This window comes from Bos grunniens, chromosome 17 (assembly GCF_055505025.1).
Source record: "Bos grunniens cultivar Pamir isolate PY7600 chromosome 17, Bosgru_T2T1.0, whole genome shotgun sequence".
Lineage (NCBI taxonomy): Eukaryota > Metazoa > Chordata > Mammalia > Artiodactyla > Bovidae > Bos > Bos grunniens.
This window is the reverse complement of record NC_141181.1, coordinates 25553205-25625293: the sequence shown is the minus strand read 5'-3', so window position 1 is coordinate 25625293 and position 72089 is coordinate 25553205.

Here is a 72089-nt window from a genome sequence, read left to right as displayed (position 1 = left end):
CACCTCACACTGAAGAAAAGTAACCTAAAGAATTTGTCCACACTTGGTCTCATAGATGTCTAACAGCAAGATGTTCTGTGTAATGTGAAGTTAGTCAGTAGCATCACTGATTTTCAGGATGCAATTCTCAGCTACAGCCCAGGCTGAATGGGGTTGGAATCATGGGGATATATGTAGGAAAGAGAGGTGGACCTAGAGATTAATTCAATTCTTAATGGGTTTGTAGGCATTTCTTATGAAGGGATGGTAAAGAATTTAAGTATTGCAGATATCTGAACATTGGAACAAGGGAGCTATTAGGAACTTTGAGAAAATATCTTTACAACATGTTTTCATTTGCAATTTTGGGTCAAGTTAAATGAGCAATTTTAATACTCCTTCTCCCCTACAAATGCACACAGGCACATATATTATGGGAGAAACATAAGTTGTATATTTGCTCAGGCTGGGTCATACCTCTTTCCTATAAGCTCCCTGACAATAGAAACGATGGTCAGTAGTGTATGGTAAACAGCAGCTCACAACACAGCCACAAACTAATAGGAAAAAGTACCTTACACCCACCAGATTAAAGAATTCTGTGACTCCTAAAAAGGAATAGGGCAGACATCTTTATTCTAACACTGAGTAAAAAAGAAAGACAAACTATCAAATTTGGTTCAATTTAATGCATGTATAATATAAACTTAACAGACTCTAAGAAAAGCTTGTGCCAGTAGTTGGCTATAAAATAATTTTTATTTATAATCTGATAAATCCTAGGTAAGTCGTTCAAAATGTGATTCATTCAGTTAGCAAACATACTAGGAAGAGCAATGATAACTATTTAGAAACACTCCCTTTATAAAAAATTTAACAATATAAAGAATAAGTAATCTAACCAAGTATTGTGCTAAGCACTTTATGAGCACTAATACGTTGAACCTCCTTGAACGCTTAAGAGGGCGGTACAGCACACTGGAATTTATGGATGATAAAACTTCCTTCAAAAAAGGCCAAAAATTGAGATATAGAGCTTAAGTAATTGTATGATATTCTCAAACAACATAGTTAGAAATCAAAATGTATATCAATATACTTACTTTATTCTCTGCTTCTGTTTTTCTCTTGCTTCTGCAATAGACAAAATAGGACACTAATGAAAACATAAAGTAAGATGTGAATGAATTCTAATCGTTGCTCCTATGTCTTATTAAAACTGCTGCTACTAAAATTTTTGCAATATCAATCTAGACATATGGACAATGTTTTCACAACTCATAGATCAGCCAGTTAAAAATATATTTGAAAACAGAGGAGGAAATGCTATTCTAGGTTTCATGCCTGAATTATCCCAAATTTAACACTCTTATATAGTTAGTTTAGTCAATTGTAGACAAACTGTTATCAAAGTCAGCAAGACACGTCAGTTCAGTTCAGTTCAGTCGCTCAGTTGTGTATTCTTTGCGACCCCATGGACTGCAGCACGCCAGGCTTCCCTGTCCATCACCAACTCCCTGAGCCTACTCAAAGTCATGTCCATCACATCGGTGATGCCATCCAACCATCTCATCCTCTGTCGACCCCTTCTCCTCCACATCAGAGGTGATGATATTTACATCATCTGAAATAATAGTTGCCTTTGTGGAATTATGTCAATTGAATGTAAAGAATTCAGAGTAGGATTGTCCTAATTTATGAGTTCACCTGTCCAAATAAATATCAGGACAGAAAATCATTGGACTGAAACAAAATTAATGCCAAGTGTAATGTAACTTGAGAATTTTTGTTATACCATCAATTCTCATACTGATTATATGGGAAATTATACCCTGTTGGATATACCCTATTTCCAGAATTTTGCCAGAATTTTTAAGATTTCCTGAAGTGCTCTAGTTTTTTCAGAGAATAGACTAAATGCAAGGCAGATTTTAGATAAAAGTTACTTCCTAGTGTCATTTCCTTCTAATAAAATGTACCAACAGCCCAATGATGAATAAATAATGTTTGAAAATGAATGACGTTATTTTTTAAGAGTGGCAATTGAAATCATATCTTAAACTAATAAGACCATTTATAAAACCCAACAGTGGATAGTCTACCATATTCAATTTTCCTTTATCTAGTGAAAACAAACAACTAAAAAATGAATCAAAGAGAAAGTTTTGGTGTTAATGAAATCATTAGTGAATAACAAAAACCTGATGTATATGTTTAAATGGTGACATTTCAAGGTCTACAGTAATTTCTGGAGCCACATTTAATATGATCCATATGATAAGCATGATATTACTTCATTCTATTATTTAAAACAAGACCTCACAAATGGTACTTGATATTTTAGGTTATTTTCATTGTATAAGGAAGAGCACTATATTCCACAAGCTTCTTAGATGAATCAATGTGTAATGTTTATATATTAGAGATGTTAAATATGCATAGTATATTTTTATTAGCTTTCCAAATTCACTTTAATGTCTTGGTGTTTCAGAGTACAGAGTATATTGTTTCTTGCCACTGAGTATCTTCACTCATTTAAAAAAACTCCTTGTTAAAAACATTTTAACTTTCTACTTTCAAGCACATGACACTATAATTCAATGAATTTAAATCACCAGCCTGGTCCATGAAGGGAATAGAGGTTCAGTGAAGCCTACAATACACATTCATATAGTTTCTGTGTATGACACAAGATGTTAAATTATTTTTTCTATAGACCCACTATTTCAGCTAAAATACAAATGTTTGAAACAACAGTTGATAAAGAAGGTGTAGATTAACATCCACAAACCCCTTGAAGGGTTTAAAAAGAGCAGTCAAGCTTTTTCTCTCTTATAGTAGCACAAACATTTATTTGAAGTAGTAGAATATATCAGATTTGGAAGTCATTGCTCTTGGGAAAAAGAACAGAACATAGTGAGGGAATACTTAGGAGAGCTTGACATATGTCCTCTGGAATTTGAGGCACATATAAACACACAGTTTGATGTCTTCAAAACAGCTGCACTGCAACTCTGTGTAAGGAAATGTGGACAGAACCGTTGCCAAGGGCAAGATGAGGGGAATGTGATGCCACAATCCACATATTTTGTCATAGCAAGAGTTTTTCACTTCTGTGTAGGTCCTGCAATCTTTCCAACTCCAGAAATTTTTTAACTTCCAGAACAGAAACCCAAGGATAAACGTCTACAGGAGCCAGTGTAGGGATGGGAAAGCCAGAACTGTAATCGACAAATTGTCAGAGGCTTGGTATGGACAACTCTGAGAATTAAAATCTCCAAGGGGTAGAAGTCATCAATAAGCTCCCACATTTTGTGAATTTTACCTTCAGGGGCCTTTCCAGGTTCTCAAAATGAACACTGAAGAAAAATTCCCTTATAATTCCAGTAGGAGGAAGGAATAGGAAACAGTATGAAATATACCAGAGCATTCTGTGCTTAAAAAGGCAGGTCCTCAGGAAAAACTATTTTGGTAGAGTTTAACCTGATGGGGTTTCAGCAGAGCCAAACCTACCCAAAAGAAGGGAATTATCCAACTCTGGCCTCTTCTGTGTCACATGGGTGGGAGGAGGGGAGCACTGGTGAAGTTCATGGTGCAGGAGCCTAGACTCACCAAAGATAATGACAAAACTATATCAAACAATTTATGTGACCACCATATTACTGAAAGTCTATTTACCAAACTTTCTTTACCTGGCACATTATGAATTATGCCTGCCTACAACAACAAAATATTACAAGCAGAAAATTTTAAATATTTTGAACTAAATTAAAGAATTGATGCTTTTGAACTGTGGTGTTGGAGAAGACCTTGAGAGTCCCTTGGACTGCAAGGAGATCCAGCCAGTCCTTCCTAAAGGAGATCAGCCCTGGGATCTCTTTGGAAGGAATGTTGCTAAAGCTGAAACTCCGATACTTTGGCCACCTCATGCGAAGAGTTGACTCATTGGAAAAGACTCTGATGCTGGGAGGGATTGGGGGAAGGAGGAGAAGGGGATGACAGAGGATGAGATGGCTGGATGGCATCACTGACTTGATGGATGTGAGTCTGAGTGAACTCAGGGAGTTGGTGATGGACAGGAAGGCCTGGGGTGCTGTGATTCATGGGGTCGTGAAGAGTCGGACACGACTGAGCAACTGAACTGAACTGAACTGAATTGAAAATAAATATACAGCTTATCAAAACCTGTAGTATACACTGAAATGCTTAGAGGAAAATTAATGCATAGAGGGAAGTTAACAGCACTGAATCATACATTAGGAAAGAAAAAAAAACCAAGAATCGGTCATCTAAATTTCCACACTGACAAAAGAAAATTTAATTAAATTAAAATAAAGAGAAGAAAAAATTGAAATTATATGTTAATAAAGTGGAAAGCAATAAATTAAAAAAAAATACAAATCTGACTTTTTGAAATTAACAGTAAAATTAACAAGCCACTACCCAACCTGACTAAGGGCAAAAGACAGAAGATCCAAATAACCAATATCAGGAATGAAAGAGGAGATAAAATTACAGATAGTAAAGACATTTAAAGGATAATAAAGAAACATGATGGAAAGTTCTATGCCCACAAAATTGATACGAACAATTCCTTAAAAGACCAATCTGCCAAAATTCAAACAAGAAAAAATAGGTAACATGAATAGTCTTATTATCTATTAAAGAAACACTATCAATAGTTAATAATCTTCCAAATCAAAAAATACCAAGTCCAGAGAACAAGATGGCAGAGGTGTAGGAGGACGTGGAATGCATCTCTCTCCATGGATACATCAGGAATACACCTTCAGACCCAGAAGGGCAGGCAGAACACCAGCTGAGAGCGGACAGGAGGACCTGACCGATGGAAAAGAATATATAGAACCCCGCAAAACTCAGTAGGACGAAGGAACTAGGAAGAAAAACAGGAGTGTGAGTAGGACTGGACCTATTCTGGGCAGGTAGGGGAACTGAAGCAGGGGTCCGGTCCAATCCCCACAGCAAGGCAGTTGTCTGAGTCAGAAGAGAAACAGTTAAGGCTGAGAGTGAAACAGCTGATCTGTGGCAGCCTAAATGGAATGAAAAGCAGACAGTCCTTGCTTCAGCCATACATATACTGGGCAGCAACACGGGTCTCCTGGAAATGGCTGGGAGCTGCAGTTTAGGGATTGTGGAGAGATCCCAGGGCAAAGGCTGCTGTTGATTGCAGAGAGACAGATTGAGGGGATGTGAGGGAGATTGTGGTGGGAAATGCCTGTGGAGTAAAGCCAGGCAGCCACGGGAGCAAGGTGATACTGCTGAGTCAGGTGTAAGGGGTGGAGCCATCACCATAGCCTCTCTCTCTCCACGTGCCAGCATCGGCAGCTGAACAATAGAGAGGCTGGCCTGTCAAACACCTGATGCACTGAACTACAGAATAGGACCCCACCCAGGTACTTTTGCCTGGAAAATCCCATGGACAGAGGAGCCTGGTAGGCTGCAATCCGTGGGGTCGCTGAGTCAGGCACGACTGAGTGACTTCACTTTCACTTTTCACTTTCATGCACTGGAGAAGGAAACGGCAACCCACTCCAGTGTTCTTGCCTAGAGAATCCTAGGGACGGGGGAGCCTGGTGGGCTGCCGTCTATGGGGTTGCACAGAGTCAGACACGACTGAAGCGACTTAGCAGCAGCAGCAGCAGCAGCAGCAGGATGCCCCTTTAAGTGACTGATGCACAGATCTACAGAGTAGGACCCCAGCCAGGGGGGGGCCCTCTATGTTCCTGAACAGGCAGAGCTACAAAGACTGGCCAAAGAGACCTTCTGATCGCAAGCTACAAGAGGCTCGAAAAATTCTGATAGGGCCATAACTCCTGCGGCAGAGGCAGTCTGTGTCCCTGCACACTTGGTGCCACCAGGGTCCCCACAAGCCAAGCAGCTGCACCACCTTCCCGCTCAACTCTCAGTGGGGGCAGAGGTGCCGCAGGCAAAAAAAAAAAAGTCTTGTGTCTATGCGCACAGGGTCCTTTGATCCTGGCCAACTCTTTGCGACCCTGTAGACTGGCCTGCCAGGCTTCTCTGTCAGAGAGGGGGATTCTCCAGGCAAGAATAGTGGAGCGTACCGGCCAATACTGGTTGCCATATCCTTCTAGAGCACTATATTTCCTGCTGCCCTAGCCGCCAACCCCCCTGAGTACCTGGTGTTGCCAGAACCCCTGCAACCCAACCAGCTGCATGACCTCCACACCTGGACCTCACAGGGGCAAACCCAAGCCCTCCAGGGCAGCCCCAGGAGCAAATCCCTGTGGATGACCCACATGCAGAGGTGGAAATAAAACCACAATTGAAACCCAGGGGCAGTGTGGCTAAGGAAGAAGACCCAAAACCTTCCCACCAGGTCCAGAGATCAGTTCAGTGTTGGAGGACACCCTAGGGAGGTAAGGTGGATTGTGATTCCCAGCATGGGAAAGGACTCTGACAGCAGTGACACAAGAAAAACATTTATTATTCTTATTTTTTGACTTGTTCTGTAGATTATTTTGGACTTTTTTCCTCACCCCTCCCCTCCCACCCCATTGTAGTTGTTAACTTTATTGGCAATAAGAAATCCAATTAAACTTTTTAAATCCAAAAAGTTTAAATCCAATTTAAACTTTTTTTTTTCTTTTTCCTTGGTCACATTTTTTATTGTTGTCATAAACCTCTGCCTCTAAGTTGGAGTTTTGCAGTTCTCTGGAGTGTTCCTCTTTTTTTTTTTCCTCTCTCTCTCTCCTTTTTTATTTTAATTTTTAATTTCCTAAACCTATTATTAGTTTTTCTACATTTATTTCTTTGTTTGCTTTTCCTATTGTTCTTTTCCCTTTGCAGTTAATCTTTAATATATATAAATTTTCTTTATCTACCTCTACTTAACTTTGCATATCTATTCTTTGTTTCTTTTCTTTTCTTTCTCTCCTTTCCTCTCAACATATTTGCTAGTTTTATTTTCATTGCTTTATTCCCCAATTGGCACCTTGCTTTAGTTTTGTTTTCCAGCTTGTGCTTTAGTTAGTTTTGTTCTGGTAGATGTAATTTTTGGTTTCCTTTGTTTGCCAGGTCAATATATTGTAGATAATTTTTGTTGGACTGTTTTCATTTTAATTGTGGGTGTATATGTATATGTGTGTATTCAGTCATACTTTTTATTGTTGTTATAAACCTCTGTCTCTACACTGGGCTTTTGCAGTTCTGTGGAGTCATCCTGTTCCCCCCACCCCTTTGCCTTTCTTCTTCTGTTTTTTCTCTTTTCTCTTTTTTATAATTTTAATATTTTTGAATCTACTATATTTTTCTACATTTATTCCTTCGTTTGTCTTTCCTACTGTGCTTTTCCCCTTGTAGTTAATCTTCAATGTATATAAATCTTCTTCATCTACCTCTACTTAAATTTGCATATCTATTCTTTCTTTTCTTTCCTTTCCTCTTAACATATTTGTTAGTTTTGTTTTCATTGCTTTATTCTCTACTTGACACCTTGCTTTAGCTTTGTTTTCTATTTTGTGCTTAAGTTAGTTTTGTTCTTAACTGGTAAATATAATGTTTTATTTCTTTTGTTCACCAGATCTATCTACTGTACTTTATTTTAGTTGGACTGTTTTCACTTTGCTCATGGGTGTATATGTGTATGTGTATATTCCATTATTTTAATTATTATTTGTCTGATTTTATAATTGTCATTTGTCTGGGATTCATCTTTGGTTTCTTGTTTTTGGATATTTGTTTTACTCTCCTTTAATGCCATAACAAACCATTTGTGGAATGTTTGTTCCTGACCAGAGATCAAAACCTGAACCTTTGGAGTGGGAGCACTGACTTTAAGACCCTAGACTACCAGAGAATTAACCCTAGGGAGCATCAAATAGTGAGAGCTCACACAAAGGAAACCATTTGAATACAAGACCCGGCATCACTCAACCACCAGTAGCACCCTGTGCAGGCTGCCTCATCTAAACAACAAACAAAACAAAAATACAAACCCAATCATCAGCAGGCAGGATTACCACCTCACTCAGCCTTGCCCATCAGAGGAGAAACAAAGAAACAAACAAAAACGCAGCACAAATCTCACCCTATATGAAGCTCACACAAACCACTGGACCAAACTTAAGAGGGCAGAAACCAAAAGGAAGAAAGAATTCACCCTTCTTCAAGGAAAAAATTCAACTTGGTTTAAAGCCTGGGGAAAGGAGACCTCAAATACAATAACTTAAAAAAATAATAATGAAAAGGCAGAGAGATACAGCACAAATGAAGAAACAAACTAGAAACAAACAAACAAAAAATCCAAATAAATGAAGAGGAAATGGGAAAATTACCTGAAAATGAATTCAGAATGATGATAGTAAAGGTGATCAAAAGCCTTGAAAACAAAATGGAGAAAATGCAAGAATCAGTTAACAAAGAGCTAGAAGAATTAAAGAATATGCATACAGAGACAAACAACACAATTACTGAAATTGAAAATACTCTAGAAGGAATCAATGGCAAAATATGTGAAGCAGAAGGACGAATCAGTGAGCTGGAAGATAAAACGGTGAAATAACTTCTGAAGAGCAGAATGAAGTAAAAAAAATGAAAAGAGCTGAGGACAGGCTCAGAGACCTCTGGGATTATACCAAAAGCACCAACATTCGAATTATAGGGGTCCCAGAAGAAGAGAAAAAAAAAGGGCTGGAGAAAATTTTTGAAGAGATTATAGCTGAAAATCTCCCTAACATGGAAAAGGAAATAGCCAATCAAGTTCAAGAGGCACAAAGAGTCCCACACAGGATAAACTCAAGGAGAAACATGCCAAGATACATACTAATCAAACTAACAAAGACTAAACACCAAGAAAGAATATTAAAAGCAGTAAGGGAGAAGCAACAAGTAACATACAAAGCTAACTCCATATGCTTAACATCTGATCTTTCAGCAGAAACTCTGCAGGTCCGAAGGTAACGGCAGGATATATTCAAAGTATTGAAAGGGAAAAATCTACAACAAAGATTACTGTACCCAGCAGGGATCTCATTCAAAAATGATGGAGAAATAAAAAGCTTTTCAGACAAGCAAAAGTTAAGAGAATTCAGTACCACCAAACCAGCTTTACAACAAATGTTAAATGGGCTTATATAGACAAGAAATACAACAGAATAAAAAAGACTTACAAAATCAACCCCAGACGATTAGAAAATGGCTATAGGAACATATATATCAATAATTACTTTAAATGTAAATGGACTAAATGCTCCAACCAAAAGACACAGACTGGCTGAATGGATACAAATGCAAGACCCATATGCATGCTAGCTACAAGAAACCCACTTCAGATCTCAAGACACATATAGACTGAAGGTGAGAGGATGGAAAAATGTATTCCGTGTAAATAGGAAGCAAAAGAAACCTGGAGTGGCAATCCTCATATCAGACAAAATAGACTGTAAAATAAAGAAGATTACAAGAGATAAGGAAGGAACTACATAATGATCAAGGGATCAATCCAAGAGGAAGACATAACAATTGTAAACATCTATGCACCCAACATAGGAGCATCTCAATACATAAGACAAACACTAACAGACATAAAAGGAGAAATAGACAGTAACACAATAATAGTAGGAGACTTTAACACCCCACTCACACCAATGGACAGATCATCAAAACAGAAAATTAATAAGGAAACACAAGTCTTAAAGGATACATTAGATGAGATGGATCTCATTTATATCTTTAGGACATTCCATCCAAATGCAGAAGAATACACCTTCTTCTCAATTGCACATGGAACATTCTCCAGGACAAAATCAAACCTCAGTAAATTTAAGAAAATTGAAATTGTATCAAGCATCTTCTCCAACCACAATGTTATGAGACTAGATATCAATTACAAGAAAAAAACTGTATGAAACAGAAACACATGGAGATTAAACTACACATTTCTAAATAACCAACAGGTTATTGAAGAAATAAAAAGGGGAGTAAAAAAATTTCTAGAAACAAACGACAATGAAAACATGACAACTCAAAACCTATGGGATGCAGCAAAAGCAGTTACAAGAGGGAAGTTTATAGCAATACAATCCTACCTCAAGAAATAAGAAAAACATCGAATGGATAACCTAACTTTACACCTAAAGAAACTGAAAAAAGAAGAAGAAAAAACCCATATTAGTAGAAGGAAAGTAATCATAAAGATCCAAGCAGAAATAAATGAAAAAGAAATGAAAGAATCAATAGTAAAGATTAATAAAACTAAAAGCTGGTTCTTTGAGAAGATTAAAAAAAAAAATTTGACAAATCCTTAGCCAGACTCATCAAGAAAAAAAGAGAGAAGATGCAAATCAAAAAAATTAGAAATGAAAAAGGAGAGGTTACAACAGATAGTGCAGAAATACAAAGGATTATAAGAGACTACTATGATAATAAAGATGTGGTACATATACACAATGGAGTATTACTCAGCCATTAAAAAGAATACATTTGAACCAATTCTAATGAGGTGGATGAAACTGGAGCCTATTATACAGAGTGAAGTAAGCCTGAAAGAAAAACACCAATACAGTATACTAACACATATATATGGAATTTAGAAAGATGGTAATGATAATCCTGCATGCGAGACAGCAAAAGAAACACAGATGTATAGAAGAGTCTTTTAGACTCTGTGGGAGAGGGCGAGGGTGGGATGATTTGGGGGAATGGCATTGATACATGTATATTATCATATGTGAAATGAATCGCCAATCCAGGTTCAATGCATTATACAGAATATTCGGGGCTGGTGCACTGGGATGACCCAGAGGGATGGTATGGGGAGGGAGGTGGGAGTGGGGTTCAGGAAGGGGAACACATGTATACCCATGGTGGATTCATGTTGATGTATGGCAAAACCAACACAATATTGTAAAGTAAATAGCCTCCAATTAAAATAAATAAATTTATATTAAAAAATAAAAATAAAAATCCACATGCATTATAACATAGAAGAAAAAAGAGAAAGAGAGACTACTATGAACAACTATAAGACAAGGAAATAGATAACCTGGAAGAAATAGATGGATCCTTAGAAAAGTTCAGTCTTTTAAGACTGAAACAGGAAGAAATAGAAATTATGAACAACCCAATTACAAGCACTGAAATTGAAGCTGTGATGAAAAATCTCCCAAAAACAAAAGCCCAGGACAAGATGGCTTCACAGGGGAATTCTATGAAACATTTAGACAAGACATAATGCCTATCCTTCTAAAACTCTTTCAAAAAATTGCAGAGGGAAGATTTCCAAACTCATTCAATGTGGCCAACATCACCCAGATACCAAAATGAGACAAAGACAACACAAAAAAAGAAAACTACAGGCCAATATCACTGATGAACATAGACACAAAAATCCTCAACAAAATTTTAACAAACAGAATTCAGCAACACATCAAAAAACTCATACACTATGAACAAATTGGGTTTATTCCAGGGATGCAATGATTTTTCAATATATGGAAATCAAGCAATGTGATACACCATATTAATAAATTGAAAGATAAAAAAATACATGATCATCTCAATAGATGCAGAGAAAGTCTTTGACAAAATTCAGCACCTATTTATGATTAAAACTCTTCAAAAAATGTGCATAGAAGGAACGTTCCTCAACATAGTACAGGCCATATATGATATGGAGAAGGCAATGGCACCCCACTCCAGTACTCTTGCCTGGAAAATCCCATGGATGGAGGAGCTTGGTAGGCTGCAGTCCATGGGGTCGCTAAGAGTCAGACACGACTGAGCGACTTCACTTTCACTTTTCACTTTCATGCATTGGAGAAGGAAATAGCAACCCACTCCAGCATTCTTGCCTGGAGAATCCCAGGGACGGGGGAGCCTGGTGGGAGGCTATCTATGGGGTCGCACACCTACAGCAAACGTTATTCTCAATGGTGAAAAACTGAAAGCATTCCCCCTAAGATTAGGAATAAGACAAGGGTGTCCACTTTAACCACCATTATTCAACATAGTTTTGGAAGTCCAGAATCAGAGAAGAAAAAGAAATAAAAGGAAGCCAGATCAGAAAAGAAGTAAAGCTCTCACTGTTTGCAGATGATGTGAGATAGTATCAGAAAACTACTAGAGTTTATCAGTGAATTTAGCAAAATTGCAGGATACAAAATCAATACACACAAATCACTTGCATTTCTATATACTAACAATGAAAATCAGAAAGAGTAATTAAGGAATCAATCCATTCACCATTGCAACAAAAATAATTAAATATCTAGGAATAAACTTACCTAAGGAGACAAAAGGACTGTACACAGAAAATCATAAGACACTAATGAAAGAAATTAAAGATGGCATAAACAGATGGAGAGATATTCCATGTTCCTGGGTAGGAAGAATCAATATTGTGAGAATGACTATACTACCAAATACAGTCTACAGATTTGATGCAATCTCCATCAAATTACCAATGGCTTTTTTTCACAGAGCTAGAACAAAAAATTTCACAATCATATGGAAACACAAAAGACCCCAAATAGCCAAAGCAGTCTTGAGAAAGAAGAGTGGAGCTGGAGGAATCAACCTTCCTGACTTCAGGTTATACTACAAAGCTACAGTCACCAAGACAGTATGGAACTGGCACAAAAACAGAAATATAGACCAATGGAGCAAGATAGAAAGCCCAGAAACAAAGCCATGCACCTAAGGCTACCTTATTTTTGACAGAGGAGGAAGGAATATATTATGGGGCAGACAGCCTCTTCAATAAATAGTGCTGGGAAAACTGGACAGCTACATGTAAAAGAATGAAATTATAACACTTCTTAACACCACACACAAAGATAAACTCCAAATAGATTAAAGACCTAAATGTAAGACCAGAAACTATAAAATTCTTAGAGGAAAATATATGTGGAACACTCGATGACATAAATCAAAGCAAGATCCTCTATGACTCACCTCCTACAGTAATGGAAATAAAAACAAAAGTAAACAAGTGGGACCTGATTAAACTTAAAAGCTTTTGTACAGCAAGGGAAACTATAAGCAACGTGAAAAGACAGCCTTCAGAATGGGAGAAAATAATAGCAAATTAAACAACTGACAAAGGATTAATTTCCAAAATACAAGCGGCTCATACAACTCAATACCAGAAAAACAAACAACCCGCTCAAAGAGTGGGAAAAAGACCAAACAGACATTTCTCCCAAGTAGACATACAGATGGCTAGTAAACACATGAAAAGATGCTCAACATTGCTCATTATTAGTGAAATGCAAATCAAAACTACAATGAGATATCACCTCACACCGGTCAGAATGGCCCTCATCAAAAAGTCTACAAACAATAAATGCTGGAAAGAGTGTGGAGAAAAGGGAACACTGTTTCATAGTTGGTGGGAATGTAAATTGATACAGCCACTATGGAAGATTGTATAGAAATTCCTTTAAAAACTAGGAATAAAAACACCATATGACCCAGCAATCCCAGTCCTAGGCATATACCCTGAGGAGACCAAAATTGAAACAGACACATGTATCCCATTGTTCATTGTAACACTATTTACAATAGCTAGAACATGGAAACAACCTAGATGTCCATCAACAGATGAACGGATATAGAAGTTGCAGTATATATACACAATGGAATATTACTCAGCCATAAAAAGGAACACATTTGAGTCGGTTCTAATGAGGTGGATGAACCCAGAACCTATTATCTAGAGTGAAATGAGTCAGAAAGAGAAAGATAAATACCATATTCTAACACATATATGTGGAATCTAGAAAAATGGTACTGAAGAATTTATTTACAGTGCAACAGTAGAGAAACAGACATAGAGAATAGACTTATGGACTTGGGGACAGGGGAGAGGCGGGTGAGATGTATGGAAAGAGTAACATGGAAAATTTCATTACCATACATAAAATAGATAGCTAATGTGAATTTTCTGTGTGGCTCTGGAAACTCAAACAGGGGCTCTGTATCAACCTAGAGGAGTGGGATGGGGAGGGAGATGGGAGGGAGATTCAAAAGGGAGGGGATATATGTATACCTATGGCTGATTCACAGTGAGGTTTGACAGAAAGCAGCAAAATTCTGTAAAGCAATTATCCTTCAATAAAAATAAATTAATTTTTAAAATACCAAGTCCAGATGCATTCACTGGTGAATTCTATTAAACATTTAAGAATAAATTACCAATTATCTACAATCTTTTTCAAAGGTAAAAGCAAAGGAGATAGTTTCTAACTCATACTATAAGATCAGAATTATCCTAATACCAAAATCAGATGAAGACATTACAAAAAAGAAGAAAATCACAGTCCAATATAAATTATGAACATAAATACAAAAATCTCAAACAAAACTTAGCTAATAGAATCTAACAATATATAAAAAGAATTGTACATCATGAATAAAGGATATTCACCCCAGTGATGCAAGGCTGGTTCAACATTCAGAAATCAGTTAATAGAACCCATCACATCAAGAGGTTAAAAAGGAAAAATGACAGGATCATATCAATAGGTACAGAAAAAGAATTCGCAAAATCCAACACCAATTCATGATAAAAATTCTCAGTTAACTAGGGATAAAGGGTAATTTCCTAAACTTGATAAATACCTACAAAAAGTGTACAGCGAATATCATACTTAATGGTGAGTAACTTGAAGTTTTCCCACTAAGATCAGGAATAAGGAAAAGATGTTCCTTCTTACACTGTTATCCAAGACCATATTGAAAGTGTTAACTAATGCAATAAGACAAAAAAAAAGAAATAAAAAATACACAGATTGAGAAGGAAGAAACTAAATTCTTTTTTTAATAAATGACATGATTGTCTATATAGAACATCCAAAAGAAAAAAAAATAAAAACTCCTGGAATTAATAATTAATGATATACAAGGTTGCAGGACTCAGGTAAACATGTAAAAGTCAAATATTCCCCTACATACTAGTAATGTCTAACGGAATTTGATATTAAAGCACAAAACCATACATATTAGCACACCAAATATGAAAAATGTAGGTATAAATTTAACAATGAATGTACAGGTCTATATGAGGCAAAGTACCAAGCTCTGATGAGAGATATAAAAGAACAACTAAATCACATCAATTGTATAATGGATATTAAAAAACTGATTCTAAAGTTTATACGGGAGGCAAAAAACACAAAATAACCAACTGATTATTGAAGAAGAACAATGTCAGAAGATAGATATTACCCATCTTTGAAATTTACTATAAAGTTGCATTCATCAAGACAGTGATGTGGATTCTTTAATTTTTTGCCTTTTTTACACAGTGATTCTGCTTTTCAGATAACTCATTTTGCTTCTTTGTAAACTTACCTTTTAATCTCTAATGAAAGTCAGCTCTTTTCATTAATAATAATTTCCTGGGATTTGGCTAACAGCTTAGACCTTAGCTTATGATTTTATATATGAGTTTGGGAGCTGATGGGCAGAGTGACTATTACTGCAATTTGGGCTTTCATCTTTCTTTCTGTCACTTTTTCCAGGAGTCCTTGATTAAAGAGCCCACTGCTTTATCTTATGCCCATTCATTCTCCATTGAAACTGCAGAGCACACAGCAAAGCCTGCCAAGCAGCTTGAATATTTTTACACTATTTCACATAACAATCAGGCTTCAAAACCATTCTGGAGCTGGCTCCAAAAAGCTATAAGGCTTACACGGTATTTTGTATCTCACGGGCATATACACATACTCATCCAGGTTCTGGAAAGCACCTCATCTCTCTTCTTGGTTCAGTCCTATAATTCTTTCAGACTTTAGTTTTTATGTCGTATTAACAAAGAAATCTTACTTGTGAAGTGTGAAAGTGTTAGTCATGTTTGACTCTGTGACCCTGGCTAGGTTCCTCTGTCCATGGGATTCTCTGGGCAAGAATACTGGAGTGGGTAGCCATTCCCTTCTCTAGGGGATCTTCCCAACACAAAGATTGAACCTGTCCCCTGTATTGCAGGCAGATTCTTTACCATCTGAACCATTAGGGAAGCCCTATAATTCAGACTTTAGGTTTCATGATACATTTGAAAGCTTCCTTGACACTATTCTTCCTTAAATCAATTAGGATCCCTCTGTACTTCCTAAGGTTAAATTAACCCAACTCAACCCAGTATTTTCTATGCCATACAAAGTAACTAATCACTGGAATTGATAGCTAGCTATTTGCTCCAGTAGACAGTAAGCTTTATAAGGGCATATAAATCCTGTTTTCAATTTCATTTCCAAAATACCAACCTATCTTTTATAATACTAAAAAATAAAGAGAAAGGTAAAAAGTGTTTAGACCCTTAGGATTGATGAGATCCATCAAGTGGAATAAAAATTAAAATATAATCACTAACATACACATATTTCCTTCTCAGAACTCATTATATCACTGCTTGTTGTGAATAACAAAACGAAATGAGGGAAAAAAAATTATTTTCTTACTCCATGCCTGTGTGCTAAGTTGCTTCAGTCATGTCTGACTCTGTGTGACCCCAAGGACTAGCCCACCAGGCTCCTCTGACCATGTGATTCTCCAGGCAAGAATACTGGAGTGGGTTGCCATGCCCTTCTCTAGGGAATCTCCTTGACCCAGGGATCAAACCCACATCTCTTACATTTCCTGCATTGGCAGGTGGGTTCTTTACCACTAACGCCATGTGGGAAGCCTGTTTCATACTCCACAAACTTGAAACTATGTAATTCAACTGCCACCATCTATAGACAGAAGGATCCCACTTAAGTCCATCCACACATACAGCTAGACACATATATGGTGGAGATAAAAGAAAAAAAAATCATGGTTTTAAAATAGCAGATAAACAGATTAATGGGATTTGGTTTGATAGAAATACAAGGGAAACTTAAAGAAAGATCAACTGTTGGAAATTTCACCTTAGAAAAGCTAAGGCTTTAGAAAGGGATGACGGAAAGATTTTCAAAAGATTATGTGGACATCAAATAATCTAAACTTGCAGACTGATTCAAACATTTTGGCTACATACAGCCTTCAGCCTTCTCATTGTTTCAACTCCGCCAAAGACTTGAAATCTCATATCAACTAAAACTCAGTGATTACAAGCACAGGATTGCTTGGATTAGACTGGATCTATGTGAAAAATACTAGATTGCCTAATTTTGAGTGAGTGACTTTGGGCAAGTGAATTAAAGTTTGGAAGACTTAATTTTCTGACTATTTAAAGAGATTTGTCATATTTTTCTACAAAACATGATGAATCATGATAATATGAATAATAAAAATCCATATTTGGTAAATGAGTAAGAACAGACAGAAAACTGTTTACATCATGAATCAAAACTCCAACATGTGGCATGTTACAATAAAAATAGACCAAAGCAATAGTGCAGTACTGACAGCACTGTAAAGTTTCAGAGGAAAGAATCACCATATTGCAGTATACACTGGTTAGGTTGTTTATGCAAAAGAGTCTTGCAAGATTCATGGTCTTAGAATAAACATAAATAAAGGCAAAGGACTTTTAAGCAAATGGACAGGACAATTCAAGGAATGGTGTTGAGAATGATTCCAAATTTGTCAGTCTGCTTTGAGCTAAGTAATATGCCTATTAAATGGAAATTGTTAAGGACACATAAGAGATAATGAGAGCTTAAATGTAGATGGGACAAGATTTTAGAGAATTTGTTTCTTACTTTATCCAAAGAGAACAAGTCAAAGTTACTGAACAAATGATTAAAGAATAGTTTTAAAGTACACATTTAGAAAAGACAAATAAATTTGGTCAAAGGTTCAACAATCACATTTCCATTTTTAATAAAGTAATAACATAATTTATTATAATATTTTGGTCCCACAAATGAAACTACTATGTTACCTCAAGTTTTTAATAACAAAAATTAATATCTGCCTATATTAAAATAAGACTGTCATTCTTCTTTCTTTTTTGCAGTAATTCTTCTTCATCTTTTTTGTTTGTTTGTTATGGTTGTTATACAAAATCTGCCCTTTATTACTACAAGGCTATAAATTCAAAATGTAGGCTATTTATCTGTAAGGTGTATAAAGTCAACATTCTGTTGAAATTGTTGAAACCAGACTGAGTTAGACTTTTTTTCCCCCAAAAAAGTAGGACCCAAAATACATAATTTGAAAGAGACAGCACAAGTTGCACTTTACACTAAATAAGCAGTTTCAGTATGCTTATCATATAAATACTCTGCTAAACATATACTTGTGAGTCTGGTTAAGGTTAGGAAAAGACCCATATCAACTAAATGAATCTACTTCTGCTGATGTACTCAAAAAGAGCTTAAATTATAAATGTTACTCCTACATAGAATTGGAATTTTTAACATAAGCTGCAATTCAAAGAATTTCATTTTGAATAGATTTTCATGATACCCTCCTTTATTATCCAGATTTTAAAGAATTTATTTGCTTGGTATTTTATGCCAACAAATAGTACTTACTACAAAGGCTCCAGTTAAACTCTTTGGTAAACAATTTATGAGTGCTTATTGTTTTATTCATTAATCAATAATTTCACAAATATACATTATTTAATTTTCCATAGACACTATAAGTGGGCTTCCCTGGTGGCTCAGTGGTAAAGAGTCTGCCTGTAATGCAGGAGACATGGGTTCGTTTCCCGGGTTGGAAAGATCTGCTGGAGAAGGAAATAGCAACACACTCCAGTATTCTTGCCTGGGAAATCCCAAGGACAGAGGACTCGATGGGCTACAATCCATAGGATTTCAAAAGAGTCTAACACAACTCACTGACTAAACAACAGCAATGACAAAAAACTCTAAAATTTGGGTACAGATATTAATAATAATATACATGTATATGAAGATACAATATTGACAGATATCATAGCTATAGGTATATTATCATTTTTCTTACACTGACTTTTATGTATAGCCTCATTACAGAAGAGATAAAAGAAAACAAGTTTATAAATGAGTCCTCGTTAGTGGAACATATTTAAGGTTGGATATTTAAAAAATAGAGCACCTTCACTTGAAAGTCATAACATGTTCAACCACAGACATATCTGAGGCATGAAACTTAGGTTTTAATCAGATTATGTTGGACAATGATACTAAGATTAAGCACATCAACTTGAATCTATTTGCTGTTTTTTAATATCTGAGCATCAGTTTTCTCAACTGTACAGTGAAAATAGAATTACTCTAAATAATGGAGGGGTATTTAATATCCAAGAGAAATAAATAAAGCAATTGGATTAAAAAGCTACATAATTAAAGTATGTTTTTAAACCTATAATATGTTTTGTCCTCAAACAGTATTTCAAATGCAATTAGCAAAATATCTAGTAATATTTAAAATAACCTTGATACAAGTTCTAAAAGCATCTGTTCTATAAATAATATATTCTAACCAGGAAGAAGTTAAAATAAGCAACTAAGAACAAAACTTCAAAACATAATTTTTACCTTTCCAGTAATGCTCTTTTTTTAATCTGTTTTGCCACATTAGGAGGAAAAGACTAACATTTCATACAATGATGAAAATATGTGACAAAGGTAAATTTCTTGAACTAAAACAATAAAACTATATATAAATTTAGAGAAATCAGAAAAAGTATAATTATAATCATTTCCTTATCTTGTCTCAAAAAGTAAATACTGCCTAAAGTTTACAAAGCAAGTTATGAAGGTAATTCAATATCAAGGAAATAGAATGTAAAGAAAATATTACTCATTTGGCAATAAAATGTACTTATGAAAGGAAGGAAAAAAATATAAAGTTAGAAACATGCAAACATTTAAAAGTATAAAGTGGGAAGGAGTCATCAGAAGATGATAAAAGAAAAAGAGCAGAATTGCAAATGGGTATACACCTATATTCTATTCAAGTACTTTCCAGTACCCAGACCAAAAAACTATTTTCTAGGACATTTTTTTTTTTTTTAAACTATCTCAAATAGGGAATTCTCTGATTGTCCAGTGGTTAGGACTCCACAGTCTCACTGCCAGAGGCCCAGGTTTGATCCCTGGTCACGGAACTAAGATCCCACATCACAGTATAGCCAAAAAAAGAAACACCCCCAAACAAAACAAAAACTCTCAAATAGATATTCTACAGTGATAAGGAAAAGAATTGAAAAAGACTGCAATGACCTAAAGCCTTCAACTAAAATATTTCAAGGAACTTTTATAAGGGAATTTCTATTAACTGAATTTATGTGTCCCCCCTGATAAACTTAAATCTAACTCAAGGTGATGGTATTTGGAGGTGGTGGAGGTTGGAGAAGAAAATGGCAACTCACTCCAGTATTATTGCCTGGAGAATCCCACGGAAAGAGGAGACTGGTGGGCTACAGTCCATGGGGTCGCAAAGAGTCAGACACAACTGAAGTGACTTGGCATGCATGCACACTGTGAAAGGCGATTAAGTAATGAAAGCAGTGTTTCTGGGAATGGAATCAGTGCCCTTGTGAAAAAGACCCCAGACCCTTACACCATTCTCCTCTATTTTAGGACACAGGTGGCTCTCTACGAACCAGACACTTGATCTTAAACTTCCTAACCTTCTAGTTATTCCTAGCCCCCAGAACTGTGAGAAATAGATTTGCTTCTTATAAGTCACCCACTCTATGGTCCCTTATATAAGTCCAAACAGATTAAGAACAGGAATTCCTTCAAAACATAAAGGAATAAATTATTTTTGTGTTCTTCAAATTTGTCAAGAAAACATAGTTTGAATGGAAAATTCAAATATTTTTCTTCTGCCCCAAAAAACACCCTGACACTAAAATCTGAAGGAAAACACACACACACACACAAACACATAACAAGCACTCACAAAATGCAATGATAAAAACCCTAAAAAAATGGGTCCCTGCAACAAAGGACTGGGTAGAGTTCCACAACTCTACAACATTCACTGCAACAAAGGCAGGAAAATGTTCCTTGGGGTTTCTCCCCATCTCCTCTACGTAATGAAATTCTTAATGTGTTAGAAGGAAAAAAAAATAGATATTGTTTCCTATAGGGAATTCACCATAAGCCACTTTAGATATAGGAAGAAAGCAGAGTACAACCTGTTGAAACAAAGTGTGTGTGGAAGACTCATTCTGAGATGCAGTTAAAAAAAATAATAAAAGTGGAAAAATGCTGATGTTGTAAGAGAAACTGAGAAATCTGTCTATGTCAGATGCAGAGCAACGAACTCCTACACACTGCTTGTGGGAATACAGAATGGTACAGCCGTTGAGAAACAAGATTTGCTTGTTTTTTATAAAGTTCAACATACACTTATGCCATTAGCAGAAGAATGACACCTCCCTGCCTTCCCTCAAAAAGATGCCCACTCCCTAAGCCCTGGAACCTGTCAATAAGTTACATGGAAAGGAGGAATTTAAGTGATGGGTGGAATTGCTTGCTAATCAGTTGACCTTAAAGTAAGATTATTCTGGATTATATGGTGACCCAACATAATCACAGACTTCCTATAAAGTGAGAGACAGAGGCAGAAGAGGAGGTCAGGGTAAGAGAAAAATTTGAAGATGCTGGTTTTGAAGGAGAAAGCGACCAATAGAAAAAGGAATGCAGACGGAAAAAAAGAGAAATTTCCCCTAGTGCCCCAGAAAGAATGCAGCCCTGTTGACATCATGATTTTAGCTGAGGGAAGTTTATTTTGACTTCTGACCTCCAGAAATACAAAATGATCTTTTTTTCTCCTTTACTAAATGTATTTGTTATTACAGCAATAGAAAACTAATGCATCACATGGCCCAGGAATCTGCACTCCTAGGTATTAAGTATTTAGCCAAGATAAATAGAAGAATATTCACACAAAAACAACTGTACATGATTCTTTATAGCAATGTTATACATAATCATCAGAACTGACAATAAACCAAAAGTTCTTCAGTCAAAGGATGGATAAAAATTTGGTGATGTATCTGTACAATGAAATATTATTCAGGTTAAAAAAAAAAAAAAGGAACATACCAAAATCTTGACTGAATGCCAAATACATTTTAATAACTATACAAAAAGAAAAAAATATTGTATAATCCCATGTATGCAACATGCTGAAAAAGGCTAAACTACACAGGTAGGGAATAGACCAGGGACTGTAATTAGATAAACAAGAAAAGGAGGTAAAAAACTGAGCAACAGGAAAAAAATAATTTTTGTGCATTTTCAAAAAAACAATAATAATCAAAAAACTCTTTACAATAGTAAAATAATATGCCTGCATTTTATTACTTACTAAACTTATTTTTTATGTTTGAATTGTATATATGCTGCTGCTGCTGCTGCTAAGTCGCTTCAGTCATGTCCGACTCTGTGCGATCCCATAGACGGCAGCCCACCAGGCTCCCCGGTCCCTGGAATTCTGCAGGCAAGAACACTGGAGTGGGTTGCCATTTCCTTCTCCAATGCACGAAAGTGAAAAGTGAAAGTGAAGTCGATCAGTCGTGCCCGACTCTTAGCGACCCCATGGACTGCAGCCTACCAGGCTCCTCCATCCTCGGGATTTTCCAGGCAAGTGTACTGGAGTGGGGTGCCATTGTCTTCTCCAGATTTATATATATATAACACACCATAAATGTGTACTATATTAATATATAAGGTGTATATATGGGCTTGCCTGGTGGTTCAGACAGCTGCAAGGAGGAGACCCAGGTTCAGTCCCTGGGTCAGAAGATCCCCTTGAGAAGGAAATGGGAACCAACTTCAGTATTCTTGCCTGGAGAATTCCATGGACAGAGGAACCTGGTGGTCTACAGTCCAAGGGGTTCCAAAGAGTCAGTCTAACACTCACTTTATTTATTGTTTTTATATACACATATATACACCATAAATTTAAAGTTATATCTGGTCATTGCTCTCTGTTTCTGGCTCATTGCTTCAAAACCCCTTGGAATTTCCTGATATGTGTATCTCCTTTATGCTAATGAAGTGACTGGATGTCCCTAGATAACTTTATTATGGAAGTGGTCACTAGAAAGACCAACTACAGAATTAGAAGGTTGGAACTCTGGACCCAACCAATATCTTGGGAGGGGAGGAGGTCTGATAATTGAGTTCAGTCACTTGACCACTGAATAAATCAACCATGCCTATGTAATGAGATCCCAGTACAAGCTATGGATACCAGCGCTCTGTGGAGTTTCCTGGTTTTTGTCACTGATTTGCTGTGAAGATGATGTGCCCAGATTCCATGGGAGAGGGGACGGAAGCTCCAAGCTCAGGACCTCCTCAGACATTACTAAATGCATCCATTCTACCTGGCTGTTCCTGAGTTGCATCCTTGAGAACAGCATTTTTAGAGATTTCTGTGTCATTTTTTGAATCTGAAGAAAATATAGGAAGCAGAAGGTCAGAGGCTTGAGGAAACCCCAAATTTGCAGCTGGCATATGAAATGGGGGGAAATATGTGAAGGACTCTGTTCTAAAGTTGTGGGATCTTCACTAATTCTGGGTAGTTAGTATCAAAGAATTGGTGGTAGCACAGTGAACATAAAATGATTTTATTCATAAATTTTAAACTGGGACTACTAGACCTAGTGCATTCTGCAACATACCATAAAATTAAGGTTTTGAAGAGTATAATGAAAACAGATACATTAGTTGAGTTTTTTTTTACATGTTTTAAAACTAGACCACAATTTGTGAATTTAAAGCATAATAAATGGTATTTAAAATTATTGGCAGAAAAACACACTAATAGTTATTTTTATAGGAATTTGGATCCTGAAAACAAACCTTGCAGGAAAACAAATTATAATGGCTCAATTTTGAATGTCAAAATAAAATTATAAATTATTAGGAGCATAAGTCTGAACTCATTCATAATCTCAGTGATGGAGATCTTCTTTCTAAAGAGGATATAAATATCAAGAGTCAGAAATGAAAGAATTACTCAATTTACTCCATAAAAATTTAAAATTTCTGCTTAACAAAAATTGTTATAAATGTGGGAAAATTATAAAATTAGTTTAAGATACTTTTAAAGTAGATCACAGAAAGCTGATTAATTAAAATGGAAATATTTCACTTATTAATAATAAACAAAGGATAAATAACCAAAGTATATGGACAGTTAATCACATAAAAGAAATAAAAATATCCACAGAATCCATGCTATTAGGTCCATTGTTCAAGATAACTAACTAAAACAAACCAAATAACAAAGGGAATTTCTTTTTCTTCCAAATAAAGGCAGAGGTTAAAATATTTGATAATGCTTAGCATTTGCAAATTCATAGACTAAAGTAGGATCTCCTCTTCAACATTTTAGAGCTATGATCACCAATATGACATCCATTAGACAAATGTAACTATTAAAAATTAATTAAAATTAAATAAAATTTAAAAACCAATTCTTTAGTCCTTACTAGTCATATTTTAAACCACATGTGGATAGAGTTTATATTACCAGACAATACAGATTCACAGGACGTTTTCTGGCATAGAGTGCTCTTTGGAAAGAACTATTTTAGAAAACAATTTAATTGTATTAAAATTAAAGGCACACACATAGAGGGCTTCCCCGATGACTCAGCAGGTAAAGAATCCACCTGCAGTGCAGGAGACACAGGAGATGTGGTTCAAGCCCTGGTTGGGAAGTCACACAGGCTTTCCTGGTGGCTGATAGGTAAGGAATCCTTCTGCCAATGCAGGAGACATGGGTTTGATCCCTGGGTCAGGAAGATCCCCTGGAGAAGAAAACCCACCCCAGTATTCTTGCCTGGGAAATACCATGGACAGAGAAACCCTATCGGCTACAGTCCATAGGGTCACAAAGAGTCAGACACGACTGACCACACAAGCACAGCAGACACCCAAAGAACAAACAGATGTACACACAGCATCTTCACTATTGACTATTCACTACTAGTGATAATAGTGAATATTATAGCCCACCAGGCTCCCCCGCCCCTGGGATTCTCCAGGCAAGAACACTGGAGTGGGTTGCCATTTCCTTCTCCAATGCACGAAAGTGAAAAGTGAAAGGGAAGTCGATCAGTCGTGCCCGACTCTTAGCGACCCCATGGACTGCAGCCTACCAGGCTCCTCCGTCCATGGGATTTTTCCAGGCAAGAGTACTGGAGTGGGGTGCCATTGCCTTCTCCATCTTATATAGCTACAGTCTCAAAATTACATTAAGTTCTATGAAGATGATATTTAGTATTACTATCACAATATACAGTCTGAAGATTACATTAAGTTCTATGAAGACGATCTTTAGTATTACTATCACAATATTATTTGTGGTAGTAAAACATAGAAAACAATTCAAAGAACATCTAAGGGAGTAATTAAATACAGTATGGCATCCCTCCCAAAACAAATAGATTATTTTTCGATTGTTAAAAGGAACGTACTTATGATAACTGGAAAATAGTACTACATTTCTGGAGAGGCCTTTTGGTTGAGAAGACTTCTTTTTCTCATTTTGTACCTTTCTGCCCAACTGGAGTTATTTACTTTATGTGTGTGCCCCTTTCACACAAATAAATTGATAAAAAATATAAATACATGACTCTGGAAATACATTAACAAATTAAAACCATATTAATTCAGCCAAAGGGATTATTGAAACTGATGAAGCAAACTTTATATTAAGCCAAAAATCATGTGAGTATGAATTGTAAGACAATTATTCATACCATTGATCATAATGTATCCTTCTGCTTATTGGTAGAATGTATGTCTTGTTGGATATTGGATTTTAGATCCCCACCACATTTACAAGTATACTTAAGAACTCAAACATTTTAGTCCTCATTGAAAACTTGAGCTAAACTTTTCATCAAACCCACTGATTACTTTAAAGGTATTCTTGAGAACTACAAAACCAGAGTTACAGCAGAACCACCATAGCCAGCCTCTGAGAGGTAAGTTCATGGAAATTAGAGCCCATGATAATACCATTCTGGGCTTCCCTGGTGGCCTAGACAGAAAAGAATTCCCCTGCAATGCAGGAGACCTGGGTTCCATTCCTGGGTCAGGAAGATCCCCTAGAGAAGGGAATGGCAACCCACTCCAGTATTCTTGCCTGGAAAATTCCATGGACAGAGGAGCCTGGCAGGCTAGAGTTCATGGAGTCAAAAAGAGACAAGACTCAACTGAGCAAATAACCATATAACACCACTCTAGCAGGGAAAAGGGAGAAGGATCCTATAGCAGAAACCTTGAGTACACGTCCTCAGTAAACTTTAACAATGTAATTTTCTTCCCTCAAAGACTGTTATAAATGTATATTTATAGATGGCTGGCTTGACTGGTTTTTGTTATAAAGGATTTACTTGTTTTATTTGAGCAGCTGCTTTGGTTCTTTGATCTTTAGGGTAAAAGAAGGAGGGTAATACACTGGGGACTGTTGATCAATATACCTATTACTTTATGCTGAAAGAAAGAAAATTGACAATTAGATTTGAAAAGAAACCTATTTCAGAAATACAATTTTATACATTCCCAGATTTAACTAAATTTTTCATTGCTCTTCTGTCACCCAACAACACTTTAAATCCAGAAATAATTTTATGGATATGTTTGAATCATGATATATGAGATGCAATATTGAGGTAAATGTATTATTCTAGAGCTCTGCATGCCTGGTGAAGGCAATTTTATTTCATTTCATTCTGACTGTCCAAAAGTATTTTTTCAGTGAAACTGACATTTAATGTTGTAATTTTATATCTGATCAATGAAGCTTTTATTTATATCAAGGGCTTTCATGATGAGAAAATAAAAGTTACAATTTACATCTCCTTCTCTCTTATCAGGGCATATTTTCCAGGAATGACTTTCCACATCAATTCAATTTAAAACTTTATTGGAATCAGTGAATGAGTGAGTGAATGAATGAATGAATATACAATGCCTTAGTATAGAACTTCAAATTTCTTAGGTTGACTGCTAAGTTAAAATGTCAGAATGAGCTCCTATCACTTCAACAATGTCATTCTTGCTAAATATTTCTTCTCATTATATTCATTAAAGCATGCTTAATTCTCAGTTTACTTAATCATTCCAACAGCATCACATGAAAGTGACATTTTTCTTAAGCCTTGAAATTTATTATTTCTTGGTTTCACAATCTTAACCAGTTATCTGTATGTTCCTTCACAATCACTTTTTTACACTGTCTTTGTAATAACTGACATGTAAATATCTGTTGAAAAAGGTTAATTTCAATACTGTCTTATTACCTATGCTCCCACTCACATTCTTCTTCAAGTTGATCTTATCCACTCTTTTAACAGTAAATGTCATCATTATCCCAATAATTCACTTCACTATATATCCACTTCCAAATCCTTAAGTCCAACATCATAGATTCAAGGTTTAGTTATTTTGCAGCTATACTGAGATTTCTCACCATCATCTTTAACCATGCATCTTCAAAAATGAAACTTTACCTTTCTTCATTCAACATTTTTCCTCCTCTATTAATACTCATTTCTTTAAATTGTACATCCATATCCTCACGTGCTCAAGACAAAAAAAAACTTGGTATCATCATAGAAATCTATTCTTCAGATCATACACACACATTTTCTTTATTCCATGCCTCTAATATATCCATGTTTTATCATCTTTACGACAGACAACCTTACACAAACACATTATCTTTTACCTAAATTTCAAGCTCTCCTTTTAGTAATGGTTTTGCTGCTATTCAGGTTTTCTTTATGGGTCCTAATATAAGCAAGGGTCAATTAGCTTTTTTGACCATTATAACTCAATATTCTAAACTTAAGAGTTCAGTTCAGTTCAGTCACTCAGTCGTGTCCGACTCTTTGCAACCCCATGAACTGCAGCACGCCAGGCCTCCCTGTCAATCACCAACTCCCGGAGTTTACTCAAACTCATGTCCAATGAGTCGGTGATGCCATCCAACCATCTCATCCTCTGTCGTCCCCTTCTCCTCCTGCCTTCAATCTTTCCTCAACATCAAGGTCTTTTCAAATGAGTCAGCTCTTCACATCAGGTGTCCAAAATATTGGAGTTTCCGCTTCAACATCTGTCCTTCCAATGAACACCTAGCACTGATTTCTTTTTGGATGGACTGGATGGATCCCCTTGCAGTCTAAGGGACTCTCAAGAGTCTTCTCAAACACCACAATGCAAAAGCATCAATTCTTCAGCATTCAGCTTTCTTTATAGTCCAACTCTCACATTCATACATGACTACTAGCCTTGACTAGATGGACTTTTGTTGATAAAGTAATGTCTCTGTTTTTTAATATGCTGTCTAGGTTGGTCATAACTTTTCTTCCAAGGAGTAAGTGTCTTTTAATTTCATGGCTGCAGTCACCATCTGCATTGATTTGGGAGCCAAATAAATAAATAAAGTCAGCCACTGTTTCCCCATCTATTTGCCATAAAGTGATGGGACCAGATGCCATGATCTTAGTTTTCTGAATGTTGAGCTTTAAGCCAACCTTTTCACTCTCCTCTTTCACTTTCATCAAGAGGTTCTTTAGTTCTTCTTCACTTTCTGCCATAAGGGTGGTGTCATATACATATCTGAGGTTATTGATATTTCTCCCAGCAATCTTGATTCCAGCTTGTACTTCCTCCAGCCCAGTGTTTCACATGATTTACTCTGAATATAAGTTAAATAAACAGGGTGACAATATACAGCCTTGATGTACTCCTTTTCCTATTGGAACCAGTCTGTTGTTCCATGTCCAGTTCTAACTGTTGTCTCCTGACCTGCATATAGGTTTCTCAAGAGGCAGGTCAGGTGGTCTGGTATTCCCATCTCTTTCAGAATTTTCCACAGTTTATTGTGATCCATACAGTCAAAGGCTTTGGCATAGTCAATAAAGCAGAAATAGATGTTTTTCTGGAACTCTCTTGCTTTTTTGATGATCCAGCGGATGTTGGCAATTTGGTTTCTGGTTCCTCTGCCTTTTCTAAAACCAGCTTGAACATCTGGAAGTTCACGGTTCACATATTGCTGAAGCAATTAAAACATTGCTTAAAATTCCTTTACATGAAATTTTGTTAGAGATAAAAGTGTTGTGAAAAGTGAAAGTGTTGTTCGCTCAGTCATATTTGAGTCTTTGCAACCCTATGAACAGTAGCCTGCCAAGCTCCTCTGTCCATGGAATTCTCCAGGCAGGAATACTGGAGTGGGTTGCCATTCCCTTCTCCAGGGCATCTTTCTGCCTCAGAGATTGAACCCAGGGCTCCTGAATTTCACACTGCTGCCTTACCATCTGAGCCACCAGGGAAGGCAATTGTGTTAGTGACAAAACTGTTATATCAGTGAGCTTAATTCAATTTATACATTTACTTTTATATTTCCTGCTCATGGGTGGCTTTCACTATTTAATATTTCTTTCAGTTTGATAGCAATACACTTGTACCTTGCTTTGGAATAAAAAGCACTACTAGGAGTTTGATGGGTTGGATGCTAAAGTTCTGCCATTGCCTGCTGCACAAAATAAGGCTGGAAGCTTTACCTCTATTGCCTCATCAGTAAGAAGTGGGTAGAAAGTGGCGAAAGGGAGGAAGTAGAACTGTATTGTCTCTGCAGTCCATTGGCTTCTTGTGAACAAGTCCTTGTTTCCTCCATGCCATAGTTTTTATACTGGAGCCAGAGTCTAGTCTTTCACCTCCTGTATATCAAGTGTGGCCAAATACTTCTTTTGCCCAAGCCAACAGTATGTGGTGGAAGTGACAACATGCTATTTTTAAGGCAAAGAGTTAGGGATCTTTGTATGTTTCTACACACCCTTTCTCAGCATCTTTGTGCTTCTGCTATTATATCTGCCATGAGAAGAACATTCTTGTGGTAGCTGAACTCACAGATGAATGTGCCAAACATCATGTTTAATGTGAGGAAGATAAAACTGTATAAAATTTTACAAATCAATTCAAAGAACTTAATTTCTCTTGATCCTGTCCACAACTGCCTACATTTCACCAGACTGTCCCCAAGTATAGAGATAATTCATTTTAGTTTAGCTTTATATATATATATATATATAAAATATTATATACATATAAAATAGATACACCATTGGTATGCAAGAAATAGCAATGAATGACACATAGGAGACATCAAAAATCATAGAAAAGAATCAGCTATTAGAAATAAATTAATTGTTTAACATAAAAATTTAATTATTTACTTACTTTAGCATTTTCTGAGTTTTATTTGTACATTTTAGTACTGTAATACAGGCAAAATTGAAGACCAGTATTGGACTATGGTAAATTCAACAATGTAATGTCACTTATGCTCATATGGTTTCTGGTAAGAATTATTCTTCATGTCATGCTCTATCAAGCTATAACATCAATTATTTATAAAGTTCTCTTTGCATACACATGAAAATACAATATCATGAGTCTAAAATGTTTTGGAAATAATTTCATAAGAGATAGAAAATTTTGTAACATCACCCTCCTGTGCATTGAAAGTCACAGTATTAAAATTAGTGATTTTGCTGTCTTCTGCTTTCCTATATTAAGGAGAAAACATAGGATTCCAAAAAGAAAGGATTCTTCAGAAAAAAAAATATTTTTCTTTATTTGTAAATTTAGTTCCTGGTTCTGAATATGATAACTAAGGCTCTATATAGGAAGTATGGGGTGTGGATATGACACAGAATTAATAGAAGACTTAGGAGTTTTATTATGGTAAAAAATGAAAGCAGGAAAAACAACTAAGTCAAACTTTGCTTTAGATGTGAAAAAATGAGTTCTTCCCTGGTGTCCAGTGGTTAGGAATCTGCACTTTCAATGAAGGGGACATGGGTGACATCCCTGATGAGAGAGCTAAGATCCCACATGCTTGCACGACAGCCAAAATTAAAAAATAAATAAATAAAAAAGAAACTGAGACAAGTATAGGTTCAAAAACAAGAAACATGGTAGAAAAGGAGTTCGGGGATCAAGCTACAATGAACTCAGTCTGAAGTAGTGTGGGAGGAGTGTGGAATAATCTTAGACTACAGAATAATTATGGCAATGCTTCATAAATCAATTTCTAAAAATTTATCTACTTGCCAGTGAAGAGCACACTGTTGGCATATTTGTGTCTATCACAAAGATTTCATCCACTGATATTTTCTGAAATTTGTATTATTTAAAATTCTATTATAATATTGAATATATTTGACAATATATTTTCCCTTTCTCCCTTAGAGATTCTGATATTGTAGCATCACAGTTTCTAACTCCAGACTGAAAGCTGCTGATACGAAAAGCTTCTCTCTTATCATATGCAAAAGAGGAGAAAAAAATAAATGGGGAGAGAGAGAGGAGAGAGGTGGAAGACAGAGAGGGAAAGGGGGAGGACTTTTGAATCAAGAAGCAGGGATAACATTTCTATTAACTTTAAGACTACATTTCCTTGTACTTCTCTGGCATCCATAAACTATTCAAATCTAATTTGTATTGCTGAAATTAGTCAAAATTTCTTGCAAATTTCAGCAATAAATTTACTGTTAGATGTAGTCCTTATTGAAACTTTCCTATATCTTAGATGGTAAGGAATCTGCCTGCAGTGCAGGAGGCCCAGGTTTGATTCCTGGATCAGGAAGATCCCCTGGAGAAGGAAATGGCAACCCACTCCAGTATTCTTGCCTGAAGAATTCCACAGACAGAGGGGCCTAGTGGGCTACAGTCCATAAAAGAAGGTGTTTTTATTGTTGTTGTTGTTGTTTTTCTGTTTCATGTACCTAAAAGAGACAATAGAAATTATTTCAATAAATATTAGAAATTCACCATTTCTAATATACTACTTTTAGGCTTTCCAGTGTGGTGCTGGAGAAACTCTTGAGAGTCCCTTGGACTGCAAAGAGATCAAACCAGTCAATCCTAAAGGAAATAAATCTGGAAGGACTGATGCTGAAGCTCCAATACTTTGGCCATCTGATGTAAAGAACTAACTCATTGGAAAACACCCTGATGCTAAGAACAACTGAAGACAGGAAAAGGGGATGACAGAGAATGAGATGGTTGGAGAGCATCACTGACTCAATGGACACAAGCTTGAGCAAACTCCAGGAGATGGTGATGGACAGGGAAGCCTGGTGTGCTGCATTCCATGGGGTTGCAAAGAGTTGGACACGACTAAGGAACTGAAAAACAACAATATTTAGGGCAAAAATATATTTTAAAAGAACTTTAAGAGAATATTTATAATTACATTTAGAATCTTGCACCAAAATCTAATTTAGAGGGAAGTACACCCATTTTCCTCAATTTTTTATATTTATATATTTAAGCACTGTTATGGATGGAATTTTGAATTCCATTCCCCTTTATTCATTTATTGAAACCCTTACCCAGTGCCTTAAAAGAAAGTGAAAGTGAAGTCACTCAGTCGTGTCCAACTCTTTGCGAGTCCTTGGACTGTAGCCTACCAGACTTCTCTGTCCATGGGATTTTCCAGGCAAGAGTACTGGAGTGGGTTGCCATTTCCTTCCCCAGGGGATCTTCCCAACCAAGGGATTGAATTCAGGTCTCCCTCATTGTAGGCAGACGCTTTACCCTCGGAGCCATCAGGGGAAGCCCCCAAATGCCTTAGAATGTGACTGTTTTTAGAGATAAGGCCTTTAAAGAAGTAATAAAGTGAAAATCAAGCCTTTGGGATGGGGCTTAATCCAATCTATCCATAGAGAGGGCTATCTGGGATATAGTGTGTGTGCTGGATGTGTCTGACTCTTTGGGACCCTATGGACTATAGCCCGCCAGGCTTCTTTGTCCATGAATTTTTCCAGGCAAGAGTACTGGAGTGGACTGCCGTGCCCCACTCTAGAGGATCTTCCTGACCCAGAGACTGAACCCATGTCTCCTGCACTGGCAGACAGATTTTTGCCACTACTGCCACCTGAGATGTATCACACAGAGCGAAGAGACTACGTGAGGACACAGCAGGATGACAGGCACCGGGAAATCAAGGACAGAGGGAGGCCTCAGGAGAAACCGAACATGAAAGCGTGGACCTCTATCCTGCAGATCTAGGGGGAAATAAACTTCAAGTCACACAATCTGTGACATTTTGTTATGGCAGGTCTAGTAAACTAATACAAGTATTATTCAGCAAATAAAATGTCAGAAATATACATAAAACTTCATTTTCCATAAGGTGCTCAAATTTTGACTTCAGAGTGCAAATGGGGGCTATTTGCAATATTTTATGATTGTTAATTATATAAAATAAAAACAAGAGAATGAAAAGTCTTATCCATGAGTGTGTATGATATAGAGGATTTATACATAGAATATATTTGCCATATATAACTCAGGGAAGGATAATTTAAGTTAGGTGATAGTTCAGATAAACTATTTTGATTTTTTTCTAATTAACCAATTCAATGGAAATAACTTTGAGCAAGCTCTGGGGGATTGTGAAGGACAGGGAAGCCTGGCATTCTGCAGTCCATGAAGTCAGAAAGAGTGAGACACAACTGAGTGACTGAACAACAACAGATTAAATTAAACCATGTCTTCTTTTTGCAGTGGTATTTACCATTTGCCTCTTATTTGCTATGGTCATTGTGAAACATGAGATATAGAGGACCATATTATTGATAAAGTTAGCTGACAAGAGTCCTAAAAAGGGGGGGCTTCAGTGTTCAGGTCTCATTGGTACTTCTAGTTACAATCATCTTATTTTATCACAATATTATTTTATGCATTCATTTATTCTTAATCGAATATTTTTCACAGATAGCAAGATAAATACTGAAAAAATATCATGAATAAGACATGGTCACTTATTTCAAGGGAACTCAAAGTCACCTTGAGTATGAAGGGACATATGAAGGAACGACAGCAAACAAGTTTTATAGTTGCTGAGTTATTCAGAATATTCAGAATAAAGGTACTAAGGACTGAAAGGTCAATTCTGGAAGAATCGGGCAGTAGATGATGATAGTTTGACTTGAAAATTAGCTAGGACATCTAAAAATTCACTACTTCTGTGTTTGGAACAAGACAACTTGAATCAAGAATGAATACTTAAATATAGCCCCAGAAATGGAACTAGCTATTAGTTGAATACTGACAATGGTTTGAACAGTGCAATTCAGATCTGGAAATTTTTTTCTACAGACAAATCTGTTTCAGCAGATGTTTTGGGAGGATGGGATTTGTTTCTTGATCAATGGTGGAAAACATGTACAGTTGCCACAGTCATCCTAGGATATATAAGATAAACTAATAATATCATGTAACAATGTAAAATTTTGCTAAGTCTTACAACATTCTATGAGTTTATAAACTAATAGCAATGTTAATTTTGTAAATGGATACAGAACAGAAAGTTAGAATTAGAGGAAGACCAATGTAATATTTAAAAATATACTTGGCTTTCCCTTCTAGGATTAAGTATAGAATATTTCAACAAATACTTTCTTAAATACTCAGAAGAGATATAGAGGCAAATATCTATGTGGTGATTTAGTGGAAAAATATAGTCAATTAATAGGAATTTTGTTATTATATATTATTTATTCTGAATGTGATAATTTCCTCTACTAAGAGAGATACAACAATTAATACAAAGTAGCACATATATTACTTCTGATAATTTATTTTTAACTCATTTCCCACATAATCTTAGACCAGTGAAATTTTCATAGGGCTAGCCACAGTTTTTAGTTCAATTAACATTATAAAGAATAAAATATTATTAAATGCTACTCAAGTTCTCAGTTTTGTTTTAATTCCTCTCCTCAAAGGTGTAAAAAAAATAAAATGTAATCCCCAGTTTCAACTCTATATACAACAAAAAATATATAATAATTACAATAAGCAGCAAAACCAAAAGACTGGTACAAAATAGAGGCTAGGCTTATTAAAGTTTTACATTGAAGAAATGGAATTTTATCTACACAGTTTTCTCTCACTAGCCACATTCAAAGGAACATACCCAGGAAAACACACACACACACACACACACACACACACATGCACACACTTACTTCAAAGCCCCATTTTACACACAAAAACATAGAAACACATGCCAGTGACCACAAAATAGAATCTACAACTCAGATAACTTCATAATAGCTATCAGTGAGGTTTCCAATTCATATCAGGACACACAAATGCTTATATTTTAATAGGAAGGTAACAATTCCAAGATTGATTGATCTAAAAGGGAACACTAGATTTCAATGTACAAGCTTAGGAAAGGCAGAAATTAAAATATGCTTGCTCCTTAGAAGGAAAGCTATGACAAAACTAGATAGCGTATTAAAAGGCAGAGATATCACTTTTCCAACAAAGGCCTGTATAGTCAAAGTGATGGTTTTTCCAGTAGTCATGTATGGATGTGAGAGTTGGACCATAAGGAAAGATGAGGACCAAAGAATTGATGCTTTTGAACTGTGGTCTTGGAGAAGACTCTTGAGAGTCAGGTGGACAGCAAGATGATCAAATCAGTCAATCCTAAAGGAAATCAACTCTGAATATTCATTAAAAGGACTGATGCTGAAGTTGAAGCTCCAATACTTTGGCCACCTGATGTGAAGATTTATCTCATTGAAAAAGACCCTCATGCTCAGAAAGACTGAGGGTGGGAGGAGAAGTGGAAGATAGACAGTGAGATTTTTGGATGGCATCATCAACTCAATGGACATGATTTTGAGCAAACTCTGGGAGACAGTGAAGGACAGGAAAACCTGGTATGCTACAGACATGGGGTTGCAAAGAGTCTGACATGACTGTGCTACTGAACAACAACTAAGAAGAACCAGAGATCAAATTGCCGACACAGGTTGAATCATAGAAAAAGCAAGGAATTCCAAAATAACATCTACTTCTGCTTCATTGACGTGCTAAAATTTTTGACTGTGTGGATCACAACAAACTGTGGAAAATTCTTAAAGAGATGGGAATACCAGACCACACTGCCTGCCTCCTGAGAAACCTATATGTAGGACAAAAAGCAACAGTTAGAACTGGACATGGAACAATGGACTGGTTCAAAACTGTGAAAGGAGTATGTCAAGGTTGTATATTGTCACTCTGCTTATTTAACTTATATGCAGAGCACATCATATGAAATGCTGGGCCGGATGACTCACAAGCTGGAATCAAGATTGCTGGGAGAAATATCAACAACCTCAGATATGCAGATGATACCAATTTAATTACAGAAAGTGAAGAAGAACTAAAGAGCCTGTTGATGAGGGTGTAGGAGGAAAGTGAAAAAGCTGGTTTAAAATCAACATTCAAAAAAAGAAAAAAATGAAGATCATGGCATCCAGTCCTGTCACTTCGTGGCAAATAGATGGGGGGAAAATGGAAACAGTGTCAGATTTCATTTTCTTGGGCTCCAGAATCACTGTAGGCATTGACTGCAGCCATGAAATTAAAAGACACTTGCTCCTTGGAAGAAAAGCTATGACACACCTAGACAGTGCATTAAAAAGCAAAGACATCACTTTGCCGACAAAGGTCCATATAATCAAAGCTATGTTTTTCCAGCAGTCACATACGGGTATGAGAGCTGAACCATAAAGAAGGCAGAGCACTGAAGAATTGGGGATTTGAACTGTGGTGTTGGAGTCCTGTGGACTGCAAGGAGATCAAACCAGTCATTCCTAAAGGAAATCAACACTGAATATTCATTAGAAGAACTGGTGCTGAAGCAGTACTCCAATACTTTAGCCACTTTATGTGAAGAGCTGACTCACTGGAAAAGACCATGATGCCAGGAAAGATAGAGGGCAAGAGAAGAAGAGGGTGATAGAGGATGAGATGGTTGGATGCCATCACTGACTCAATGGACATGAGTTTGAGCAAACTCAGGGAGATAGTGAAGGACAGGGAAGCCTGGTGTGCTACAGTTCATGGGGTTGCAAAGAGCTGGACTTGACTTAGCAGACACAACTTAGTGACTGAACAGCAACAACAACAACACTAGAGTTTCAAATTTATCATTGCTCCTTAACTTCACCCACATTTAGGAGACTTTTTTTTTTTTTTTTTTTAGTTTATTTTGTTGTATGACGGTTCTGTGTTTTAAATTTTCTCTCCAGTTGTTATCAGTGAGACCAATCATCGTTTCATATATTTAATTTCCATTTGGATTGCACAATAGTTATTCAATTCTTTCACTTGTTTTTCCACTGGGGTTCCTATGAGTTTTTCCTTATATGTACCATTTGGTCACCTATTACTTTGTTGATTACATCTGTAACCTATATCTTCTCTGACTTTCAGTGTTAACCCTATTTTGAAATTCTTTGATGGACAATGTCTTAATTTCATAATATACAATTTTTATACTTTCTATCTCATTTTCTTTTATTAGTAGGTTATATAGGATTTTGGCACAACGTTGAAAAGCAATGTTGAGAGGCAACATCCTTGCCATGTTCCTGAACTTGAAGAATAGATTCAAATTTCTCAGTGGTAAGTATACTGTTAGATATTAGTTATTAAGTTCAGGAATTTTTTCTCTATTCCTAATTATTAGAAGTTTTATCATGAATTAATGCTTCATTTTGTCAAATATTTTTCTACATTTATTGTTATGATCATGTGGTTTTCTTTTTTAGCTTCTTGATGTGATGATTACATTAACTGATTTCTGAATGTTGAACCAGCCTTTCATACATGAGATAAATCCGATTTGATCACAATATACATATATATGAATATTTTTTAAACTTGTTGAGTTATTCTAGCCAATATTTTGTTAAGATTTTTTGCATCTATGTTTATGAAAGCTATTGGAATGTAGTTTTCTTTTAGTGTTTTACTTTGTTTTGGTATTAGAGTAACACGATGAAAGGGGCTTCCCCCGTGGAGCGGTGGTAAAGAATCTGCCTGTAATGCAGGAGACTTGGGTTCCATCCCCTGGAGAAGGACAGGGCAACCCACTCCAGTATTCTTACCTGGAAAATCCCATGGACAGAGGAGCCTGGAGGGCTATAGTCCAGAGAGTCCCAAAGAGTCAGACACAACTGATCTACTGAACACACGCAATGCAATAAAATCTACCCTCTGGTGGATTTAAGCACTGGACTTTTCTAGATTTAGTGCTTTCTGTTTTGAAATGTTACTAATGATTGATTCAACTTCTTTAATAGATATAGGCTTATTCAGATTGCATATTTGTTCTTGTGCTTTCTGGGTAGGATTTCTTCTCTTGTCCATTTGTTTTCCATACTATCTAATTTACCCTTTAGAGCTCACAGCATATGAACCATAGTTCATTTGTTTAATGCTGACTCAATGAACATTTTAAAATTCCTGGTTCGGTAATATGAAAATTCCTGCATTACCTGGGTCTGGTATCCATCCTTGCTCTATTTCTTCATATTTTGCTTTTTTTGCCCTATAGTATGTCTTACAATTTTTATTAATAGTTTCACATGATCTACAGAAACTACTATGAATAAGCTTTTTGGAATTTGGTGTTAAGAGGAGACATGCTATAGTCCTACCATTAGGTCTCAGTCTTCTAGTGAGCCTGTGACTCTGGACTGTGAATGTCACACATATGTTTCTCTTTTACCTCCCTCTCCTTCTAGATGGGGAGATGGCTAACATGGCTGAACTTAGATATTTTCCTTCTTTTACACCTAAAATCTAGATGGGGTAGGAGTTCCTCCAGGGAAGTGAGTTCTGATAAAATACTTTTGAAGGCATGCCTTGGCTTCACTGGTGGCTCAGTGGTAAAGGATCTACCTCCAATGCAGGAGACCTGGGTTTGATCCCTGGATCAGGAAGATCCCCTGGAGAAGAGAGGAGAATGGTACCCACTCCAGTATTCTTGCCCAGAGAAGCCTAGTGGGCTACAGTCCATGCAGCTTGAAAGAGTTGGACACGACAAGTGACTTTCACTTTCACTTCACTTGTTATGAACAGAAGGTTAGTTATTTCAAAATGGCTGCTCTTCCCTGTCCCCTACTAGAATCAGGAGGGGACTTTTCTTCAGTCTTCATAGTGAGAGTCTGGTAGGTCTCCTGAATGTATTAATAAAAGTCATAAAGGTGTGGAGATCCACTAAGACTGACCTCTTCTGAAATGTTTAATTCTTGAACTTGTTCACATTGAGCCTCCAGAAATTCATCAATTACAGTTAAGGTATTCTTACTTTGTTACTGGGTCTCTCAGAGGTTTTAGTTCTTGGATTTCTGCTCAGGTAAATTAAGAGTTTCTGTACTCACCTGGTGGTATCTTTAACTTTGCAATTAGCTGTTTGTCCTGTGACCTGATTTGTTTCTAGAAAGAGTTGCTTTTTCAGTTTGTTAAGATCTTACTTGTTATTAGGATGAAGTGATGACTTCCAAGCTTCTTATCAAAAGTCTCCATTTCTCTTATTTTTGCTTGTTGCTTTAATTGACTGCTCCAACATCTGGCACCTCAGCTCACTCTCTCCAACTCAGCTGGGTTTCTAACAAATTGGTGCTGTGAGCAGAGTAGCTGATTAAACACAGTGCCATTCGGAAAGAGCTAAAGTCTGAACATCCCTTTGGGATATCACCTTTGGGAGTTGTTAGCAAAGTCCATGGAACATGCTAGAGGGGTGCTAGCAAATCATTTGCAAGAATCTGAGGGTTCCAGGGGCATTTAATGAATAGGTCTTCAGAAGTGCTAGGAGAATCTACAAGACACTCCATCAGCCACACCAATGGGTCTTGGGGATGTTAGCAGAAGCCATGGGGCATTCTTTGAGGATGCCAGAGGATTGTTTTCATAAGCTTTTCAGTTCTAAGGGGGACCATTGGTCTTCCTCGTTAGCCTCTGACTCTCCAGTTGAGTTTGTCCAGGTAGTTCCCATTAGAGATCCTACCTAAGGGTTCAGCAAAAACAAGTGAAGTGGTTTCCTAACCACCTCTTAGTGCTCTCCACCAGTGGTCAGAGACAGTCAGAGGGGATCCTACAAGCTGAAACACTCTAAACAGCAGTGGTTGCTGAAGCTGATAAATACCTTACAGCATAGCAAAGTTGAAATATCAGGAGGAAAACAAGAAAGAATGAAGAGCTTTTTGGTTTACTTTGCTTAGCATCCTGAAGACCTTAGACATTTAGTTAGATCTCCTCTGGAAATCTGTCTCTTCTCTAACAAGTCTGCCCTAAAACTATCCAGTGGTAATTCCAGCTAAGAAACAGCGGTGCACACCACAGGGTTGTTCTACTCTGCTATCTATTCCCTCCTCTTGCCTCCCCAAAAACCTATAGCCAAATCCAGTCAGATGATCTTAAACCTGACATGGGTTCTGTTTCCTCATCAGAGGGGTACCAAAGGCCTTTTGCCAAGGTCAGAGTTCAATGGAAAACTAATAAAAAGAAAATTGCACTTCTGGGACCTTTTAGATACCAGTTCATGGCTGACTGTTTTCCCTGGCACCAAGATGAGGGAAAAACAGATAATACTCTCTGAATCTGAGGCCACTCCACTGGAACCTTTATGAAGACTCAGTATAGGTGGGCTCTTCTAATTGTCAGGGCCCCTGTAGCTAAATATATGAGTGGAATTAATGTATTCTCTAGGTACACACATGCTAGCCCCCTGTCCTTGCCCTGATGTAAATGCTGTAGTCAGGACCATTATAAAGGGTGTGTGTGCAAGACTGTGAACTTATTTGACTCACTCATAGTCAACAGGCTGCCTTTTACTGGACGAGTGGCAAGCATTCAACAGACATATAAAAGAAGCTCTCCTTCCCCCTCTCTATGGAGATGAGAAATTTGAGTAAAAATTAGCTCTGCTCCTTGTAAGATTTTTGTTCTCTATACACACACTCACCAGAGAGGCCCCTAAGATGACAAGGAAAAATATAACCAGTGAGCAGATCACACTCACCAAATAAATGCAGGGACTGACATGTTCTCCGCCCCAGAACAAACAGATATGCAAAGAGCTGAATACGGGAGAAGACAGTCCATGGAAATTCAGACACCATCCTAGACTGGGCTCGCACACATGGGCTACCACAGTCATCAGAAGCAGCATGGAATAGCTATCCTTGCTGCCAGATCTTGGCCAAGCCAGACATACTGCCCAGGGATAGATGCCATGTGGATCACAATGAGCCTCCTCTTGTGGCCAAAAGGCTTCACTTTGTCCTGACCACAGTTGAAACCTTCTATGGGTTTGTCTTAGCCATTCCCAAGCATTCCACTGACTCTGGCCACAGAGTTCAAGCCCTAAAGGATCACTTTTGTTTCCTGTTGGGGTTTCCTAAGTCTAGTGTGTTGGTCACTCAGTCATGTCTGACTCTTTGGACCCCATGGACTGTAGCTTGCCAGGCTCCTCTGTCCATGAAATTCTCCAGGCAAGAATATTATTGGATCGAAAAAAAAAAAAAAAAAAAAAGGCCCAGACTTCAGTCACTAGATATACCATGGACTCTCCATAATGCACATCACCCCCAAGTCATAAAGATGACTTAAAGTTTTAATGTCCTTTGATCAAAGGACAGACTTAGTAACAATGCGAGAGATCATTTCTGAGATTAGGTTACACAAAACTTTCCATTTTGCTCTCCCTCTCTTGCCTTCTCCTGTTTGACCATTCCAATTTACCTCGATTCATGGACCTAATATTCCAGGTTCATGAGGCTAGGTGTGGCAGCCAGGAAGAGCTACCCTAAGCCTGAGGTCACAGGCAGCGGCCTAGAGGAGCAACCCCACGTCCAGGGAGCGGTGGTCTGCTGCAGAAGGACCTAGAGGAACTACTCCACATTCAAGGTTATGAGGGGCGGAGGTGAGGAGATACCCCTCGTCCAAGGTAAGGAGATGCGGCTGCACTTTGCTGGAGCAGCCGTGAAGAGATACCCCACGCCCAAGGTAAGAGAAACCTAAGTAAGACAGTAGGTGTTACAAGAGGGCATCAGAGGGCAGACACACTGAAACCATAATCACAGAAAATTAGTCAATCTAATCACACTAGGACCACAGCCTTGTCTAACTCAATGAAACTAAGCCATGCCGTGTGGGGCCACCCAAGATGGGTGGGTCATGGTGAAGAAGTCTGACAGAATGTGGTCCACTGGAGAAGGGAATGGCAAACCACTTCAGTATTCTTGCCTTGAGAACCCCATGAACAGTATGAAAAGGCAAAATGATAGGATACTGAAAGAGGAACTCCCCAGGTCGGTAGGTACCCAATATACTACTGGAGATCAGTGGAGAAATAACTCCAGAAAGAATAAAGGGATGGAGCCAAAGCAAAAACAATACCCAGCTGTGGATGTGACTGGTGATAGAAGCAAGGTCCGATGCTGTAAAGAGCAATATTACATCAGAACATGGAATGTCAGGTCCATGAATCAAGGCAAATTGGAAGTGGTCAAACAGGAGATGGCAAGAGTGAACGTTGACATTCTAGGAATCAGCGAACTAAAATGGACTGGAATAGGTGAATTTAACTCAGATGACCATTATATCTACTACTGTGGGCAGGAATCCCTTAGAAGAAATGGAGTAGCCATCATGGTCAACAGAAGAGTCCAAAATGCAGTACTTGGATGCAATTTCAAAAATGACAGAATGATCTCTGTTCCTTTCCAAGGCAAACCATTCAATATCACAGTAATCCAAGTCTATAACCCAACCAGTAACGCTGAAGAAGCTGAAGTTGAATGGTTCTCTGAAGACCTACAAGGCCTTTTAAACTAACACCCAAAAAGATGTCCTTTTCATTATAGGGGACTGGAATGCAAAAGTAGGAAGTCAAGAAACACCTGGAGTAACAGGCAAATTTGGCCTTGGAATACAGAATGAAGCAGGGCAAAGGCTAATAGAATTTTGCCAAGAGAACGCACTGGTCATAGCAAACACCCTCTTCCAACAACACAAGAGAAGACTATACACATGCACATCACCAGATGGTCAACACCAAAATCAGACTGATTACATTCTTTGCAGCCAAAGATGGAGAAGCTCTATACAGTCAGCAAAAACAAGACCGGGAGCTGACTGTGGCTCAGATCATGAGCTCCTTATTGCCCAATTCAGATTTAAATAGAAGAAAGTAGGGAAAACCACTAGACCATTCAGGTATGACCTAAATCAAATCCCTTATGATTATACAGTGGAACTGAGAAATAGATTTAAGGGCTTAGATCTGATAGATAGGGTGCCTGATGAACTATGGAATGAGGTTCGTAACATTGTACAGGAGACAGGGATCAAGACCATCCCTATGGAAAAGAAATGCAAAAAAGCAAAATGGCTGTCTGGGGAGGCCTTGCAAATAGCTGTGAAAAGAAGAGAAGTGAAAAGCAAAGGAGAAAAGGAAAGATATAAGCATCTGAATGCAGAGTTCCAAAGAATAATAAGAAGAGATTAGAAGGCCTTCCTCAGTGATCAATGCAAAGAAATAAAGGAAAACAACAGAATGGAGAAGACTAGAGATCTCTTCAAGAAACTTAGAGATACCAAGGGAACATTTCATGCAAAGATGGGCTTGATAAAGGACAGAAATGGTATGGACCTAATAGAAGCAGAAGATATTAAGAAGAGGTGGCAAGAATACACAGAAGAACTGTACAAAAAAGATCTTCATGACCCAGATAATCACGATGGTGTGATCACTGACCTAGAGCCAGACATCCTGGAATGTGAAGTCAAGTGGGCCTTAGAAAGCATCGCTATGAACAAAGCTAGTGGAGATGATGGAATTCCAGTTGAGCTATTTCAAATCCTGATAGATGATGCTGTGAAAGTGCTGCACTCAATATGCCAGCAAATTTGGAAAACTCAGCAGTGGCCACAGGACTGGAAAAGGTCAGTTTTCATTCCAGTCCCAAAGAAAGGCAATGCCAAAGAATGCTCAAACTACTGCACAATTGCACTCATATCACAAGCTAGCAAAGCAATGCTCAAAATTCTCCAAGCCAGGCTTCAACAAAATTTGAACCCATGAACTTCCAGTTGTTCAAGCTGGATTTAGAAAAGGCAGAGATCAAATTGCTAACATCCACTGGATCATTGAAAAAGCAAGAGAGTTCCAGAAAAACATCTACTTCTGCTTTATTGACTATGCCAAAGCCTTTGACTGTGTGGATCATAATAACCTGTGGAGAATTGTTAAAGAGATGGGAATCCCAGACCACCTGACCCGCCTCCTGAGAAATCTGTATGCAGGTCAGGAAGCAACAGTTAGAACTATACATGGATATATATACAACAAATCAGGAAAGGCTGGTTCCAAGTATATCCAGTATTGTATATTGTCACCCTGCTTATTTAACTTATATTCAGAGTACATCATGCGAAATTCTGAGCTGGATGAAGAATAAGCTGGAATCAAGATTGCCAGGAGAAATATCAATAACCTCAGATATGCAGATGACACCATCCTTATGGCAGAAAGCAAAGAACTAAAGAGCCTCTTGGAAGTTGAAGAGGAAAATGAAAAAGCTGGCTTAAAACTCAGCATCCAGAAAACTAAGGTCATGGCATCTGGTTCCATCACTTCATGGCAAATAGATAGGGAAACAATGGAAATAGAGAGAGACTATTTTGGGGGGTTCCAAAATCACTGTAGATGGTGACCGCAGCCATGAAATTAAAAGCCGCTTGCTCCTTGGAAGAAAAGTTATGACCAACCTAGACAGCATATTAAAAGGCAGAGACATTAATTTGCCTACAAAAGTCCATCTAGTCAAAGCTATGGTTTTTTCAGTAGTCATGTATGGATGTGAGAGTTGGACCATAAAGAAAACTGAGTGCTGAAGGATTGATGCTTTTGGACTGTGGTGTTGGAGAAGACTCTTGAGAGTCCCTTGGACTGCAAAGAGATCCAACCAGTCCATCCTAAAGGAAGTCAGTCCTGAATATTCATTGGAAGGACTGATGCTGAATCTGAAACTCCAATAGTCTGGCCACCTGATGGAAAGAACTGAGTCATTTGAAAAGACCCTGATACTGGGAAAGACTGAAGGCGGGAGGAGAAGGGGACAACAGAGGATTAAATGGTTGGATGGCATCACTGACTGGATGAACATGAGTTTTCAGTAAGCTCCGGGAGTTGGTGATGGACAGGGAAGCCTGGCAAACTGGAGTTCTTGGGGTCACAAAGAGCCTGACATGACTGAGTGACTGAACTGAACTCCCTCTCTTGCTGTCTTGCTCACCTGCTCTGTGGAAAGCAAGCTGCCATATGTGAGGTGCGCTATTTAGAAAGGCTAATTTTGCAAAGGATTGAAGGAGTTAATCAACAGTCAATGAACAACTGAGGATCAGTCCAACAGACACTGAGAAACTGAATCTTGCCAACAACCACATGAATGAATTTGTTAGAGGATTATCCTCAAGTCAAGCTCAGATGGGGCTTCCCAGATGGCATTAGTGGTAAAGAACCTGCCTGCAAATGCAGAGGATATAAGAGATGCATGTTCAATACGTGGGTTGGGAAGATTCCTTAGAGAAGGAGCTGGAAACCCATCCAATATCTTGCCTGGAGAATCTCTTGGATAGAGGAGCCTGAAGGGCTACAGTCCATAGGGTCGCAGAGTCAGACACAACTAAAGTGACTTAGCCCATCTGCAGGAAAGCCTCAGATAAAACCTTGTGCAAGAGTCACCCAACTAAACTGCACTCACTTTTCTAAGTCTCAGAAACTGTAAGATAATACTGTTTGTTTTCAGTAGCTAAGGTTGGGAGTACTTCATTACATAGCAATAGGTAAAAAAATACAATCATAAAAATAGAAGTAAAAAAATTTCAGGAAATCACAAATGTGCTAAATATAATAGCACATAGATGCAATAGCCCTAAATATAATAGTGAATGATAATGTGTAGAAAAGATACTGCAGCATAAACCCAGTAATTTGTTTTACATTAGAAAACTGAACAACATAATTTACTATAGAAAATAAATTTTAAAAAATGATCACTATGACATATTCAGAAGTGTCTAATAAAATTCAACAGCTGCTGCAGATAACACAATAAACTGCTAATAAATACTATTAAATTAACAGAGGCATTCACAAAAATCTTACAGCAGGGATTAAATTGAATGGTGAGAGTACTTAAGAATTTCAAAGCATTTATTTTGATATCAGAAACAAAATAGGAAGGCCTTCCTGGTGAAGGAAGAATCCACCTGCAAATGCTGGAACACGGGTTTGATCCCTGATCCAAGAAGATCCTACATGCCACGGAGCAACGAATCATGTGGGCCACAACTATTGAGCCTGTTTTCTGGAGCCTGGGAGCCACAACGACTGAGCACGCCAGCCAAGACTCCTGAAACCCGCTCACCCTGGAGCCTACGCTCAGCAACAAGAGAAGCCACCCCGGTGGGAAGCTGGTGTGCCGCAACTAGAGAGTCGCCCCTGTTCTCTGCAACTAGAGAAAAAGCCTGCATAGCAATAAAGACCCAGCACAGCCAAAAATAAAGAAAGAAAAATATATACGAAACAGAAAAGAAAAACATATAGGTCAATTAGCTCGTCAACATTTTACTAGAGGATTTAGCTGGCAAAGTATAAAATTAAAGGTAATAAAATTAGTAAATGATTGAAAAGGGGAAATAAAAGAGTGATTATTTTCCAATTGCAAAAGAAAATACTGTTTTACTTTAAAACATTACCAGTTACTGAAAAGCTTGAACTCACAGAATGTTGAAATATGCAAAACACACAACTAGCAAAAAGTATGGATCATATAGAAATTCAATTCAATAATGAAAAGGAAAATTGGCAACATTTATATATAAATAGGCACTTTGCAAAGGAAGACACACAAATGGCACAATGTACATTACCACTTACTTCACTGTTTTCATGAAATTGTAAATTTAACTCAGAATAATATATCATTTAACACTCACCAGATTTACGAAAACTAAAAGTCAAACAATATTTTGGGTTGTAGGTGATGTGAAGTAATGAGAATGCCAAACTGTGATAGTATGAACTAGAAAAACTAATTTTAACAAATTATATTACTCTTAAAGTTGATGAATCAAGACAGCAATTCCATCCCATAGTACTAGGAAACAAACACTAGAATATTTCTCAAAGCATTCTTCTTCATACCAAAGTACAGGAATCAGCCGATATGAGTCCTAACACTAGAATGACTAAAATCATTACATGCACACAGAGGAATATTCTACCCTAATCAAAAGGAATGCTGTGAGATACATCCACTTGGATGAATATCCTAATCATATAATTGAATACAGATAAATTCCTCCAGTAAAGTGTATTTACATAAATGTCAAAAATAAGGAAAACTAAGTAGTATATACAAATGGACACAAGAGGTAAAAATTACTAGTAAACACAAGAGAATAACACAAATTTCAGGGGTTAAGAAATAGGTCTGCATTGAGGGGCACACTTGGAGCTTTTAAAATACAGATAATATTTTGTCTGTTAGTCTCATAACCTATAGTGTATACATGTTATTATTATTCTTTAAACTATATGCATATATTTTAGCATATATATTTCCCAATATAAACTTTTACCAACTTTAAAATGAGTTTTTAACTTTATGAAGTCTTAAAAGTATTTACCTCACTTTTATTCAAAATCATCTGTTGTCAGGCTCCAGAAAAGTATTTTCCAGCAAAAGCATCTACTTTTTAATCGTTGCTTTCAAAATGAGTAACATCTTCACCATCTCCGAAAAAAAAAAAAAAGAGGAACCCCAAACTGAGATTTTATTGAAGGCATTCTTCACCTTATGAGATATGTCACATAGTATCACTTAAACTATTTTTGAAGTTTTTTTGTGAACTCATTACTTCAAAGAAGATCATTCTCTATTCTTTACAGGATTCAGAGGGATCTAGATTTATGCTTTGTTGAAAAGGAAAATACAGGTATTCACATCATGTTAATATCACAAATGCAAGAAATACAGATTCAGAAAGAGAAGAAAAATGCATTTTTTTCAAGTTTTCAACTTACCATTCTGAAAGCTGTGATAAAATGTTCTGCTACCAACTAAAATGTGTGTGTGTGTGTACATAAAGTTGAGCTCTAGAAATTGCTCCAGTGCAATAAAAATGCTAAATCAGGACTTATGGAAACAATTATTGTAATTATTTGATAAAATTTAAAACTGACTAAAATAGCTTGCCTAAATTATTTTAAAAAGACTACATAGAAACAAGAACACAAGGAATTTTAAATGAGTTTAAATGAGCTTATTCCAAAATGTTCACTCAAAGCAATGTTTAAAAGTATTTCTCTCACTTATTCAGCTGAAAATCACTATTTTGAGATTAGTTATATACATTTAGACAGGGCTTCAAATATATACAACTATTTTTTTTAAAAATCGTTCTTTGTGTGGGTGGCATTTATTCAAATATCAAAGTTCTATGCAAATCATAGGTAAATTAAGAAAAGTGGTATGCCAATATGCTTCTGAGCGATACATAGCTTCTGAATGATACAGAGCAGTTTATTGTTTTTGCTAAATTACTTAAGGTATTTAATTCCATTCCAATGCTTTTACAGATTTTAATATAAAGTCAAAAAAAAAATAAATGTACATCCACATCAAGATTAAGAAAAGTGTTTGTATCTCTTCTAAGAAACTAACAAAATATTTATTATTTTTAAGTACCTTATCCAGATCTTTACAGAGTATGGCTAATTACAAATGTCTTAATCTGACTGCTTTCAATTGGTTGGAGCATTGTGTTAAAAGAGATTCCTCATTTTAATTCCATAAAATGTCATTTTGTTCTTGCTATTCTGTATTCATATGGTTAAAAAAAAAAAGCAGCCAACTGATACATAATCAAGAGTACAAATGAACATGTTATAATGTTTTGGTGTTCCTCAAAACAACTTAAAAAATGTATGAATAATAAACGGTGCCTGAAAATGCACAAAACCATTGTGGGAATGGAACTAAAAGATTATAAAATGAAATGTACATAACAAGAATCAATTCTTTTATAGCCAAACAGCTAAAGAAGTTTATAACATTTTCCTTAAATATATATAAAGAATGTAAGGCTGAGGTCTGAAGTTGAACATTAAGTCTATCCAAAATTCTTAGCTATTTATTTACATAAAAATATGAGGAAATGGCAGACATAGTTATTACCATAAGCCCAATGTTAGAGTGGAAAATGATACTACCAGTGATGAAATATTCCTAATATACTCATATAAAATTGCCACACATTAAATAATAAATATTTTGTCTCTGAAAATTACAAAGCACAGTTAAAGGAAATTTTTTTGAATTTTTAATCACTAATAAAATTTTAAATAGGTTATATAATTTTCAAAACACTGGAAAAGATAAGAGTAAAGCATATTATAATCTTCACATCAAAATAAAAAGATAAAATGTGTGAAAAGCGAAATTTTAAATATATTTCACTAATAGGACTCACTATGAATTATATTAATGATTATAGATAGTTTAGTATCTCCCATTTAAAATATTCGCTTAGGAAATTAAGATATCCACAGACAGAACAACTTAAACAAATAAATTGTTAAAAATATAAATGGAAAAGATCGGCAACATATGAAGAATTGTTAAATTCACTACTAATTAAAGAAATGCAAATTATAGTAGCAAGGAGACACTAGTTTCAACTCATGTTGGAAAATATTTAAATAGTGTCTAATTATTTGATGTGATGTTTTCTACTTATTGCTCTACAGGTAACATTTTCTATACAGAAGATAACTGTAACCTGAACAAAGAGCAGAGATGTATTCAAGGGTACAAAGAATAAAGATTTAAGCCATTTAGATCACATTTAGATCACACAGTTTGTAGATGGTAGAATTTGTATGCTTTTCATTATCTTATTTGCATGCTTTTGATCATTTTCAGGTTTTGAAAAATAAATTGTTTCTTTTGAATCAAACTAGCTTATCTTAATTATTATAAAAATACGAAGAAAATAACACCTTGAAATGATTATAGTTTTCTAAGAAGCAGATGGCAAGGCTAAAAGTAATTTACCTTTAGAACTTCATAACTAGCAACTTTCAGCCTATTATACAGAAGTGAATTTTATTTTTAATCGGTGATTCTCTAGATATACGGAAGAAACAATTACCTTTATTTTAAAAAACATTAAACAGTATATTGTGTTGATTCAATTTTACTATGGTTCCAATTCTAAAACTTCCATTCTTACAAAGATTTTTTTGATACAGACCATTTTAAAAGTTTTCATTGAATTTATTGTAATATTGCCTGTGTTTTATGTTTTGAGTTATTTGGCCACAAGGCATAGGGGGTCCTAGCACCTGGCCAGAGATTGAATCCACATACCCCAACCCCCTTACTCTGCCCCTCCCCCCCGTGAAGTCCTAACCACTGGACTGTCAGGGAAGTCCCAAACGCTTCTACTTTGGATGTCTGTTATATGTCCCCTGTTTGTCTTACCATTTTGAAAAATAACCTGACAACCTCCTTTTTTCTTTAGAATATTATATCATGCTGAAAGCATTACACAAAATAAAATATTATAAATGAACTAAAAAACTATCTAAATAAATTCAGAATTTAGTAAACAAAAGCTTTCAATTGCAGGCAAACTGAATTCAAAACAAGTGATCTTAAAGGCAAAATAGTGTTTATATAATTAAAACACAGGAGTTTTGGCTGGTTTTACATTCGGCAGGGTCCTGCTTAGTTGATGTCACCCATTAACCCACCTACTCCTCTCACATCCTGCAAACTTTTAGCTATGTTTTGCAATATGTAGGTTTGACCCTCCAACATATTCCCTATGGATCCTCCCACCAACATATACACTATACACTGGAATTGCATAACTTCTATATCTCCTAATCAAAGAGAAGGAGAGGCCCTCCTGCCATTAATTTATTCTCCCAAATGGAAATCTGGTGCTTGCCTGGGAATGCGCCCAATGAACCAATCACTGTATGTAATGGTTGGCTTGGGTCAAGAAATGCTGTATAAAGAGTTGTAATCACGTCACTAGCAGTCATACAAGAGTTATAGGAAAGAAGAAATGCCAGAATAAAATTATGGCAGGGAGAAGTATCACCCCTGAGAAAACTAGTCGTGTTTTTTTTTTTTTTTTTTTTACTTATTTTCAGTACTCTAAAAGGTCAAACACACACATGTGATTTCATTTTTAAGATTGCTTTTGTCAAGAAACTTTGACTCTCAGACAGGCAGAGATCATTAGACACTTTTCTTCTAGCAGCATATTCAAGGTCCTTGCAGAGATTGCTGAGATGACTACTTCATGATTATTCTGGATACTCCAGACTTTCTCTAGCTCATTAAAATATGTACCTCTCCCTTTTCCTTATCTAAAGATGTAAGTTACTAAAAACAGGGACAAATCATATCTTCTTGAATATATTTTGGTTTGGTGAGAAGAGATCATGTGATAAGTTATGGATGACATCACTTGTAGACCTTGTCTGTTGTCTATCACTAAGCATGAAGTTTCCACATGGTCAGTGGGTAGCCCATGAAATACTGTGCCTAACCACTAGAAAGGCACAGAGTTATAACCAGTCTAGCATATTTTGCTCTGTATATTTCACTTAGTGAATTATAACTTTTGCTGAAGACATTTCTACTTCTCTGAATGAAGAATGGAAATTTACCTAACTCCTCACTAGTTTAGTCACAACTTCCGTTTAGTATCAAAAAATCCCAAGTAATCATTACTGTATACATGGTGATGCTTCTTGGTAATATATTACCATCTAATTATTTTGTTTATCACACCCTTAGAGACTGAGACTGTAAAAGCAGTAATATAATGATTAATTTTTAAAACTTAGAAAATAATGGTGTATAGTAATCTTATCAGTGCAGATTCACTGATGATTCCCTCTCTTATGAGAAATATAGTTCCCCTGCAATGGACCAATTTTTATCATTTATTATCCATCATGAAGTCCTAGAGTGCCAGGAGAAATATCAATAACCTCAGATACACAGATGACACCATCCTTATGGCAGAAAGTGAAGAAGAACTAAAGAGCCTCTTGAAAGTGAAAGAGGAGAGTGAGAAGTTGGCTTAAAATAGCATTCAGAAAACTAAATCATGGCATCTGGTCCTATCGCTTAATGGCAAATAGATGGGGAAACAATGGAAACAGTGACAGACTTTATTTTGGGGGGCTTCAAAATCACTGCAGATGATGACCGCAGCCATGAAATTAAAAGACACTTGCTCCTTGGAAGAAAAGTTACGACCAACCTAGACAGCACATTAAAAAGCAGAGATATTACTTTGCCAACAAAGGTTCATCTAGTTAAAGTTATGGTTTTCCAGCAGTTATGTATGGATGTGAGAGTTAGACTTTAAAGAAAGCTGAGCGCCAAAGAATTGATGCTTTTGAACTGTGGTGTTGCAGAAGACTCTTGAGAGTCCCTTGGACTGCAAGGAGATCAAACCAATCAATCCTAAGTCAGTCCTGAATATTCATAGGAAGGACTGATGCTGAAGCTGAAGCTCCAATACTTTGGCTACCTGATGTGAAGAACTGACTAATTCAAAAAGACCTTGATTCTGGGAAAGATTGAAGATGGGAAGAGAAGGGGATGTCAGAGGATGAGATGGTTGGATGGCATCACCAACTCGATGGACATGAGTTTGAGCAAGCTCCCGGAGTTGGTGATGGACAGGGATGCCTGGTGTTCTGTAGTCCATGGTATCACAAAGAGTCAGACACAACTGAGTGACTGAACTGAACTGATGAAGTCCTAGAAACATATATATTGGAATAAAAATTTCCTTTCATAATCTTTCTGAATTGGGGAATTTCCGTTACTAGTATTTAAGGATTAGGGGATTTAATAAAAACAGAATCTCTGTGGTGATCTTACATGTCTCCCAAAGCATTTATTTCCACAGTTTTTCAAGTTGAATAGATCACTGAATGAATATAAGTTGCTACAGCTCTGGAAAAAGCTATGCAGGAAAATATATACATTGAGATTCCTAGATCTGGAAAAAAGTAAGTGTAAGCAAGAAAACTGGAGCAAGCCAATCTTCTAATCATAAGCAAGTTTACCATCCTTAACTGGAAAGTCAGTATATTTAAAACACATGCCAGTCTTTTTAATTATATCACAGTATATAAAACATATTTTATGACAAACATCATTAGGTAAAGCATATTTTCCTAACATAGAACTCTAAAATATTCTAGTTCATCAGTACAGCTGCTTTGAATGAATGATTGCGTGTTCAGTTGTGTCTGACTCTTTGCAACCCCATGGACTGTAGCCAGCCAGGCCCCTCTTTATATACCAGTAATTGTTTCTGTTAAGCTACTGACATTTTAGAATCATTGGTTAAACACCCATGGTGCATTAAACAATTATGAGATATACAACTCTGATCCAGATACATTTAATTGCTTTTGGCAAGACTTACACAAAAATAAATAGACATTTAAGAAAATATACCACCAATAAACTAATGAGCATATTCTAGAACTAGAATTAAATGAAAAATAACTGATAACTGAACTTTCAACAGAAACAGGAAAAGGAAAAACCCCTCATCTTGCTGGAATCTTTGTTACTGCCTGTCAAAAACAAAAGTGCGAAAGCTCTGATGAGTCCAGTTAGTGCAATGCAGGGATCAAAGTGTCAGACTGATAGGATCAAAGGGAGCAAAATGAAGTGGTAATGTTGTGCACCAGATCTGAAACCTCGGCTCTGATGAAGGGTTCTCACAGGATGGAACTGGGAAGCTTTGATTAGTGCACCTTGTTGGTACTCTGAAGGCATCAAAGTGGCAAATGCGCCTGGATCAAATGGGGCAGAATGCAATGGGTAATGGGGCACTCAGAGCTCACTAGAGTTTAAGCAGAGATGTTGATGATGCAGTGGAGGCCAATGCACACACCCAGCTGGCAGCTGGAAAGAAGAAAAGCAAAGCAAAAGGGGAAAAAGGGAAATCATTTTCATCATTTGAAAGCTAGCTGGTTATAGCACAACCAAAGGATCAAAAAGCATTTTCAATCATTGTATAATATATGAAAACTAAATCATTGTTTAAATGGGGCAATATGGTAATATTTTTTGTTTGTTGCTAATTTTGTTTCATGGAGTCCTTATTCATTCTCAATAGTTCTGGCATGTTTGTCAATTTCCAAAGTCGGTTACCTTTGAACTTACATACATGTAAATCTTTATTTGCTAGACATATTTTTGCATATACTTTGGGGAATGTTACATGGGTAAGACTCATTTTACCCTAAAATTTTACATACTGTGTTTGCAGGGATTTTTCATTCCCTGGGATTCAATCCATTTGCAAGTTAAATCTTAAAACATCCATTTACCTCACTTGATTCAATCTCTTTTTTTCCCCTTTTTCAGGAGTTACTGTCCTTGTAACTAACAAATAAGCATATTATCAGAATATTGAAAGATTTAAATAAAATATTCTCTAATATAGCATAGTGATAATGTTTCAGATACAAACATTGAAAGATATTTAATTGTATTAACATTAAAATTAAATTAAATGCTATGTTTATCATTACTATGACTAATTCTAATAACTAAAGAATGCAACTTTTCTGTTAGGAAATGTGTCCTAGTTGGTTTATATTTTTTTCTTACTCATCCTAAGAAGAGCTCCATAAGTGAGTATTGCCATAATGGGATAAGGCTTTCGGATGATATGGAGGAGTAGTAAATGTATTTTTCAACTAGATGGAAAATCAGCCATGTGACCAAGAAGGCAGAGTTGTATTGCTTACAATCTGCCTTTCATCCCTCACCTTTGCTATGACTGCCTCTCTGTAGGAGGAGTTTGGATGTGGCCCTATGACTTGCTTTAGCCAAGGGCATATTATTAGCAGACATGATCAGCATAGAGATGTTAAGTGTGATCATACTGTTTAGTTTTCACTTTTGCCTTTTTGCCTTTCAATTTGAGAAGTGTATGAATGCTCAATTAGTCGTGTCTGATTCTTTGAGACGTTATGGACTGTAGCCTGTCAGGCTCCTCTGGCAATGGGATTCTCAAGACAAGAATACTGGAATGGGTTGCCATTTCCTTCTCCAGGGGATCTTCCCCACCCAGGGATCCAACCCATGTCTCCTGTGGCTCCGGTATGTGCAGGCAGATTCTTTATCACTGACCCACCTGGGAAGCCCCTCACTTTGAAAGGAGTGTGCTCCAGATAGCCCCTGCTTCAAAAGAATGAGCAGATGGAACAGATAAGAATAAAATATGAAGCCTTCAGCCAAATTAACAATCTTTAAATTGAGCCCAATGGAGCTATAACCTACCCACTGAATAACAAGCAACACAAAAGACCTACTAAAATTTATGCATTATTTTGACTCTCTAAAACAGCATTCTGCCCATCTATGTTATTGTCCAACTCTTTGAGACCCCATGGACTGCAGCACACCATGCCTCCCTGTTCCTTACCACCTCCCAGATGCACACATAAAGATGTCATCGATCAAATATGCACAATTCTTTCACTGCATGCATTAATTTAAGGTGCAATTGTAGTTGCTACCCCAGTATTATTACTCCCTCCATTATTGGTCAGCTCTCCTATCTTCCCCAAAAGGCATCTGCATGGGTTATTAACTTGACAAATCTCTGTAGAATGTGTTTAGAGATTGGTTCTCACAAGAGCAACAGGGGGTAGGGAAACCTACCGCCTGTACCTCTTGAGTATTGATACTCACAGTGTGATGCTGAATGTACATCTGTTTTCTCAGGTCTTTGGGAAATCTCTTTTTTCCTTTTTTAATGATTTTTTCCATTATTATTTCATAACGTTTTTGAAGGCAAATTTTTACTTTCTAACAAAATTACCAAATAATTGTCTCAATATTACTTATTTTTAATTATATTTTTATCATTGACAATGTAGAGTTCACATATGGGCAGAAATGAAAAATGCAGATTTTTTTAAAAATATGCTACTGATGTGCTGCAGGAAGTGAGGAAAATATATTCGTGAGGAAGTTAAAGGGTCATAAAATCTGATCTAAATAATGATTGAATCCATTGCAACAAATCTCCTTCTTCAGTGATTAAAACTGATATTTTTGGTATATTAAAAAAAATTGGAAAAACTTTTAAAAATTTCCCTCAACAATGAGCTGATTAGGGGATTTAATGAACGTTAGAAATCTTAGGTATATAAATATTGTAGCATAAAATCAAATACTGGTCAACACTGAAATGAGGAAAGAACAAATTTTGTTTATTCTGTTGGACACTGTTTTAACCCTAAGATCATAAATTATAAGATAATGGAAATAATTTTTTTATTTATTAAATTCAAGAGCCTGTCCATATTTGAATGTTATTAAAATTTATTTATTAATAGAGATGATGAAATGTCCTTTAACAAGAAGTGACAATATAAGTGTAAATAATACTTCAAGTCATGAATTTATTAGTGTAAATCATTAACCATCTCCAAATGTCTACTGATACCATGACTCATACATATAACTGTGCCAGGAAGTGCTCATAAAATTTAACCACACAATAAAGACCAGAGATTTGTTAAGATTCTCTGAAGTTTAGAAAATTATAGTCCATAATGTCAGATTATAGCATTTATTAATTTAGCCACTCAGGTTTTTACTAATTGTCCTGAAGAGCACTGGGCATTTGCTAGTAAAAAGATGGTTCATTTTGCATAAATTTTGATATACCACAAGTGAAATTATATTCTCCAAATCCAAATGATTGAAGTAACATTTAAGATGATCAGATCAGATCAGATCAGTTGCTCAGTCGTGTCTGACTCTTTGCGACCCCATGAATCACAGCACGCCAGGCCTCCCTGTCCATCACTGATTATATCCATTGATAACTCCCATTCCAGTTATATATGCTGCTGCTGCTAAGTTGCTTCAGTTGTGTCCGACTCTGAAGTGTTTTTTCTTCAGAGGTAATTAAAAATCAAATTCAAATCACCTTCAACATTAGGTTAGCACACAATTAAAACTGATGAAATTTATCAGAAATATTAAAGAAAAAATGTGTTCATCAGAATCCAATACATTAGATTTATCTTCAAATGTGAGTGAAGATTTTTTTGTCTTAAAAAAAAGTGGTATCTTCTCATTTACACCAGAGCATCTATACATCTGTCAGTAAGTACATGTTTTACTTTTAACTTTGTTGCTGTAACTGTAACTTCAAATGTATATATTTCCAATAAAATACACTTTAAAACACATACACAATAGACAATTAGTAAAATTTGAATGGAATCTGAAATATTTGGGACTATATTCATAATGTTTTATGTTCATGTTAGAAAGGATGCTTGAAAAAAAAAAAGAAAGGATGCTTGGAGCTAGTGCACTGGGACGACCCAGAGGGATGGTATGGGGAGGGAGGAGGGAGGAGGGTTCAGGATGGAGAGCACATGTATACCTGTGATGGATTCATTTTGATATTTGGCAAAACTAATACAATTATGTAAAGTTTAAAAATAAAATAAAATTTAAAAAAGAAAAAAAATAATGTTTAATATTAAAAAAACATTGTTTACTATGATTCATGGTAAGTTAAGGCATGAATTTAGAAAAAAACTTATTTTTTTATTTACATTGTGTTATTTCTTGGCATACACAATGTATGTTTAAGCCACTATATTTAATTTATTTGAGAATGTTAATATCTTCTAATAACATTGAAATAGACATTTTCTTAAAACGCTATTATGGTTGGTTTAATTAAAACTACTGAAATGAACATTATGATATAATATATAAATTGAGAGTATACATTACTTGATGCAAATTATTTTAACAGTAGTCTTAGATATATAGTTTTTAAACTTATAGAAACATATAAAAATTAAATAATGTACACCCTAGTAAATTTCTACACCCATTCCTTTGCTTATTTATTTCTCTCTCATCAATTTCATATTGAGTACCTATAATGAGATGCACAGTTGTGAAATGAAAAGAGCATCTATAGGAAGATAGATGCTTTCAATTTGAACTTGTTTGATCATCTGTAAACATGTGAAGTGTGAGAGCTCAATCTTTCTTTTAAAGATGAGATGAGTTATATCAAAGGATTTTACATTCTACTACTCATGTGGTAGGCATCTGTAGGAATTTAGTATCTATTAATCATTATTTGAAGTAGGAAATGGCAACCCTCTCCAGGATTCTCGCCTGGAAAATCCCATTGACAGCGGAGCCTGGCAGGTTACAGTGAGCTCGCAGAGTCAGAGATAACTGAGCACATGAGCAATCATTATTTGTCTGTGGTAAGTCCCAAGATTTTCTCTGGCCCAGTGGGCTGGCTTTTCCAAGTGTGCTGTGTGTAGAAAATGGCTTAATATTGGTAATAATTCCCAGTTTCCTTTGGGAATTTAATTCAGTTCATAGGGATTGGGCTTGGACGAGCTAGTCGTATGAACACAAATTAAAAAAAGAAAACTACTCAAGTATCTTATATTGATGTATATATATGGAATCTAGGGGCTTCCCGGTTGGCTCAGCTGGTAAAGAACTGGCTTGCAATGCAGGAGACCCCAGTTTGATTCCTGGGGTGAAAGTTCACCTAGAGAAGGGATAGGCTACCCACTCCATTATTCTTGGGCTTCCCTGGTGGTTCAGATGGTAAGAATCTACCTATAATGTGGGAGACATGGGTTCAATCCCTGGGTCAGGAAGATCCCCTGGAGGATGGTATGGCAACCCACTACAGTATTCTTGACTGGAGAATCCCCATGGATAGAGGAGCCTTGCAGGCTACAGTCCATTGGGTCAGAAAGAGTCAGACATGACTGAGCAAGAAGCACAGCATGGAATCTAGATAGGTCCTACTGATGAACCTATTTTGAGGGCAGCAATGGAGATGCAGACATAGAGAACAGATTTGTGGACACAGGGTGGGGAAGGAGAAGGTGGGATGAATGGAGAGAGTAGCATGGAAACATATACACTGCCATATGTAAAATAGCCAGTAGGAATTTGCTGATTGACTCATGGAACTCAAACTGGTGCTCTGTGACAACCTAGAGGGATGGGATGAGGTGGGAGTTGGGATGGAGGTTCATGAAGGAGGGAACAATTGTATATTTATGGTTGATTCATTTGATATATGGGCTTCCCTGGTGGCTCAGATGGTAAAGAGCCTGCCTGCAATGTGGGAGACCTGGGTTAGATCCCTAGGTTGGGAAGATCCTGCGGAGAAGGAAATCCCACACTGGTATCCTTGCCTGGAAAATTCCATAGATAGAGGAGCCTGGCAGGCTATGGTCCATGGGGTCACAAAGACCTGGATACCACTATGAGACCAACAACAACATGTTGATATATAGCAGAAACCAGCACAATATTGTAAAACAGTCATCCTCCAATTAAAAATAATTAAATTTAAAAAAACAACATGAAATTCATAAAAGCATATGTTTGCCTTTGAATCTGTTAAAAATCCTTACATATTCGAAGGCAAGATATATATTTATATAACTGGGCTATTTACATAACTGTTGCAATTGATGAGTTTGATGTTTGGAGATTTTGGGCATTCACATCTATCATATTCACTGCCTCAGAGTAACATGTTAAGCTAATACAATGTTATATGTCAGCTATATCTCAGTAAAACTGGAAAAATTTTTAAAAGAAAAAGAATAATAAAAAGCCAGGTGACATGGGGAATAATAAAGCTTGCTCCATAATTCAGCAAGCTGTCTCTGCTGATGCTTTAATTTAACAGATATTTATAACATAGGGAATTATATTTTTGTATGTAAACTACAGCCTTGCTACTTAAATTGTATTACTGAGAAGCCTAAAATTACCTTTTCCTTCCTTATGTGTGATTACAGGTGTAAACCAGGAAGCCATGACACTAAAAGCAAAAGAATTAAATCTAGCATTCACCTTCTTTGAAACTTACAGTGAAAATATTTGGGAGAGCAGAGAGCTTTCTTTTCTTATTAACCCTTCAAAACTGAGCAGTATCTATGTCTATTAAATGATTTTCATTATATTTCTTTTAAAATATCAATCCTGCACTTTATTCCTATGAGGGTTCAATCACCTGGTCAAGGCAATCATTTTGCTTTATGTCTGTTGTAGCTTTTAAGTGTGAAAAGGTTCTGGTATTACTTGTTGAGGTGGCCATTTGTTAGAATGAATATCAAATTGTTGCTTTTACAGGATCAATTTTCTTTATAATTGCTACTAGCATTAACAGGCATCTCCGAAACTGCTCCTAGAAAACTGGCTGATGGATTGGTATGCAGAATAATCAAAAGAGCTACTGGAGATAATGACGTTTCTTTACAGGGAATTGCTTGAGGAAAATTTTCCCTTTCAGCAAGATGACTACAACACATATGGTTAGAAAGTTTAGAAAGGGTTTTCCTTCCCTTTTCTGCCTAAGGCAAAACTATAAGCTCAAATAGGCTTGGTCCCTTGTAAGATGTTTGCTTTCTTCAGCACTTCTTAGTTTAATGGGCATAGCAGAAGAACTGGATTCTATTGCGTGAAGCAGCAGATCAGCATTTACTCATGTTCTGATGCTCTCAAAATAAAATCAGATTTTTTTGCATACAACAGTAAAAACATTTTCTTTTACTAGTGTATTAGTTAGTGTTTATAAACTGATGAGATGTAATAAGTTTAGAATTTTCTCTTTTTTGCACACACTTCCTCAATTTCTTTTCACGCATCCATGTGAGAGCAGTGTGGCAGTTAAACTAAATCCATGTCCTTTTTACTAAACTGTGTCAATTTAAATGACTCCTGGCTTTGTCTTTTTCTCACATTATCAGCACTGTTTTTAAGCAATTTGCTTGTTTGCGGGGCTGCTGCTGCTGCTGCTAAGTCGCTTCAGTTGTGTCCGACTCTGTGCAACCCCATAGACGGCAGCCCACCAGGCTCCCCCATCCCTGGGATTCTCCAGGCAAGAGTACTGGAGTGGGTTGCCATTGCCTTCTCTGTGTTTGTGGGGCGGGGGGCCTAATTTGATAAAGAAGTATGTCAAGAAAGTACAGAAATTACACAAACAGCTGTGAAATGAATTCATGTTTTATGGCAAAACAAGAAAAAAATTAAACAATTTAAACATAAAAAATTTCCTCTGCCCTTTGGCCTCATCTTTCCCTACTCTGTGCACTGTGTATCTCCTTTATGCATTATTATGCATCTATCAAACCTACCCCACTGGCAGGAATACTTGCTCCACCATGAACAGCAACATTCTGTCAGCACCAAGACAACTTCTTAAAAGGTAACATTCCTTCTTGATCTTATAAGGGGTCACTTGACCCACCACTTAATACTTTCAGAGCGGGATTGTGCAAACCTTCTACATTATTTAATATACAGCCTCCTCTCTCAAAAATCTCTGTAACTGTGCCTTGACCTCTAATGAGCAGAACAATTCTCACAGCTTTCTGAGATGCTGTTCCCGAGTTATAATTCTTCATTTGGCTTGAATAAAATCTCCCATTTCTTTGTTAAACTGACTGACTAAATTTTTTGTCAACACAGAAAACACTAAAATTTTCCTAAGCTGAATATTGGTTAGTGTTCCAATTCTTAATGCTTCCAAATGGAAGTTTGCTCCCTTGATCTCTTCCTTCCTATAACTTTACTGGGCTCTCTCCAACATGCTCTTTTAACCTCTTCTCATTGTCCCAGGGCAGAATTATGGTTTTAGATGACAGTAAAACCTGATACTGGTTAGGGAGAAGAGACAACAGCAATCCAATGCTATAGCTCCATGTTACTGTTAGTTTTCCCTCAATTCCTGTTGAGTTTTTCCTACACAAACACACACACTCACACACATACACACTCACGTGGGTGCACATTCATGCAAGACCACAGCTTGCTTTCCAGAATGGTGTTATCCAATAGAATTACAATACAAGACACAAATGCAAGTTGTATATCTAATTTCAAAATTTCTAGTAGTCACATTAAAAACAATAAAAAGAAACAGATTAATTTTTAAAGATACAGATCTATATAGCCAATAGATCCAAAATATCATCATTTAAGCATGTAACCAATACTAATGTGATACTTCACATTGTTTTCTTTTTCCATCTGAGTCTTCAAAATCTAGTTTACTCTACACTTGAATTACTGCAGGGCACACAAGGGAGAAAGGCAGAGTTGGCAGTACTGAGTCAAAGGATATCTGGTGACTTCTCACATTTGGCCCCACTCACTTTCTGAGACCAGGTGCCCAGTACAACTATAAATTCTATGAACTATCTGCTACCTATGCAACAAATTATTTTTTATCTTAAAGATTTTTGTTGTTGTTGTTGTTGTTTTTATTTACAGGTGTTTTGCCACCAGGAACCTTGATTGATGTGAATTCCTATCTCTTTCAAGGGCTCCTTTTTCTCTGTATACATTTAAACCATCCTTAATAAGCAAGACCATTATTAGTTTGTTCTAAATAAATTACAGTCAGCCATGCTTATCAAATTAAGAGCCTAATTAACTAGATATATTGCCGCATGTATAATATATGGATTGAGTTAAAATGCAATGTTAAGACTCTATCTTTAACGTTACTCTTAATTTCCCTCCTAAGCAGATTTCTTTTGATACCACCACATAAGTATTGCTGTCTTCCAGTCTTTTCTCTCTTTTATATTTACTTCAACTTAACTTTTATGGGCATGATAGCGAAAATCACAATTAGTCTCACTTTTCCAAGACATTCTTTACATGATATTGGGAATTTATCTGAAAAGTGAAAAGCTGATTCTGTTATGACTTGTCTGCAGTTAAAAAAAAAAAAAATCCTCCTGACCCCTATACATTTTAGGATAATATCCAAACTCCTTAGAAACATGCCTCCCACTCTTACCACTCAAACACTCTTTATAAACTCCACTATATTTTATTGTAGTAATATAGCATCTATTGTATTGTCATTCTTTGATCATTTTATGTCTTCCTCTATATATTCTATAATTTCTGAAGAATGGGCTCAAACATATTTATTAGATAAACTGAAAGATAAATAGGTAAGTCAGCAAGAAAATGGGTCTAAAAAAGATGTATTTTTTTTAACTTAATTGTAATTGTTAATAGAATTGCTTGATTCTTGCTGTCTTTTGGAGAAAAAACATTTGTACTTTGTAATTGGACCTGAATCTGAATAATTGTTCTACCACTTTGGAGTTCTGTGACTTCAGGGAGTTTCTGTGACCTATTTGATGTTGAATCTCTTCACTTCTGTAATGAAGCTAATAACGCTTATTATAGACACTCAAAAGATCAAAGGGGTTATAATAAAATAAATATACAAAGTGTTCAGTGTCTCACACAACTTTTAGTAAGCACTTATTCAATTTACGGGTTTCCCAGGTAGCACAAGCCAGAAGCAAGATTGCCAGGAGAAATATCAATAACCTCAGATATGCAGATGACACCACCCTTATGGCAGAAAGTGAAGAGGAACTCAAAAGCCTCTTGAGGAGAGTGAAAGAGGAGAGTGAAAAAGTTGGCTTAAAGCTCAACATTCAGAAAATGAAGATCATGGCATCTGGTCCCATCACTTCATGGGAAATAGATGGGGAAACAGTGGAAACAGTGTCAGACTTTATTTTTGGGGGCTCCAAAATCACTGCAGACGGTGATTGCAGCCATGAAATTAAAAGACACTTATTCCTTGGAAGAAAAGTTATGACCAACCTAGATAGCATATTCAAAAGCAGAGACATTACTTTGCCAACAAAATCCGTCTAGTCAAGGCTATGGTTTTTCCAGTGGTCATGCATGGATGTGAGAGTTGGACTGTGAAGAAAGCTGAGCACCAAAGAGGTGATGCTTTTGAACTGTGGTGTTGGAGAAGACTCTTGAGAGTCCCTTGGACTGCAAGGAGATCCAACCAGTCCATTCTGAAGGAGATCAGCTCTGGGATTTCTTTAGAAGGAATGATGCTAAAGCTGAAACTCCAGTACTTTGGCCACCTCATTCGAAGAGTTGACTCATTGGAAGAGACTCTGATGCTAGGAGAGACTGGGGGCAGGAGGAGAAGGGGACGACAGAAGATGAGATGTCTGAATGGCATCACCAACTCGATGGACGTGAGTTTGAATAAATTCCGAGAGGTGGTGATGGACAGAGAGGCCTGGTGTGCTGCGATTCATGGGGTCGCAGAGTTGGACACGACTGAGCGACTGAACTGAACTAAACTGAATAGGTAGCCTAGTGATAAAAAATCCACCTGCCAATTCAGGAAACACAAGAGACAGGGGTTTGACCCCTGGTCAGGAGGATCCCCTGGACTAGGAAATGGCTACCTATTCCAGTTTCTTGCCTGGAAAATTCCATGGACCAAGAGCCTGGTGGGCTATAGTCCCTGGGGTCTCAAAGAGTTGGACACGACTGAGCGTGCACACACACACACCCCCCCACACACACACATACACATTCAATTTCACTCATTTAGTATCATATTTGTTGAAAGTCTTCAATATTTTGATTATTCAATAAATCTTATTAAGCGTACTAAGTACTGTTAGCAGTACTTAGTTAGCTTAGTTAGCAGTACTGTTAGCACTTCTCTATAAATCCTAACCTAGTCAGAAAAAACATTTTAAACCACGAGAAGTTAGCTATTCCTTATTGATAATGCATTTTATGTGAATGTGTGATTAGTGTGTATGTATGTGTGTAAATATGAAGAGCAGAATTATTTCTATTTCCCCAGTTTTTTTAATGAAATTATGTACATATGAGTTCTAAAAACATGACTTTTTGTTTCAGTATCATAAGTTTTGTGAAACAGGGCACCATTCCGAGACTTGTATTTTCTTGTGTTATCTTTGACTGGAAAAAATATTGGGACTTCCCTGATGGCTCAGATGGTAAAGATAATGCTCAATTTACTCAGTTGTAATAAATTTGGTATTTGTTCCTTTTGTCATTCAATTGTCCAGTCATGTCTGACTATTTGCAACCCCATGGACTTCAGCACACCTGGCCTCCCTGTCTCTCACCATCTCCTGAAGTTTGTCCAAGTTCATGCCCATTGCTTCAGTGATGCCATCCAGCCATCTCATCCTCTGATACCCCTTCTCCTTCTGCCCTCCATCTTTCCCAGCATTAGGGACTTTTCCAATGAATCACCTGTTCATATCAGATGACCAAAATACTGAAATTTCACCTTCAGCATCAGTCCTTTCCAATGATTACTCAGGGTTGATTTCCCTTAAAATTGACTGGTTTGATCTCCTTACAGTCCAAGGGACTCTCAGGAGTCTTCTCCAGCACCACAATAAAGGCATCAATTCTTTGGCGCTCCACCTTCTTTATGACACAGCTCTCACAATCCTATGTGACCACTGGGAAGACCACAGCTTTGACTATATGGACTTTTGTCAACAGAGAAATGTCTCTAATTTTCAACATATTGTCTAGGTTTGTCATTACTTTCCTGCCAAGAAGCAAACACCTTCTGATTTCATGGCTTCAGTCAAAATCTGCAGTGATTTTAGAGCCAAGAAGAAATGAAATCTGTCACTACTTACACCTTTTCCTCCTCCATTTGCTATTAAATAATGGGACCATATGCCATGATCTTAATTTTTTGAATATTTAGTTTTAAGCCAGCTCTTTCACTCTGCTCTTTCACCCTCATCAAGAGGCTCTTTAGCTTCTCTTCACTTTTTGCCATTAGAGTGGTATCATTTGCATATCTGAGGTTGTTGATTTTTCTGTGCCTGTCTTGATTCCAGTTTGTAACTCATCCAGCCCGGCATTTCTCATGATATGCTCAGTGTATAGATTTAACAAACAGGGAGACAACAGACAGCCTTGTCATACTCCTTTCTCAATCCTGAACCATACAGGGCTCTAACTGTTGCTTCTTGAGCATACAGGTATCTCAGGAGACAGGTAAGATGGTCTGGTATTCCTATGTATTTAAAACCTTTCCACAGTTTATTATGTTTCTCACAAAAATACGGGGGCTTGCCTGGTGGCCTGAACATTCTTTGGCATTGCCTTTCTTTAGGATTGGACTAAAAACTGATTTTTCCAGTCCTGTGGCCACTGCTGAGTTTTCCAAATTTGCTGACATATTAAGTGCAGCACTTCCACAGCATCATCTTTCAGGATTTGAAATAGCTCAACTGGAATTCTATCACTTCCACTAGTTTTTTTTTTTTTTTTTTTTTTGTAGTGATGCTTCCTAAGACCCACTTGACTTCACACTCCAGGATGTCTGGCTCTAGGTGAGTGATCACACCATCATGTTTATCTGGGTCATGAAGATTTTTTTTGTATAGTTCTTCTGTGTATTCTTGCCACCTCTTCTTAATCTCTTCTGCTTCTGTTAGGTCTATACCATTTCTGCCCTTTATTGTGCCCATCTTTGCAAGAAATGTTCCCTTGGTGTCTCTACTTTTCTTGAAGCGATCTCTAATCTTTCCCATTATATTGTTTTCCTCTATTTATTTTCACTGATCACTGAGGAAGGCTTTCTTAGCTCTCCTTGCTATTCTTTGGAAATCTGTATTCAAATGGGTATATCTTTCCTTTTCTGCTTTGCCTTTAGCTTCTCTTCTTTTCTCAGCCATTTGTAACACATCCTCAGACAACCATTTTGCATTTTGACATTTCTTTTTCTAGTGCATGGTCCTGACCACTGTCTCCTGTACAGTGTCACAAGTCTCTGTCCATAGTTCTTCAGGTACTCTGTCTATCAGATCTAATCACTTCAATCTGTTTGTCACTTCCACTGTATAATTGTAAGGGATTTTATTTAGGCCTAGTGGTTTTCTGTACTTTCTTCAATTTAAGTCTGAATTTGGCAATAAGGAGTTCATGCTCTGAGCCATAATCAGCTTCTGGTCTTGTTTTTGCTGACTGTATAGAGCTTCTCCATCTTTGGCAGCAACAAATATAATCAATCATATTTCAGTATTGGCCATCTAGTGATGTCCAAGAGTAGAGTCCTCTCGTGTTGTTGGAAGAGGGTGTTTGCTATGACCAATGTGTTCTCTTGGCAAAACTCTGTTACCCTTTGTCCTGCTTTATTTTGTACTGCAAGACCAAATTTGTTTTTCCAGGTATCTCTTGACTTCCTACTTGTGCATTCCAGTTCCCTGTAATTAAAAGGACATCTTTTTTGTGCATTAGTTCTAGAAGGTCTTGTAGATCTTCATAAAACCATTCAACTTCAGCTTCTTCAGCATTACTCATTGGGGTATAGACTTGGATTACTGTGATATTGAATGGTTTGCCTTGGAAATGAACAAAGATCATTATGTTGTTTTGAGATTTCATTAAAGTACTGCATTTCAGACTCTTTTGTTGACTATGAGGGCTACTCCATTTCTCCCAAGGGATTCTTGACCACAGTAGTAGATATAATGGTCATCTGAGTTAAATTCACCCATTCCAGAGAATGTTCAAGAGAGTTCCAGAAAAACATCTACTGCTGCTTCATTGACTACGCCAAAGCCTTTGATTGTGTGAAGTGAAGTTGCTCAGTTGTGTCTGACTCTCTGTGACCTCATGGACTGTAGCCTACCAGGCTCCTCTGTCCATGGGGTTTTCTAGGCAAGAGTTCTGGAATGGCTTGCCATTTCCTTCTCTAGGGGATCTTCCCATCCCAGGGATCTATCCCAGGTCTTCCACATTGTAGGCAGATGCTTTACTGTCTGAGCCACCAGGGAAGAGCCCAAGAAATCTGTATCCAAATGGGTATATCTTTTCTTTTCTCCTTTGCCTTTAGCTTCTCTTCTTTTCTCAGCCATTTGTAACACCTCCTCAGACAACCATTTTGCCTTTTGACATTTCTTTTTCTAGTGCATGTTCTTGATCACTGTCTCTTGTACAATATCACAAGTCTCTGTCCATAGTTCTTCAGGCACTCTGTCTATCAGATCTAATCACCCAAGATTGTGTGGATGACTACAAACTGTGGAAAATTCTGAAAGAGATGGGAATACCAGACCACCTGACCTGCCTCCTGAAAAATATGTATGCAGAACAAGAAGCAACAATTAGAACTGGATATGGAACAACACACTGGTTCCAAATTAGGAAAGGAGTATGTCAAGGCTCTATATTGTCACCCTGCTTATTTAGCTTATATACAGAGTACATCAAGCGAAACGCTGGACTGGATTAAGCAACAGCTGGAATCAAGATTGCCGGGAGAAATATCAATAACATCAGATATGCAGATACACCACCCTTACGGCGGAAAGTGAAGAGCCTCGATAAAAGTGAAAGAGAAGACTGAAAAAGTTGGCTTCAAACTCAACATTCAGAAAACTAAGGTCATGGCATCTGGTCCCATCACGTCATGGCAAATAGATGGGGAAACAGTGGAAACAGTGTCAGACTTTATTTTGAGGGCTCCAAAATCACTGCAGATGGTGACTGCAGCCATGAAATTAAAAGACACTTGCTCCTTGGAAGAACAGTTATGACCAACCTAGACAACATACTAAAAAGCAGAGACATTACTTTGCCAACAAAAGGCCATCTAGTCAAGGCTATGGTTTTTCCAGTAGTCATGTATGGATGTGAGAGTTGGACCATAAAGAAAGCTGAGCACCAAAGAATTGATGGTTTTGAACTGTGGTGTTGAAGAAGACTCTTGAGAGTCCCTTGGACCGCAAGGGGATCCAACCAGTCCATCCTAAAGGAGATAAGTCATAAATATTCATTGGAAGGACTGATGCTGAAGCTGAAACTCCAATACTTTGGCCACCTGATTCAAAGAACTCTCTCACTGGAAAAGAACATAATGCTGGGAAAGACTGAAGGCAGGAGGAGAAGGAGATGACAGAGGATGAGATGGTTGGATGGCATCACTGACTCGACGGACATGAGTTTGAATAAGCTCCAGGAGTTGGTGATGGACAGGGAGGCCTGGCGTGCTGCAGTCCATGGAGTCACAAAGAGTTGGACACGATTGAGGAACTGAACTGAACTGAATGGTGGCTCAGATGGTAAAGATAAGGCTCAATTTACTCAGTTGTAATAAATTTGGTTTCCAGTCTTTTCAATAATTCTTTCCACTTGGGTATCTGATATACTTCTTGAAAATATTTCTAATATATATATATACATGTATATGCATATATATATACACATATATATCTTGATATATATATACATGTATATGTATACATATATATCTTTATATAAATGTATGTTTCTTAGTCTAATGTAAAGGAGCTCACTTTTCTGTCTCAGTATTGAATGCTGCTACCTTTTGTTTACTCGAGTTAGTAAGATGCTGGAGTGCATCTATGAAGCAGCCATGAGTAAGGAATAAAAACCAATCATCACAGGACCATTGGTCTTAATGGTATTTTCTAAAACAATGAGAATCACACTGTCTCTCCTGTATTTTTTTTGTTTTAATTTAGAATATTAAAAAATTTGTGTGAATGTATATTCATTTAGATCCCTATTTGTGATTGACAGGAGGGCCTAATCATTTATAGCTGTTTATAATTTCCCAACAGCTTTAATAGATCTCTCTAAATACTTACTGCCTTTAAAGAATATAGACAAAAAAGGTGTCTTAATTTTCTATTAAGATATTTCTCTAGAGGGACAAAGAGTTATTTTCCTGACTGAAGTCTCTTAATTCAATAAATTTTCAGCCATTTTAAGTATGTGAATTGAAAGTTTCTCAGCCTTGTCTGACTCTGCGAATCCATGAACTGTAGCCTGTGAGGCTCCTTTGTCCATGGAATTCTCCAGGCCAGAATTCTGGAGTGGATAGCCATTCCTTTCTCCAAGGGATCTTCCCAACCCAGGGATCAAACCTAGGTTTCCCACGTTACAGTTGGATTCCATTTGAGCCACCAGGGAAACCCAAGAATGCTGGAGTGGGTAGCCTATCCCTTCTCCAGGAGATCTTCCCAACCCAGGAATTGAACTGAGGTCCCTGTATTGCAGGTAGATTCTTTACCAGCTGAGCTACTGTAGTCTATTATTCAAACATGAGTGATTTTCCAATATTTTTCTGATAATGAATTTAATATTATGATCACTCTGAATTGTTATCAAATATTATCTTGGAGTCTCCACAACATGTGATCTAGGAAGTACTCTTAGGTTTGAATTTGAGTCCATATTTGATTTCCTTAAAGATATTTTGAAATGTACTACTTCAAAAAGGATAAATTATTCCTTTTAGTTTCACTATACAAAATGATACATGGGAAGAGGTTACACAAGCTTAATTTTTAAAAATAGAGAACATGTTGGTAATTTAATGATCAATTACATCTGATTTTAAAGAATAAATTCTGTTCAAAATATACATTCATTATTGATATTATTTATATTTCAATATTATCATGTTATATCTCTAATTCTTATTAAGTTTTATGAAATTCATTGATTTTAATGTCATTTCAAAAACTAGTCCCAATAATGTGACATTACTGGGAAGTATTGTCATCGAATTAACCATATGCAGTTGCCAGGTATTGACATTTTGACTGAAAGCAGCCCATTTTATGACAGTATTAATGGGACTCATGAAAAACAAGAGCCTGAGTTCATTTAGTTGAGGAGTATTCTGCAGTAGGATGAGAGACAGAAATAAATTCCATTATATTCATGGACTTCTAAACATATTATGACATAAGATAATTGCATTTCTTGAAACAGCCACTTCAATTTTATCCATTACCTATAAAACCTAACTCTATTGCTTTTAGCATTGTGTAATATAGTTAACTTATAGGATTGACCTTGAAATTGCAAAAATAACTATATGAATAAAAATTCAGTCTTTCAGGAATTTTTGAGAACTTGCATTGATGCTATTTTTCTTATTCTTACTTTATTGTGCACTAAAAAAGGATGAGTAACACTATAAGATTCAGAATTATATTTTCAGTCAAAGAAATGTAAAAAGATTATTTCAGTGCAGTTCAATCACTCAGTTGTGTCCAACTCTTTGCACCCCCATGGACTGCAGCATGGCAGGCCTCCCTGTCCATCACTGATTCCTGGAGTTTACTCAAACTCATGTCCATTGAGTCGGTGATGCCATCCAACTATCTCATTCTCTGTCATCTCCTTCTCCTGCCTTCAACCTTTCCCAGCATCAGGGTCTTTTCAAACGAGTCAGCTCTTCACATCAGTTGGGCAAAGTATTGGAGATTCAGCTTCAGCATCAGTCCTTGCAATGAATATTGAGGACTGATCTCATTTAGGATGGACTGGTTGGATCTCCTTGCAGTCCAAGGGACTCTCAAGAGTCTTCTTCAACACCACAGTTCAAAAGCATCAATTCTTCGGCACTCAGCTTTCTTTATGGTCCAACTCTCACATCCATACATGACCACAGGAAAAATCTTAGCTTTGACTAGATGGGCTTTGTTGGCAAATTAATGTCTCTGCTTTTTAATATGTTTTCTAGGTTGATCGTAGCTTTTCTTCCAAGGAGCAAGCATCTTTTAATTTCATGGCTGCAGTCACCATCTGCAGTGATTTTGGAGCCCAAAAAAATAAACTGTCACTGTTTCCACTGTTTCCCCATCTATTTGCCATGACGTGATGGGACCAGATGCCATGACCTTAGTTTTCTGAATGTTGAGCTTTAAGCCAACTTTTTCACTCTTCTCTTTCACTTTCATCAAGAGGCTCTTTAGTTCTTCACTTTCTGCCATAAGAGTGGTATATCTGCATATCTGAGGTTATTGATATTTCTCCCAGAAATCTTGATTCCAGCTTGTGTTTCATCCAGTCTGGCATTTCACTTGATGTACTCTGCGTATAAGCTAAATAAGCAGGATGACAATATAGAGCCTTGACATACTTCTTTCCCAATTTGGAACCAGTCTGTTGTTCCATGTCCAGTTCTAACTGTTGCTTCCTGACCTGCATACAGATTTTTCAGGAGGCAGGTCAGGTGGTCTGGTATTCCCATCTCTTTCAGAATTTTCCACAGTTTGTTGTGATCCACAAAGTCAAAGGCTTTGGCATAGTCAATAAAGCAGAAATAGATGTTTTTCTGAAACTCTCTTGCTTTTTCAATGATCCAGCATATGTTGGCAATTTGACCTCTGGTTCCTCTGCTTTTTCTAAATCCAGCTTAAATATCTGGAAGTTCACAGTTCATGTACTGTTGAAGCCTGGCTTGGAGAATTTTGAGCATTACTTTACTAGCATGTGAGATGAGTGAAATTGTGTGGTATTTATTTTTATTTTTAACCCAAAGATTATTTTGGTTAGTTAAAAAACAATGATCTATTATCTTCAA